Here is a 72,089-nt window from a genome sequence, read left to right as displayed (position 1 = left end):
GATGGCATTGTTTATGATGGACTGGCAAGAATAGTTCAAATTAAATCAGAACTCTATGGAGACAGTTCAATAGCTCGTGTCACAGGGAAGCGTTCGTTAGAGATCTTGCATCCTGTGAAAGATATTTCTCTGTTTTTCTGTGAAGAGGTGTCATCGTTCATGACACTGCTCTGCAGACATAATGCCAAAGGAACAGGGGGATGCACTGTGGGATTTGCATGTTTTATACTAAAATCATCTGAAATGCAGGGAACCTGCACAGCTTCATGCCTCGATCGGAGCAAATCAATGTGCACTAAAAGGGAAATCCGTCACATTAAGTATCAAAATATTAAAGGCTAAATTATGGCTCTTGCAGCGACAGCCTCCTGGGGCACGGAGGGAGACGGCGAGGAGAGGTGCAATGCTCGAGCGGCCGCTGCTGAAGGCTCTGCAAAGTGCCGAGGTAGTCAGATATCCTCCGGGGGCAATGGGAAATGCACTTAGGAGCAGCATCTTTCTAACAGAGAGATACTGAAAAAAGATACTCCTGCTGAGCACCACCTTGCTGGTACTGGATACCGCTGGCAGAATCCGACCCCTAAGTATTTCATCATTCGCTTATTGCTGGGGGGAGTGATTTAAATGTCAGATGTTATTACTCCTTTTTATAAGGGTACAGAATATTCCTTTGCTGTCTCCTCCTATTCCTGTCTGTGGACATTAAGAGGCACAGAAACAGACTCCTGCCCCTGCTCTTGCCAGCCATGGTCCCATGAGTCAGAAAACAGCTCTGCTCTCCCCCTCTGCCACCTTCTATATCTCCCAAGTGCAGGAAAGACATCCTGACTGCACGGATTCATAAAGGCAGGAGGCAGAATATTTTGCTTTCATCGTCTATTGTTTTGAATAAAAGCCACCGTATCTGATCCTTAGTATCAAGACCATAATCTCAGCTGGTAAATTCACGTAGGGTCACTGAATTAGGACTGCAGCCATTTCTAGGAGGTATTCCTTCTTTCCTTTCCCATCTCTTGATGCTGATGACTGTTCTTGACTGCTGAAATTGCAGGCAACAGTGAAAATTTAGTTGCTTTAAACACTGCATACATGCACGCACATGTACAAGGGATGTGAGGAAGGAAGCATCAATAGCTTCCACTTACTTGTGAAGCAATATCATAGATGGCATTAAAAATGCCAATAAGATTTGGAAGCAAATTTTCATTCAAGATTAGAAGGCAAGTGGCTCTGTGTACTTTGAGAGCTCTTGGCTACCATGACAGAAAAAACTGGCAAAACTAAGAGATCTGCCCAGACCTTCTGACTTCCAGCCCACATCCTTCACCCCCAACATCAGGATTCTTGCTAAAGCTCAGATTCACAAATGAACTGTTCATTTTGGATATAATGTTACGTCTATCTTTGGGCACATTTACATGCATTGTTCAAAGTGTTTCAGTCCGGTCAGCGTGTTTTGAGTGAAACAAAAGTTGTTCCTAATCCGATGACAGAACTTTTCTGTTGAAGTCCACGCCAGCGACTTCAGTAAGTCCCCAGAAAGACAGTGCTTCACTCAGCAGCAATGATTCACCCTTAACCATTGTGTTGGAACACGTGGCACTACAACAAAATGAGAACCATCATTTTAACACAAGTGAATATATTTTTACTGAGTCAAATTCTCTTACATGTTTTGAGTCACGCCTCTTGGAAATGCGTGCAAGTGCCGCGTTGGTGCCAATTCAGTGTAATCTACAAATCATAACCCGTGCCTAAATCTACGATGCTATGAAAAATAACTGTCTCTGTGAAACTGAGTAAGATCAGAGCTCAGATTTATTTTTGAGAAACAGTAAGAAATCTGTTTGCCTATCTAGAGCTCTTGAATTCAACAGCCCATCAGAGTAGGCTTTCTTCTGACTCTATAAGCATTTCAGGACAGTTTAGAGAATCATCATTTTTAGAGGAGGATAGAAGAATTCATTTTATCATGTTGAATTCTTGGATTTGCTGGTAAGATAAAATTATCAGAAAGAAAAAAGAAAAAAAAAGCACAAAAATGTCAGAACCTCAATACAGTTGGACTTTAAAAACAGCTGAAGTTCAAGGGGTTGCCTGCATTTTACAGCTCAGTTGACAATTTGAGCTCAGTTGGTAAGGATGAGGGAATTTGCAGATGACTTTGTGGTTGTGATGAACTCAGGATTTCCTTGGCTGAAAGGCTGGAGCAACTTCCTGTGAGAAAACCTAAGGGAAGGAAAGCCCTGTGCAGCTCCAAGTTCAGCTTTCCTTCTCTGTCTCCAACCCAAAGAGGAAAAAGATCTTTCACTGTCCACTCCCCTCCTTCCCCAAGGATGGAAAAAGGTCAGGTCCTCGAAAAGCTTCTGCCACCAGCAAAGGTCTCTCCTGTGCTGCGTAGGACATCATGCTAGGACCTGGATCAATTCACAGCTGAAATCAGTGATGAAGGAAGATCCACAGCTGACAAGTTACAAACTTGACTTGTCTCACTGAATCATCTTTTAGTGCCATTTGTAGAAACTAAATGATAGATAATGAAATAGTAACGATATTGGGATATGTATACAGTATTATTGGAAGCTGGCTTTCACTGCCCCTGGGCTAGGAGAACGCCACAATAAATATAATATATAAACTCACCTCCTAAGAAAACAAAACTGATTGCAAACATACTCTTAAAATTAGATTAAATATTCAAAAATAAATTAAACTCTCTTTATATCTATTTCCTGCTTATAAGTCAGCACTTGGAAATCTGTTAAACTACACTGTCCCTTGAATATGGCATAATATATACAAAAACAGATTGACAATTAGAATAAAGGGAAATGTTAATATTTGGTGATCCTAAAATGTGGTCGTGATAATTTTTTATTATTTCTCCTAATAGAAGTGTAGTGCATTTGCCTTTTAAAATTTCACTAAAAGAACCATAGGACAAGACATCTAGATATCTCTATTATAATATTTGTTATATTATTTCTGGAATTTAAAGATCCAATAATTTAAAATTTGTTCTTTATTTGTTTGTTGCATATTTTTTTCTCTTGTCTCTATTGTTGTTTTATGCTTGATGGTTGATTTACACATAAATTTGTTCTGCTGTGTTGAAAGTCACACAGGATTTGACCCTTAGGGGAAATAGTCGCAAGATAATTGGTAAAATATTGTTTTATATTTAACTGATTTCTCCACAGCAGAAAAAATATTTTGTCTTAACGGCCATTTTTTTCTATTACGTAAGTGATAAATGGTGGGGGGGGGCCAGATCTTCAGATATAACTCAGCTTAACTGATAAATGCTTTCAAAAATAGTGGAAGATGTGAAATGCAATTCATTTTTAATATATAAATTAATCAAAAGTGTGTTCTGAAATAAAAAAAAAATACACACGTTAATGTCCAACCGGATATACCTTGTGCTCTCTGGCTATTCTGTGTTTCATTGATAGAACACAAGCTAATTGCTAGTAGAAGAAAAAAGCAAGGTAAAGACAACAGACACTAAATTTCTTTTATAGAATTTCTAATGTGTTTAAATGTAGGCAGCACTATGCTCTGCATTGATGTAGCTTGTAAGCATAGTATGTAACACAGAAGTATTGTTTAAAGGTGAATATAGAGAAAACAACATTTTTGTTGTGTTTATTGCTCTGAAATCAGGGATTCTGATGACTGTCAGAAAATATGAGATATCTAATAGGTGCTTTCGCTCACCAAACCTCTTAGCCAAACAGACTGGGATTTTCCTGAACCATTTATGGAAGGATAAGTGGGTTTTCCAAATTTTTAGTGTCCAAATAAATTTATTTAAGTAGCAAAGAATGACAAACCTTTAATAGAAATCAAATCCTCCTTTCATAATAATATCTTTTTTTTCTGGAGGAGAAGGGAGTAAAGAACAAGCTTTAGGCAAAAAATAAAACCAAACCAAAAAAACCCAAACCACACAAAAATCAGGATTCCGTATTAAATTCAAGCTGCAAACGCATTGCCATTGACTTTTAGTTTGAAAGTAATCTGGCATACAGAAACCAATAAATGTTAGGTTTCCAGTGGCTTCCACCTGTTAAGGAGTTGCAAGACAGCAGTACCCTTTTCAAAGCCATTAATAATGCAGAAGGTCAATATCTAAACAGATATATTGAATTACAGACTGTATCATTATAATAGCCAGAGTTTTTGTATTGCAGGTGATTATTTTTTTTAGTGCCTTTTGACCCTTTTAAGCTAATTAAAATACGTAGTTTATTTTTCTGATAGTGTTAGCAACAGTATTTTGCTGTATATCCAGGTGCTTAGGCTCATCAGAAAAGGTAAAAAAGGTACCATCCACGGCAGGAAAGTGTATATTGACTTTTATTAATGTTGCAGTTTCAGCCTCTCAACTAAAACTCCCTGAACACCAGAAAAAAACGTAAACCCCAAGACTTTTTCAAACAGAATAGTATTTTTCTTTTCAGATAATTGTCAATTCATGTGGGTCTAGGGATACTAAGTGTGTAACAACATTAGAAATTCAGCATTTATATTCTACAGTGATCAGCAACTTTTCAATATTACAAACAAAACAAGATGAAGTTACTGAAAAGGTAAAGAGAAAGGTACTTCATTCATTTAATAATAGTCATTTTTCTCTTGTGTTTTATGAAACAGTGATATCAAATTGCAAAGCTATGAAATCCGGTGTCGGCATTTCCCATTGACATTTTACATTTTTGTAAAATAAAATCAGGTCAAACCAAGCCACCAAAAGCATCTCGGCCCTGTTTCTGTAAAATATTTGACACAACAGAATGTGATTATTTTATTGCATGCGTGTTAGTTTTCTGTAGTTAGTGGTTGATCTCAGGGTGTTATAGAGCTGCATCTTTGTTTTCTGAGACATTAAAAAACGCTTAGTGTCAAGGTTTAATCCAACCCCCTTTTTCTTCAATGGTAAATTGAAGATTCTAAATGGTAAATCAGATTCTAAATGCAGGTCACATAAAGTTGACTTACTTGTAACAACAGGGTCTGATTCCCTAATAGTCTTCAAAATAAGAGAGGCTGATAAAACCTGAAATTTAGGAAAAAAAATTGATTAAATCCTCTTCTTATATTTGAAACTTTAGTTTTATTATAAAGATCTTTCAAAATTGCCTCTTTTTCCTTTCCAGCTAACTTATTTGATTTAATTAGCAACAAACACTCAGTTGATTCTTGACCAACAAAGGAAAATTCCGTGGTTCAAACCTCTTTGAAGGAAAATCCCATTTATTTAAATATAGGAAGTACAGTTGCAAAACAAAGCAATTTTCCTTAGTAATCTCTGAGCCAAAGAGTCCTTGTTTGAAGTTAAACTACCTTTGAGTGGAAGATTATTTTCCTCAGACTACGATGCCTCCTAGCCAGGAATAGACATAGAAATTTCCTTTGGAAACTACCTCCTAAAGAGGTCGTGAAAAATCCATTATTATTATTTTTATTCATAGTATTAATAGTATTAATAATAAGCAATAATTCTGATCTTGCCGAACAGGAAAGACATTGGATCTAATAATACATGGAGACGTTGCCTCTCTGCTTTTGAAAGGCAGAGAGAACTGTCAATAGAAAGGTGAAGTGAAATACTGAAAATTTAGATGAGTTCTGTAATTCAGCTCATCGATCAAAGCAGATAGTAGAGTCACATTCCTTATGTAAAAGGCTGAACGCAAGAAATTGTTCTGTTTCTCTTGATCTGTTCAGCTCATCCCTTCATGTATTTGACATGCAAATTCAAACCCATGTCTTTCACCAAACAACTCGCTCAAGTACGGTGTGCGACGCTTTCTCAGATTCCCACTGACGTTCAAATAGTGCCAAAAATATCATGTCCAACTTTGCACAAAGCTCTGCAGGCACACAAATATTTCTAATAAAGCATTTGTCTTCAGAGTAGAATTCTGAGCTCCGGGAGAGAGGGGGTTTTACGTTCCAGATTTCGCTGTCAAAGATTATGCAGTCTCACAAAACTTGTGCTGAGCCTCTTTGGCAAAATCTTTTTCCTTAATATTTGATGTTTGCTTAGTTTTGTTTGTTTGCTCGGGTTTATTGCTGTCAGTGTTATTTCTGGTGACTACATGACTCAGAGGGACTAGAAATAAAATTAGAGACTTTCACCTCTAGGTCAACAGTTTCATTCTGGCCCAGAATACAGGGACCTACGTAAAATAACTCATTGATCTCATTCCAGTTCCCAGTTGGCAAGTATGCATATCGCAAACTGTATCATTAAAATGGGCAATAAATTGTCATCCTTTGCAGCAGTCCCAGAAGTGAGCTCAGTGTTTGAATTGGCGTTGATGCTGAATCATTCTTTTGCCAGGAGATGCATTTTTCCTGGGCTGGAGTGCGTTAGGAGATGGGGGGTCCTGGAGGTGGTTTTTCCTTTCCTCTTCTTGCCCTCTCTGCTTGAAGGCTAAACAGAGACTACACATTGCAGCGCTGTCTGTCTAGCACTTCCTAGATCAATAAGAAATCCTTTAGCCAGGTAATCAGCTGTAATTTCATAAGCATATCTTGCTCTGCTAGGCAAGGCTTAGTTTTCCAAAGGTTGTGGTCTCGTTCCGTAGGCGAGTTCCTTCTTTCCCCAGTAAACACCATTTGCATTTCTCTGTGGTTACAGGGGTTCCAAATAAATTGCCTAATTCATAGAGACAAAGGTGCCGAAACACAAAGAATTGGGTAGCTCCATCTTCAAAATTACCTGTTTGACCTGCTGTTTCCAGACCACAGCTCTGAGATAACAGCTCTCTCCCCCACTGAGATCAGAGCCTGGATCTCTTCTGTCAAATGAAACAGACTAAAACTTACATTGCTGTGATCTATAGCAGTAACAAACAGTCCTGTTTCTATAGAAAGAGAGTTGGGAAAAAAGTTATTATATTTCATTTTGGCATTATTATTGATTATAACAGGTGCTTTGAACCAAAGACCCCAATGGCTTACAGGCATCTGTGCAAACCATCAGTTTAAACTACAACAGAAACGTCACTGGTGTTCACTGAAAACCTATCTAACCTTTTTGTAGATCCCCAGATACTTGTAATCCTCCATTCTTCAGCCCATTGCAAAAGCAGGAGCATTTAGCCTCGGAACTTAGCAGCACAACTCATCGCTGGATTAATTTATTTCTCTTCCCTATCAATTCTGGAGGTTTATAACCACTTTCCCCCTTGTATTTGGAGCCGGTGCGCGTTGCTCTGCTATTGTACAGGTATGACTAAGTACTTTGTGCTCCCATCGAGTACGGTATCATTTGTCTTACATGATCCAGGCTGGCTGCACTACACGACAGCACACAGTGACAGTAATTTGCACTGATCTGCCCCCACTGCTAGTCCTGCTGCTACAAATAGCAATTGATTATAATGCTGTAGTGTTATTGACTGTCACTATGAACACAAGCTTTATTTCATTTTTAAAGTAACATGCCATGGATTTACTTAGCAGACACGGAGCAGTAACAACAACAACAACAAAAATAATAAAAAAAAAAACCAAACAAAACAATTTGAGGCAAGGAGGAGGCAGAGGCAGCATTGCATAAACAGAGAAAAAATTAATTAACATCACTTGATTATCACTCGATTATTATGATACTGCAGATGAGCCGAAAAGCTGTAGAGGATGAATCTGTCTGTATTTCAGAGAAACAACCCTGATTTACGTCAACTGAGGATCTTGCCTGGAGCATTCAGGTCATGGAAATATCTCAAATCCACCAGAACACAGGGGGAAAAAAAAAATAATCAGCCTTTAAAAATCATCTTTATTATTGTCAAAGTCTGAATATGCTGAAGCAGCAAAATGTGTGAATGCAGCACTGGATTTGCCCCTTCCTCCGACTCTCCCTCCCCTCAGTTCAGGAGACAGTTTTTGATCCAGGTTGTTAAAAGAGATCCTATTTCATACATCCTTAATGTTCTCTTTCTGAATGTTATGTTCTTAGAGCATTAATCTGCAGGATTGTCCCTAGAGTCCGTTTGAGATGGGCGCAGAAATTTAGTTCAGGTAATTATCCTTTCTTTCCAAGTGAATTAAGAAACCAAGAATTCCTGCTTATCTGACAGAAGTGTAGATTTTCCTTCTTAATGCTTGTCACCTGCGAGACAAGTCACACAGGTAAATCTCAAACTGTGCCTTTGTGCCCCATCTAAAGTGGATTTTGGATGTCTCCGTGGAGTAATACTCCAAGGACGTTATAGTTCAGAGAAAATGGTAATGCCTATGTATAAAACGTGAATTACTTTAATAGGCTTTGGCAGCACAACTCTCAACAAGACGATCCACCCCTGCTAATCTAGTGCATACGGTTCCTCTCTTTTTTTTTTTTTAAAGACTGAATATAATTTCTCTAAGCTACAATTTATAATGCTAACGTTTTACCTTCATTAAGGAGGGGAAGAAAGCTTCTAACTGTATTGAGCTGTTGAAGAATGTCTTACATTGAAATTCTGATTTAGAGATAGTTACAATACATCTGCTTTGCATATCTTTGCCCTTTAAAATGATATTTGTGATATAATGAAGCACACAGCTTGCAGAGTAGCTTGTGAGTCTCCTATCCATTTTTTTTATATATATGTACAAAGTCAGATTTATTTCCTTCCTTCTTGAGTCAAGACAGCTTCTGTATCCTCAAAAAACTTTCCTAATGGGAAATCACTTGTGTGGTGATAGTGATGTTGCTTATAACAGAACTGAATATGGAAGATTTATCTTATTTTGTACCTTAGGTTCCACTCATAACTTTTATGGGTCCTTATTTAAGACAAACTGCCTAAAGGTTGTCTGTCTTACTGAAACATGAGGGAGTAGGGCCGAACTGGTACCTCCATCTGTTCATAAATCTTGCTTTCACTGACTTTACGGTTTGTTTTGTGGGATTTTTTCTTATTTTTTGTTTTGCTTTTTACTTCGCAATGCGTTGAACCTGATTAAGATAACACAAGGGTTCTGTGCTATTTTATAGGGATCAGAAAATCAGATATTTATTCCTTGAATGTCTCCTACGGCTTATGATGTTTATATATGAGCTGATCACAGGATCCTGCAGAAGATATATTGGCTTCCTTCCTAAATTGGGGTGCAAATCTTCATGCACCTGTAATCCAGCAAAGGCCATGAAAAAATTCTGATCCTGCTTTTTAAAGAATTACTTATTGCCACTGGCAAGTGGAGAAACTGTGAGGAGGGGTGTGAAAAAATGCATTTGAGGGCTTTTCCCTCTATATGCATTTCAAAGAGAGTGATCTTTTTAGAAAAGAAATTACAGGTATCACTCATTTTACAACTATTCCACAACTCAAATTAAAGCTTAAGCAGTTTTGTATTTAACAATTAGCATTATTTCTCTATCCCTGTCTGACTCTCAGTATTGTTGTAACTCCATCAAATAGTCATTTGCTTTTTCATGTTAATAATCCCTTCAAATTCGCTCCTTTCATCTCGATCCCTGTATGTTATTTGTTGTTCTGTTAAATCCCTATTACAGAGGCCTAGGAGTTCCAACGGCCTGATGAATAATTAGAAATGTTTTATCCCTAAGCTTCAAAAGGGTGCTAGAAATAATTATAAGCAAACATTTTATGTAGCATTCCATATCAATCCAATCCTGGCTTTACGTTTGTACTTTAGATAGCAAGGGAGAAAGGGAGATCTTGGTTACAAGCTCTGTCAGCATAAAGAGGACAAACATTGACGTTGCTGTAGCTTTTGCCCCTTCTCCCCTCTTCTTCTGATGGTGGGATGTTCAATATAGCCCAGTGTTCATGAAATCTTTCATATTATGCAGTTATACTTAATTACTGGTCAATCAAAATGAACTTCGTGATCCTATCAGCTACCTGTACCATCTTTTCTTGCCTGCAAAGTTACCTAAAAGTCTGCAATATGTGTAAATAACACAGTGCCACAACAGAGAAGAAAGCTCAGGTTTTGCAAAGTGAAATATGCTTCTTTAGTCATGACTAGATATGTCAGGGCAGTCTTATTGCCTAGAAAATTCCGGGAGCTGTAGCAGCTATAGCTGTCCTTCAGCAGAATAGACTCACAATGCAAAGTTTTTACACATAAGGCAAGGAGAGAGAGCTGTATCTTGAAAGCCTACAAAACTAATTGGACGACACCCAATGTCATTACATTTGACAGCATTTTGAGAAATACCCAATCACTTTGTCATCAATTTTCAATTTTGTCAAGAGAAAGTAGCTTTTCATTGGCAAACAACCTGCTGTCCCCACACTATTTGTGAAAGTGTCCTGGCAGAGAGTAGTGTCATCTCCAAGAACATTTTTCAGGCTCACTTTCTCTATCAAACTTTTATTGAGGAGTTTTTAAAAAATCCTAGAAAATTGTGTTAAGATGAAGGGGTTTCATCCTGAAGATACCAAACATTTATGTTTCAGTACAACAAAGGACACAAATGTATATTAACTTTAAACGTGCGAAGAGTCCTACTAGGTAAAACCAGCACGAGTTTCCATGATAAAGAATTTTATCTATTAGCTTCAAAGGGACTGTGAAAGTTTAATGTTGAAAAAGAATGAATTAATGTTAAAAAAGGGAGAAAGAAAAAAAGACGTATTTACCAATCAATATGATGAGGATTCATGTGTGAAAAACAATGAACAATGTGGATCTAAGGGGTAGCACAGCAGCACCCTTCTACCAGTCTGTTGCTGCTTTTGTCTGCTGTCCCTCTGCAGTGAATTAATTCATCCTTTCTCTTAATTCCTGAGAACAAAAGGAAGTGTGGTACCACTGCCCATTTTACTGGAGATCCATATTTATCCTATTTCTATACATTTATCAATTCCTTGGTTATGCTAGTAGACCTCTAGTTTACTCCTGGGTTATCCCACCTGCACGTCATTAAATCGTGGTGTGAAGAAAAACATCAGAAGGGAATCAGACTTATCAGGTATGGTTTTCAATGGTTGCAACACGTGCACTCTGTAGAAACTGGTGAAAGTAATATAAGAGGCACAGCAGAGAGGGAGAGGGAGTTTGCCATAAAGTATTGCTCGCAGCTGATGGACTGGAGGGGTTTAAGGGACGGGTGGACGAGTTGCTCAGGTACACGGTTTAGTGTTTGATAGGAATGGTTGGACTCGATGATCCGGTGGGTCTCTTCCAACCTGGTTATTCTATGATTCTATGATTCTATGACTTGTAGGAAGTCAGGTTTATTTTTCTCTAAGTTCTTCTTTGTTTCATAGTTATAATTGTTTTTATATTTCTATCCTTCTCAGATCAGTTTTTTTTTAACAGAAAGGATGACATCAGGACCAGCATAGGAGGTGAACATTTCCTTCACTTTACTTAGCATAAAAATAAAGGTTGTTAGTGATTGTGAAGTTGGCACACAAAAGTAAAGCAGAGCTTGCTCTGCCACTGCATTCCTCATCTCTGGAAGTGCCTACTCAGGTCCAGCCAAAGCTATGCCAGCCTGGATCTGGGAGTTAAAAAGGTCCTGCCAAGGGCCAAAGTGACTGTCCCACATTTGGACTCATGCTGCCAATTCTGCATGGGACAGTGCTGCCGTGTGCCCAGCAGACTTGCTGCTCTGGCTCTTGTCTAGCTTGTGCTGTCTTTCAGCATGGGTCTGCCTAAGTATTTGTGTTCCTGAACCAACGCATCCAAATATTACATGATTTCTTGTGGTGGAAAATATCAAGTCTTCCTCTTCCTCATCTCTGGAGCCAGGATGCAGACTAAAGGTGCAATGAATTATCACAAATCTTGTTTTCCACAGTACAGGCAAAAGGGAAATTATTTGGACTTCTGAATAAACTCTATAAGGAACCAAAACATTTGTTAAAAATCACAGACTGTAGATTCTATAGTTTTAAATTTTTATTTTTTTTTTAATTTAAAAAGATATTGTTTGGAAACATTGCAAACCCACATGACTATATTTTATGTAATTTGAAAGGCTTATTTGCTTTTTCATTTGATATGCAAATGATGCGCGCTTCCAACTTTTGTCACTGCTTAAATACTCTACAGGCATCGTAAATAACCTGACTATTCAAGCTTTATCTTGTCCACTTTATATTGCACTGCTCTTGTACAGGAAATGGACTGTATTTAATATTGATGGCTATGTATGTGTCATTTAATCGTCCCTATTGATTGGATTTCATCAGAGTGTGGGGCTTGGACAGAAGCTTTGATTATACTGTAAGGAGTCTTTGCAGTTTTCTGTTACTCAACACCATATCAATGCACCTTCTGGTGTGATATCGCTTTCACAATCAATACCTGGAAAGAAAATAAAAAAGGGCCTCTAGGAAAGGAAAGGCAAAAAAAAAAAAATAACAAGGAATCAGCCTCTAATTCCCTTTCTGCACATAGATTAAACCTCTCTAACTCAAAGAACATTTATTATGTGGTTTAACGTAAGAAACAGGGGGGAAGATAAAACCTGAAAGAGTTTTCATGGGTTGTTTGTTTAATTTCTACATCATTTTTTATTTATAAGCACCAGCTTTTCCTTCTAGTGTCCCTAGCTGATGTGTGATATTAGATAATTTTTAACAGTTACATGTCATGTTTCAGTTAACTGTTTCTCTTGATCTAATAATGCCATAAACACATTACTTGACCAAATTGATTCCATAAGGGGACTCATTGCTTATCAAAACTCTTTCTGCTCATAATTGGTTATCTCTGAGCTTTCAAAGAACTTCCCTAATTTGACGATGTCCCACAGTGGCTCAGCCTCATCCTCACTCCAGAGCCACACTGACAAACAGTCTTACAACCCAGCCTCCAAACACCAACCGTAACATCCAGGCAACGTGGAACAATAATCCCTTGAAGAGTATTAATATGCAGCAGATGGATATTTCATACCACTAGTTGAGAGGGTTTCCCCATCTGGGCATTTTCAGTTTAAATGTATGTGCTAATGTGCTCATAAATTTAGATCCTTGGTGGATGACAGAAAACATCATTGGGAGTTTGTATCAAAGGATAGAAAACATACACGGTTCCTCCGAACACTTGCTTGTACTCTGGTTCTCTGCATTCATTGTCCTGTAATGAAAGGAAATTCATGGGCAGCTAATGCTTTCTGCCAGTGTTTCTGGTCTTTTCCAGGGTGATGATCCTTTTTTAGAGAAACTATCAGTATTTAAGAATAAGAGTGTTAATACCTTATATTTCTGGGAAGATGGCATTAGGACACATTTCAGGTGTCAACAATAAAGTCTCTATGTGTGTGGGTGCTCTGGGAGAAAGGGAAAATACAGAAGACTTGACCTTGACATAGGTAATGGTGCATGGGGGAAACGAGTTAATGTTGGTCTAGATGGCAGTGACAACTGAAAACTTTTGGCAGAGACCTTGACTAGGTCACCTTGATCCTTCCAGATTAGTGACCGATAGTTGTGTAAGATTACATACCTTTTAAAATTTTATTTCCCTGGATGGGTCAGTGCATTTCTGTTGACATGGAGGTAAATTGAAGCTTCTAGCTTTGTATAGAAATACTTGCTATTTGACTAATCCGTACACAACCAAACATGCCAGTCTAAAAGATGCACAGAAACTACTTGAAGGGAGACTGATTTAGTGTCCATGTTCCTTTTCTCCATCAAACAATCTCCGAGATCATTTGAGTGTTTTACGCAAGAGAAGGCACCAACTGTTGGAAGCAAATTGATATTTCCTTAACTAGAAGGAAGACTAAGGCCTTGGGTTTGTGGCACTTGACCGTAAGTCAGAGGAGAAAAGGCAGTGGAGTAATTTGAATCTCGCTGTGGAGGAGGTAATGAGAAGACTGCCTCAAGTGACAGGTATTTACCCAAAAGGGTACAGACGGATGCAAGCATCTGAGCTGCTAGACTTGAAGGATCTTCAGTCTAAAAAACAAAAGTATGGTGTTAGCAAAGTACAGTGCCTGAACAGATGTAACTGACTCATAAAAAGAAGTGCCTGTAGGCTTTCTTCCTACCAAAGCCAGAAGTGACTTCTAGCCCTGAACAGATTTCCCCTGAGACTACTGGAAATTTTAAATGAATTTTCTCAGCCTCTCCCTTGTTGCATTTCCCTATTTGAATACTTGCACAAACATATTGCTGTCAAGATCAGCAGAGAAAGAGTAGTTTTAATGTAGATATTACCAAACATTAATTGAACCTTAATTTCTTTGATTTCATATAGGTGAGTATTTGTATGAAAAGGCAGATTTCAAAGGTTACACCAATTAGGGAATGAGACTGTAATCGCGTTTTCCCTATTCATTAACATGGATGACGTAGCTTGAGTTGCCAGTATTGAATTTTAAAAATGAACTTTATTGGGAACAAACCCCAGTAATGCATTAGAAGTAAACTATGAGTAAATAATTCTGGTCCAATGAAAAAGAAAATAAATACTTTATTCAGCAGTTATTTGCCCGGTTTACCCAGACCTCTAGAAAAAAACTAGGAATGTCTGAGTCCGTTCTCTGGTATTTATTCCTAATGGTTTCAGGAGACCCACAATCTCCTGAAGAAACCATGATGGTTCCACTGGTACTGAGGACCAGTGCTTGAGGAGAAGTAGTAAATGTGATCTACTGGAGCCAGAGAGTGCTGTGATGGGAGTTGTACACAAAGCTGAATGATTTACAGCTCTCCAAAAGAAGTTGTCCTCAGAACATATTACCACACTTTCTGACATATAAATAAAATGCAAAAAATATATGGGGGTGAAAACTCTCCCTTGTTTCTTTAGAAGCTTGTAAAAAGTATCCACCTGTGTGGATAAATTTGGCTTTTATGACCCTCCCATATTTGTACTGCAATGTTGATAAGCCAAATCTTCCTTGCTAGTTGACACAGAATGTAATAACTTGCACCAAATGCTCTCCAAATGTATGGTCACCTTCATTCTTAATAAAAGAGGTAAAAACTCACTAAAATGAATCATGCTGAAACTAAAACTCAGTGTTTCAATCTGAAATTGAAGCATTCAGAAGCACATTTTTGAACTAGAGTTGTTTTTATTTAAATATCTTAATGTTGTAAGATTCCTGATAAAGCTGAAATAACAGTGATATCATGAAGACCTGAAGGTCTTTGGCAGCCTAGGTGGTAATAATATGCTTTATGAAGTTCAGTATATAGGATTATTTTATTTAATTTTTTAAAGTTAATTTCGTGATTATGACAGTTATAGAAAATGGACCAGTCCATGCAAAGAATAGCTACTGACCAACTAGAGCAACTAAAGTTTTATTGCATCTCTTTGTCAGGAGCCAGCCACCATCATCAAGGACAATGCATTACTAATGCTCTGTCCCCCATAAGAAAAGTGGAAACTGATGTATCTGAAACAATTCATTAAAGAATCTCAGACAACAACTTTATAAGTACATTAAATACTACTTGGAAGCAGCAGAAAGTGCTGGAAGTCTTACTGAATTAAGTTTCCCATACGTTTGTTTTCTGTTGGTTCAAACCTCGGTCTATGGCACCAATTTGTTCAGCACTGCCCACTGCAGTTGAGACACGTGCTCACGCTGGATTCTGCAAACACCTCTCCTCTGGGGCTGCCTACAGCACAAACCCGTATCAGAGAGCCTCACCATTAATTACCAGATGGCAATGACAGTCAGAACCAACCTGTACCACATTCAAATTGATGACCTAAAGGTGAAAAGCTTTGATTCTCATTAATAAGACTTCAAGCCTCTTTGACCTCCAGGATGAGTTTGGAAGCCTGTTAAATTCACTCAGTAGCTTTGGGTCATATTGTTTGCATTTTGCATTATTGTTGTGTATTGTTTGATAACATAAATGTATTATTTGATTAATTCAAAGCATAAGTATTTTTTGGGTTGTGTTCAAGAATGCGTAGTATTAAGAGCTCTCTTCACCTTGGAAATACCTTTTTGGTTTGCTTCCTTTTTCTCAGGGAGTAAATGTACAGCTTTCCTTTGTCTAGTTGCTTGAAATAACAAACGTCAAAGCTTGGAAACTGGTAATTTGGCAATTTTAGACAATCGCCTCATAACCACGTTTTAGTACACCTTTGAAGCAGTAGAAGTTCAAAGGCTTTAAAAAGACGACTATTGCTTTGCCTGTTGCTATGAGTCATTTGAAGTAATTGGTCCTGTCTGATGTATGTTTTGAACTGAGGAAGTAGTGCTTTATTACTACAATCAGATACAGGTTTTCAGCTAAGGAAGTGGAGTTTTCCTCACAGATGTAGATGTCTGCTTGATAAGGCAGAAAACAGACAGATGTGTCCCTGCACTGGGGAAGAGGTGTGGAGAAGGAGCAAATGCAAGAGCTGAGAAAATTCCATGAAGTTACATGAGAGCATTTTTGGATACCTTCCCAGTAAGAAAATTTCTCATAAGCAAGGAAACTTGCATTTTAGACAGATAAATACTTAAATTCTAATATATTATACAAATATGCCTAACAGTGCTTTTTCAAGTGCTTAAACCATAGCTAAAAATCAAATGAAGGACTCTGAAGGTATTCTCAAACAATATGTCACCAGATTTTAAGGCAATCAACATGATGAATCTGAATGTCCGTTTCTCATAACATATGCTCACTATAAATTCTAGAGGTTGAGGTTTTTAAGTGCAATATAAAGTACTGTTCGCATTGCATGTTAAGTTGTTTTAAGAATAATATGGTGTAAGATTAAAAACCAGAATTTATGTCTGTCTCTTACCAGCAGATAATGCACGATGGAAGTAAGGAAGTACCTCTCTATTCTTAATATTTTACTAAACTTAGACAAAGAAAGATCCTGCAAGAACCACATTTATGCTCTCAGACATGTATAAGAGCATCCCACAAAGCTGGAGGGTTTCTCTACTCCCCAACAGAGAGGTGCTGAGTTGTTACCCAAGGCTGGGGCCCTTCAGCTCCTGAAGAGAGAAGTCTTGTGCTCACATGTGTTGGAGCTCAGTCTATCCATGTGTGCCACAGATACTGAGTGCAAGTGTAGGTTTTGGCACTAGGAGGGCTTTTTTTTTTTCTTTTTCAAACTTCTTTTGAATTGCTCCCACTGGCTGTGGTAGATCCGCATCGTTCTTGCTAGGGTCCCTTCATAATTTAAAATATGTCTCCATATGCAGGGGACAATTCAGTACTGGTGCTTTTCTCTTGGTCATCCCAGAAGAAATGGCAGTGCTGATGGTGGACTCACTCATGCTTATTCGTGGCTAAGAAAGATCCGCCCTCACCCCAAGAGAGGAATCCTGAGGAGGCATCTCTGCTTCCACCGCAGAGGTCAGAGACAAATAGTCAAACTCTGAAATTTAATGTTAATAGAGAATATCCGTTTCAGTTTGAGAGCGGTGTTCAGAGCAGATTAAGTAAAGAAAGACTCATATTTCAAAGGGAAAGGAGACACTGGATATGCTGGTGTGTGCTTTTGAGGGGAAAGTCAGCACAGGAAGACTGGTAGACTCAAGTATTTGTAGCACCTTTACGTTCTCTTTCAGGTGGGGACAGGGTACAGAAGTGGCCTGACCCCAGCCAGCTTCAATAGACAACTTTTTTTTATTAATTTTATGATATTGACTTTGTAAATATGCGTTAGAAAAGGTTGGGTTACAATTAAGCTAATGAATGTATTCTATCTACCCCTGTGCCTGTGGGTATTTACCTGCACCTCCACACCAGCTGGGTTTTCTCTCTTTTCCTTCATGGCTTTAGTTGCTTTGACGAAAGGACGCCTTCAGAAATCAAATGGCTGCATGTGGGGTCTTTCCTGGTGACAGAAGCGACAAGTTTTGTGACAGGAAATACGTATCTGGCCACAGATCTGGAAGGAGCACTCAAAATCTGGGCTGAGTCTAATGCCCACTGCAGTTGGTGTGAGTCTGTCTTTTTAATCTGTATGATTTGGCCCAAGTCCTAGGTTTAGTGTTCATTCAGACCATTGTAATGAGCTGTTGGCTCTCAGTCTGCATTTTGCCCACACTTATATTCAGATATAAATATTTGAAGATCCTTCCTCCTTTGAGTTAATTTTCCATTTTGTAGTAGATCAATGGTAAAGGAACAAAATTATCACAGTAGAGATTGTGAAGAGATGGGCACTGATAGCTTTGATGATATCTCCAGCGTTTTTTGACTGTTGAAAACGCATTTCCATTTAATCTACTGCCACTGGGTTGGATCTCATCCCCTGTATGCGCCCATCACAAGGCTGTAACACATTTTAATACAATAAGAATACTCTCAGCATCACTGACATTGCTGAATCAGATGACCCGAAGGTAGGTTAACCCCAATATCCTTCCCTCTGTTATAATTTCTGCCACAGACAAGCAGGGAAGCCTCCTGGCTATGGAGAAACAGTTTTTCTTTATATACTTTGTATATTGTAAAGAGAGTTAAAATACATAAAAGAGTTTAATCTTAAATTCTAAAGCACTTTGGCTCAGTAATCATAGAATCATAGAATAACCAGGTTAGAAGAGACCCACCGGATCATTGAGTCCAACCATTCCTATCAAATGTAATGTAATTCCTATCAAAAAGTAATGTTTTTGGTACAAAAATGGTTAAGTTCATTTATTATCTAGGGGAGGAAGGACCATGACCACTATTAAATAGGCAGAAGTGAAGCAGTTTGGCAGAGCTATTTCAGGAGCTTCAGTTACAGTTTACCCACATTTCACCTGGCAAAGCAGGAGTATCCTTTGAAAAGGAAAACCTCACGAAGAACTTGTAAAGTAAGTTGGTGAATAAAAAACACCTTGGCCTCTGCCAACCCCAACAAGCTGGAATATTAATAAAAATGGAATTTTACCCTTTATACAGAATAAACTCAACATCCGGAGCTGGACACAGTACCTAGCAGCACTCCCGTAAGCCAGCAGGGATCCTTGTATTATAAAAATAGAATCACGTTTCAGGCTTGAGTATGTTACATAACAACAGTTCCTGTTGAGAGCATCTCCCAGCATCCAGCTCAATGATTTAAAAAGAGAAAAGCCCATGTAGTGCTGATTAATGGAAGGGCCTGGATAGGCTGGTGGATCTGGAAAGTGCCTCAGAATGTTTGACAGACAAGATGTTTCTTATTCTGATGGGATTTGATAATTGTTAATAAAATTATGTGAGTGACATCACATCACTTCAGATATACTCTTATTTTTATCCTAGCATTACAGCTAGTCTAATAATTTGCATAGTAAAGTTACTTATTTTGACAATGAATCATCAAATTTACCCAGATTCTTATCAACATTTTCATTTATTGATATTCCATGTCAGAATTCTTATCAATATTTTTCCACATTTGTGTTTCATTCAAAAAATCCTTTGGATTAACCTTGTATTAAACTTCTACTAATGCAAAACAAAGTAGTTGATTTATTTGAAACGGTGACATCATTTTACTCCAGTCTGTAAAGATTTACACTTTGCTTAAATTTAAGTGTCCCCAGTGACTGCAACAAGAATATTTCTAGGTTAGCATATGCCTGTTTAAAATATATCCAACCCACCAAACTTTTATTTCCATATACCTGTCCCTGTGTAATACATGCATGCGTAACCCTCATAATCCCATGCTCATTTCTGCCTCTTTGTCTTTTCCATCTCCACAGCAGGTACTACTTAGCTAATGTAATCAGAACTTTGTAAACAGATTGGAAGGAAATAGTTATGATGGCTTTCTTCTTAATAGCATGCAAGGAAATGAAAAAAATTATTAACTGTTGTAATGATATATCTCAAAAATTATGCAAAAGAGGAAAAAAAAATAGAACAAGCTCTCTAATACTTGAATGGGTGAGTAAAATACTTCTACAGTGAAGGGAGAATGCAGATGTGTCCAGAAACAGAAGAAGGGATGGGTTTCAGGTCTGTATTCACCCTGCCATATATCAAGACCAGCCACCTACTGGCAATAGCAACTTAGACTTCAAAGAAAGCCAAGTACCCACCTGGAAAAAGCAGGGAAAGGCCTTTCTTTCCAGAAATAATTATCAGCACAGGCAAATGAAGATACTGTGAGGAGGAACAGACTGCTGTTGTAGGCTGAACATGACCTGCTCCATGTGGAGAGTTAATAATTTATTATTAAGGGATAAACTGAAAAGGTGTTTATACTGTTGGTTCCTGCAGTGGGAGTAAAAGAAGGAGATGTTGAGGGCAGCCCTGAGGATGAAGACTTGTGAGTGTTGGTTGATAAGATGTTCGACGTGACTTGGGAATCAGGCTTGAAGCCCAGAAGGCCAAGTGTAGCCTGAGCTGCATTCGAAACAGCGTGGTCAGTAGGTCAAAGGAGGTGATGCTCCCCCACTACTCTGCACTCTTGAGAATCCACCTGGAGCACTGCAGCCAGCTCTGGGATGGGACTTGGAGCAGGCTGATGCAGTGGGAGGTGTCCCTGCCTATGGCAGAGAGGTTGAACTGGATGGGTTTTGAAGTCCCTTCCAACCCAAACCGTTCTGTGATTGTATGATATTTGTTTAGTCCTGTTTTTACAATAAAAAATTTGAATTAATTTACAGCAGCAGCTCAGTGGAGATGCCTGATATATAAAGGGATGCAATACAAAGAGGGAACCATGGAACAAATATAATTGTCTTGAAAGCTGTGGAATAATAGGAACAAGCCTGGAAGTTTCCTCATCTGCCTGCCTTGAGCCACTGAGTTAAGCCCAGGCCCTGCTTCTATCACTATATAAAATTCTCACCAGAGCTCGCTCAGAAAGAGCTAGATGTAAATATATATCTTCAGCTGAAATATAGCAGAAGTTGTACAAACCCCAGCATGCTAACATCTGTCACAGCTACTTTACATTAAGATTTTCAGAAACTTGTGTTACAGCTCAGCCATCAGATTTGATTTTCCTATCACCTTGAACACCTAAAAAGATTTTGGAGGCATATATATATATATAAAAAATTTAAAATGATATAAGTGGTGTTGGTTGAGCTCTGATCTAGCTCATACTTAGCATGTGCTAAACGTCACTTGTATAAACAGCCCCAGAATGCCATTTTGTGCCTCTGAATATTGAAAAATACACCTGGTTTAAAAATATCCATTAGTCTGACTAACCCAGCACAATGCAAAGTATGTCAGTCCACCGACAGATAGCCAAAAGCAGGAAAAACGTTTGTGGAGCATCACTTTCAGCGAGCAAGAATGACAATCAGGACATTCATAACATTGTTCACATGAAAATATTTGTATTAGCTCTCACTCGTGCCACTGCTCTCGGTGATGATGCCTGTGACACACAGCTCTTCCTTGGCGATGTGATAGATGCAACAGCAGGGGACAGAGCTGAAATACAGGAAGCAACTCTAAGTGACACCCATAGGTAAAAATTATGAAAACATATTCAGCAGTTACAGTTTCTTCAGTCTATCAGCTACATAAAAGGCATTTAAAAAAAAAGAAGTCTAAATACATATTTAACAAATTGACCAGCATGGCACTGAAGGAGATTTAACATATTTTGAAAAATTGCCTAAATACATATTTACCCAATAGACTGGAACAGCTCCTTCAGAGTCTCTCTGGTCTCTTGGGTATGTAATACGTGGTTTTAAAAACTGCCTGACTATATATTTACCCAATAGACCAGAACAGCTATTAAGTAAATAATACACATTATATAACTGTCAATGATATTTTTTTCCCACTCCTTTTAAAACATATTATATAAAACAAATGCAAAGAAGATAAAAAATTAAATGTAAGATATTTATTAAGATTGTGAATGGTCTGGAGTTCATGTACGTATGTCACATGGTAGAAAATGTCTCAGATCAGCAGTGTGCTTTCGTGTGTATGTGTTTAAAGAACAGGACATTGTCAAGTATATCAGAGCCTGAGGTGCTTAATATAGAAGATAGAACAGCAGTTGGGAGTTGGAAAGGTCTGGCAGAAGAAAAGTGGGGGGGGAAAGGAAGATATGAATCATAAATTCCCAAGAAGGATGGGTAAATCAAGCAGTTAATTTTGAGAAAGCCTAAAGATAGTGCATGAAACACTGCAAAAAAAAAAAAAGAGAAAAGAGGGTTGACATCGTGGCATCTGAGACCTGTGTATCAGTGCTTCAATATACTATACAGAAGGACTGCTAGCTGAGTACAAATTTTGCTTTCTCCTCATACTTGCCTTAAAAGAAAATCACCAGTCCTGTTTCCTGAAGTGTTAAGGACTGACCCTTCCTACACCAGAGAGTCATAGAACGACATAGCAATCAGGGTGATTTTTTCATTAAATCCTGACATATTTTAAACCATTAAATTAATAATATATTCTGATTTAGACTCTTTTTCCCTCATAAAATAATTCACTTCTGAAATCAAATACGTGAACATTTACTGACTTCTTTTTTTTTTAACATGTTTGTGACTGTGTTGGAATCACAGGGGATTGAATCTGTCTTGCTTTCTCTGTCCTGCAACATAGCAGAAAGTCTGAAAGAGAAATAACAGTTGTCATTGAAAGCAACACTATCTCTTCTGCATTTACTTTTTTTTTTTACATTTGAAAGCTTTCAGTGGGTGAGAAAGCAAGGAAGACTTCTCATGCTTTGCACAGATCTCCAGGTTGGCAAAGGATGACAAATGGCTGGAAAGCGGTGAATGGAAATTTTACTACAGATTTTAATATTTTATTTTTTTTCTGTAGACAAAGTTTCTATTTCCTGGCCAGGCCTCATTTCTTTGCCATCCATACAGATTGAAAATACTGTGTTAGCTTGTTGGTTACCAGACATGAATGTGTTGGCGCAAAGCACGACACAGTCTGGACCTGATAGCAGAGGTTCCAATGAATGTGTTGGATTAACACTCTCCCTGGTCTAATCCCTCCAGGTAAGAAGCTGAGCAAACTTACCTGGGTGGATCACCCACCTCCACTGCTTTTACAGCTTCCACTACAAGAGCTGCTATGTGCAGGGGAGGTGGTAATGCAACCCTCACCTGAGTGCAGTGAAAGAGGAGCTTCAGGACACTTCACCTTTCCTTTACTTCTACCTCAGCTTGATAGCCAAGCCCATAAAAGAAGTGCATCATCAGTTCAGTATCACTGGTGATGCAGTTAGCAAGAGGCTTTTGGCCATTTCACTACTGTACCTCGTTAAATCCTTAACTATACCAGCAGAAGCTCACCTCTTCATTTATTTAATGAGCTACTGAATCTTATTAATAACATAACCCTCATAGTATGTGGCTACTCTCAATCAAGAGCCCACAGTCAATACGGACACCACGGCTGCACCGTAAGCCAACAGATCGCTGGCGCCATGGATGGGAAGGCACAGATTTCTTGGAGGACCAGGAGTCTTCACGCACCGTGAGCCACCACTGCAAGCTGCTTGGCTACAATCCCACCTAGCACATCCTCCCACACCCTGTCTCACGCTGGGGCCACCACACGTGACCTCTGTTTGGAAGGGGCAAACCAAGGGTATTGCAGTATGAGAATTCTGGAAAATTATCCAAACTCCACCTTCTGTTGTCCAGAGAGCTCATTATCTTATTTCATATATGCTGCTAAACAACCATCAGCTATTTTTTTCAGCCACTACCAACTTCATCTAGGCTTTGACTCAGCAGCTGATGGGTGAAAGCATCTATATCCCATTATTGTCCTTGTATTCTACAATTCCCACTTCCCAGGATTTTTAAGTGAGAGTCCACTATGCTAGAAACAGTAAATTGAAGGTAGCATTAATCAGTGTGTCTATCTTAGCTGTAAAGTTTAGAATAAATATATTTATATCTATATCTAGATGTCTATTTGTTAAAGTAGGGCATTACTTCTGTTGTATCATTTCCAAACTCGCTATTCACTATTTAGCAGCCTTCCTGCAAGACACAAAATCCATTGTGTAATAATTTCTAGCAGACTCCAGGAGCGTAAAAGTAGACAGTGTTTCCTTCAAAAACGGAATCATCTTTCACAGATGTAGATGTGTACTTGTTATGCCAAGATGAGACAGATGTGGCTCTATTCACTCAGGGACAGGTGCGGAGGAAGAAGAGATAAAACATTTGTAGAAAGTGTAAGCAACTGCATCACTGTTGTTAAATAAATAAAGATTCTGCCAAGAAAAAAAAAGTTTATTTGCTTATTTTTTTTTCTAGAATGTTTATTTTAAGCTGCCGCTTAGCTGTGATTTATTCAGATTTTTGTTCCTGTATCAGTTTAAATTTATAATACACGTTCTATATATAAACATCTGTTTGTATATAATCAGGGAAGGTATATTGGCAAGCATGAAGAGCACGTATGCACGTACATACACAGGCACATATAGACAGTACATACAGCATAGACATAAAGGCGCGTGCACACAGACTAGTCAGGTGAAGAATGGGAAAATTACTGAGGCTAAAATAGTAAGGCTTTGTGAATGCACATGAAATGGATGTGAAGGAGAAGAGAAGCAGATGCTTTGTTGCCTTAAGGATGAAGCCACTTCAAACTCCAATCTGCAAGACCAAAGCTGGTGACGATAGGAAAGCCTAAATGCCCTTTGACTGCATGGACACTGACAAGAAACCTCCATGCAGAGGCTTCCACAGATGCCTGTAGAGAAAAGGGTAGAATGGTTTGGATCATGTGAAAGAGCTTTAAACTCTATAAAAATTGGCTCATGATATCAGAGCCCAGGCTTGGCTGGGGAAGAGAGCAGATTGATGCCAGAGGTCACCACAGTGAGGGAGCACAGTGCAGAATCGGGGCAGGAGAGGATTCAGGTGTTGATAGATTTATTGTATTTATTATTTCTATCATCTGTTTTGTTTTGATTAATTTTGTTCTGTTAGTCTTTAGTCCAATCTCCCTGTGAATTTGCCACAGAAAGGTTAAAACCTGGACACAGCTGGCATCATTGTGCCTTGCTCAGGCAGACAAGGTGGGAATGCATGGCAGGGACTTCATGATGGTTTAGTAGACGCAGTGGTGTTGGGCGGATGGTTGGACTGGGTGATCTTAGAGGTCTTTTCCAACCTTGGTGATTCTATGATTCTACAATTCTACAAAATCCTCAAGGAAAAGCAAAAGCCACCTCAATGAAGAGGTAATGGGCAGATCACAACACCATATTGTCCTCTATCTATGAGAAATCACCGTGCACGAGCAATAGACAACAAATCTTATCGTATTTCCCTCAGATACTACTGTATTTTCCTCATCCTTAGACTTGTGAGCCATCCATGAGAATTTTGTGATGAAAGAAGGAACATTTTGTCAACTGGTGAATATATAGTTCTCCCGATAGCTACTGGAGACGTAGGAGGCCAGGGCCAAGTTTCCTGGTCCATGAAAAAAAATTCATAGTAGTCATAAACTTTGAAAAAATGGCCATGAGAGGCTTTATCCTGCAAGAGAATGTGGCTAACCGTGTCCTGACCTCCTTTCCCCTGCACCACAGACCTGCTGCTCACTGGCCAATTCCTCCTTGCCAGGGATGTCCCTCTGGGCCACTGACTTTTTTGCATTAAGCCAATTTCAGACGCTCTGCGTGAGGTCATCGAGCAGGCGGAGACAAGCAGTAGATGTTTATCCTGAGCTTTCGCTGCATCACTTTGGAGAGGCCATGTGGTGCCTGCAAAATTACTCTTCAACAGAGGGTCTTCAAATCCCTCTGTGAGGGCTTGTTGAGGTCCATATTGCTGATTTGGTGTCTAACTTGATGCTCATTTGTGAGTTCATTAAAGAGGCAGGTTTTAGGGTGCCATGGGCCTCCCTCCTCCCAAAGGCAGCAAGTGAGGATAAGTGCAGACAAGAGGAAAGTCAATATCTTAAAACCTGGAGGAACCTGGATTATATTTCTCTGAAATATTTAAGCAAGCTGCGGGAGGGCAGAGAGTGGGGACGACAGCAATGGCAACTGGAAGGAGGAGTGAGAATCCACAGCTGTGAGGAGGATTGGGAAGAGAAGGGGGAGGAGACGCAGGGAGAGAGAGAGAAAGATGATGTGATTTAAAAAAAAAAAAAAAGTATTAATCACAGCCCCAGAACAGGAATCAGGGTGGGAATCAGCAGCTGGAAAAGGGAAAGAAGATGGAAAAGATTATTTGTCATTTGAAATACATTTCTTCAAACATAGCTCTGCATGGAAGTGGGAGTTTGCAGCTGAGCAGAGTGGCCTGTGGTTAGAGAAGGAAAATTTTAGACCAGAATGAGCTTTAAAGTCAGCTGGAGCTACATGCAGAGGTCAGGGCAGGTGGGGGGACTCTGTGGCCAAAATAAGGTGTCATTGCTCAGGGCTGTCAGTGTAAAACACGCCTGCGTCCCACAACTCTGCACACAACTACAGAAATACTTTATTTCTGTGCCAAGACGTGGAGCAAGAGGCATGTGAAAGGAAAGTCAAGTGACTTTTGTATTTCTACAAGCCTGTCAGATTAAAGGTTTCTTCTTTCCTTCCTTGACTCTTGGAAGAGGGGACAGGGAAGAAAAAAAATATAGCAAGTTTTTCACCATGTAAGGGTTGTTTTGGTTTTTGTTTGTTTTGTTGGTTTTTTTTTTTTTTTAATCCTAGTTTCTATATCCAGCTTAACAGAAACATTTCCCTTCATAGGTTGACCATTTAAAGACCCCACTCAATTAAGTCCAAATATGAGATGCTACTTCATTTGAACAATGAGACTTGTACAAGGAAAATCTCCTTACCAGGGGGAATCCTTATGAAGTGTTGAGGAGCAACGGTCATACACTGTTCAGTGAGACTCAGTGAAATTTTTACGTATCCAGCACCGTGTATGTGGGACTTGCCATAGGAGTCAGTAGGAGTAGAAGAAAGTAGACCCTGGTTTTGCTACCCGGTGAAGCTGAGAGTACAAAGTATGTCACAACAATATTTTTACTTCCTTTACATTTATAATTTCGACACCCAAGCACTGATTTGCTCCTTATTTAAGCAACATTTTCTTGATAAATTAAAAAAGCAGCAATAGCCATTACTGCAGGCTATATACAGCCTCTAATATCACTTAAGCATATTACAGAATATAATATCTGGTACTTAACGACTAACTTGCATATGAAAGCTCACATAATGTCTCATAAAACCCTTAAAATGGCTTCAGTTTAAGAGTCTCTTTAAAAAAAAAAACACCTTCAGGGAATATTGTAAATGAAGTAGCACTCCAGCCTCAGAAAAAAAAAATCACACACTTGCAGAAATTTTTAATATAAATTGAACACATTAAAAATTAATTTTGCATGACCATTTCGCATTGCGGTGCCAATGCATAGTTAAGATAAGGCCTTAACTCTTCTTTGTTTAAAGTAACAGAGAAACATCTCTCTCTCTTTGCGTTATCAGTACATAATTATAATTTTCATTAATCAGAAATTGGAACCCCATCCCCTTATAATGACAGCCCTGTCTGGAGATCAATGAAACCCTGCTCATGGCGCTAAGGAAACTTGCAATAAACTTTTAGGAAAGCCATTAAAGAAAGGTGTGACCTTACAATTAGATACAGCTTTGCAGAGTGGCGTAAGCACTGATACCTTATGCTAGTCAGGGAAAAGAATTTTCTCTGCTGGGAAAATAGTTGCTCTCTTTTGTTAGACTATACTAGTAGAAATCTTGTAGAGTCTCCAGTGACGTCAGTTGTCAGCTTTGAAGACTCTGCTGGCGTTGAAGGTGCTAAACCAAGAAACAGTTTGCATTACGATATTACCGTTCAATGAGATGTATATATAGAAAAGACCTTTACCAATTTTACTCTTCTTTTTGATTGGACTTCTAACGAGAGCTTTACAGCAAGGAATTTCCTTGGCAGATGGTGGTTACAATCAGATATTGACAAACGCCTTTTGCTGCATAGGAGAGGCTCTGAGGGACACCATGTCAGCAACGTGCTGTGCTGGTGGGAGAGCAGAGAGATCCATGCTCTGCAGCCCTGATGACCAGCTTTTAATGATGGAAAAGTGTCAAATCTCTCTGACATCACCGTATCACCACAGACAACAAAGTTTTCCATAGCCGGACTATTGTAGAAGATGTTCAACAGATTTTTCTTCTTTTAAAGTCCAAAATATATGACATTTTATCTCTTTAGGGTTGTGTTATTTATCTTAATCAGGGTTCTAACCACATTCTTAAAGCTCATCTGTGTCCTACAAGCACTTCAGTAAAGGCATTCTCTTATGTCAAGTATTAGGGAAGCTTATAGTTAAGCCTTTGCATTAGATATGTTGCAGAAGCAAAATAATTTTTGATATGGTATTTATCACTCCTGTGATTTTTTGATCACCAACATCCTGGTTTTACGTTTCTTTTTACAAGGGTATGTAATGATAGGACAAGGGGTAATGACTTTAAACTGAAAGAAGGTAGATATGATTAGATATAAAGAAGAAATTCTTCACTTCAGTGGTGGCTGCCCCATCCCTGGAGGTGTTCCAGGCCAGGTTTGCTGGTGCTTTTGCTTGGGGAAAACACACAGAAACTTCTGAAGTTCCTTCTGGCAGCTCACGAACCAGTGCAGGAGATCCTGCTGGCTCTACCTTCAGAAGAACATGTACAAGAAAAAGAACAGAAGTGCTTCCTCTTGCCTCTCCCAATCACATCTTTAATCTCTTTATGAGGTTTGTGTCTGTGGCTTTCTGAGGATGCCTCAGCACTTTGAGCTACAGAGCATAAAAAAGAACCTGCAAGGTAAGCTGATAAGAGTGGTTAACCATTTTCACCATGTATGTGGCACGCTGTTTAAAATAACTTTTTCAGTGAACCCTTAAGAGTCTAAATGAACATTTTTAGTCTGAGAACTACTTAAAGATGAAAAATCAATGCTTTTGTGATTAAGATAGATAGTGCAGAGTGGGGACATTAGGTCAGCAGTGGTTGAGCACCTGAGATGCTGGGACAAACGGAGCTACAGGGAGAGAGTTGGAGTTGCTGACCACTTGGAAGACAGTCACACAGGACTTTGAACAAGGTTTGGAAAGATTAGCCCAAAGTGAGAGAGACAGCAACGTGAACAGGGAAGCACAAGTGAGCAGAAGCGGAGAGGAAGACACTTGCCACGCTGTACAGTGAAGAGGATGCTCAACGCTCACTTCTCTACCCACACACTGACCTGCAGGACTGTGCAACAGCCAAGAATTGGGAGTCAATGCACTGTCTGAGGACAATGGAACAGCTTTATTTATTTTTGTCCTATAGGGAAGAAAAAAATCAAGTCAAATATTGAAAACATTTCTCAAGCAAAATGTAATGTTCCTACTTTCAAGTGTTGGGTTTGACAATGAGGCATTGTTTCCACACGCAAACAGTTTTAATAGCTGCTACACTTTCTGCGTCATGAGTGAAAATTGCTGCTTGAAACTAGATTTAGCATTTTTTCATCTGCCCAAAGTCTTTACTTTCTCCACTAAATCTACTGGTGATCTCTTCAAGATTGTAAACATTCCCATCTTCTCATAAGGCTGACTTCAGCTTTGAGGTTTATGTAACCGCAGAACAGTAGACACAGTTGTCTATGTTAGAGAAGTCAGCTTGAAAGCTGTTGTGTTGTTCTTTATGGGGTGGATTCTTTCTTCCTTTCTTCGACAAAGCTCTAACAGAATAAAAAAATAAAAACTACCTTTCCTTGCAAGTCAATTTGTGGGATGTAATGGCGCAATTTAGAAAAGAATATTGCAGACAGTAAGACCACTTGGATTAGAAGTCTTGAATCAGTTGCTGGGGCTATATATTTCTGTAGTATTGTGTTTTGTTGTGTGAGGAATTTAATAAGAGATGTAAATCTGCAAACAGCAATTCTATCACCATAAAATATAAAAGATTCATGTATTATAAATAGGTATGACGAATAAATTATTTATATGAATGTACATCTGGATGTGTGAGTGTGTATATGAGCGCATGTTCACTTTGAAATAATTAGTGGCAAAGTTTTTTGTTGCCTATAACCTGTGTGAAAGCTTTAATGACTTTTCATGGAAAGAGCTGAAGGTTGAGCTTGCTCTGTGCTGAGCTGGAGCAGCTCAAACTCATTAAGGTGGGGAACATCACAAGCCATGTACACATGTCATGGTGTGAATGTTGGGGTTGTCCTATGCAGGGAGAGGAGTTGGACTGGATGATCCTTGTGCATCCCTTCCAACTCAGGACATTCTCTGATTCTACGAACAAAAGAAATCTCAGTCCAAGGAGGCTTGGGGTCTTCCTGGAAGTGCCAAGGCACCCCAAGAGCACTGAGTTACCAGTATGCGATGAGCATGATGTAAGGTATTGCATGGACCTCTAAATCACTGTTAAAAATGTGTCTGCAGGTAAATTTGAATTGTATCAATCTGCTGCGTGTGCTATTGCAGCTTGGGGCCACCGTAGTGACAACCTTACTGCGATGACTGCTTTTCCCAGCTTTAACCAAAACCACATCACCTGGTGTGTCAGATTCTCCAGGAGCTTGTAGTATAAGCTCAGTAGTATTAAGGCACATGAACTATAGATTCCTCCTCAATAACCTGTGTCATCTAAAGATAGCTGCTAACACAACCTCCTATTTTTAAGATGGGTGGGACACTTCTAAATTAAAGCATGAGTAAAACAAAATTGTATGAGAGCTCCAGAACATTAGAAAAAAAATCCTGTGTGACTTCAGTTATGTTATTAACTTTTCCACTTTTCCTGCAGAAGTTGTTTCTGTCAATATTTTACTTTAACGGTGCTGAACGGGAGGAAGGAGCAGGGTCCAAGCAGATGGCTGTCAGCAAACTGATGACGGCAGTTGAGAATTAGTGTCCAAATACAGTATTTAAAACTTGCTACAGTACATAGTTTCCTGCATGTGCATGCCAAAATAAATCTGGTTTGGAGAACCTTTCAGGATCTTTATTTTATTTTTATTTGGAGCTTATTCTATTATGAATAACTAAATAGGCAGCATACCTTATCTTAGCAGGGGAGTGGATCCATCGAACGGTGAGTACAAAACTAGATGAACCAGCAAGACCTTTTCAACCTTTATTCACTCCAGCTATTGACTTTCTGACCATCACCAAGTATCAGGATGAATGATAATGGAGCAATAACTTTAATTTGTACCTATTTTCCACCTACCCATTCCCCATGCACACATACTGTAAAAATCCTTCTTTCTCATAGCAGCTGTTTTTTTTCCCCTCCGAATAGTCTTCCTGAAATAGTTGGGTTGGGATGGGTACCATCAAGTGGAGAATATCTGACACCAGACTTGCAGGGTATTGAGAAAAAGAGTTCAGGCACCTGAACCAGATATATTTATAGCAGATGAGAATGGCAGCAGGTAGTGGCTATTTCATTATGCTCACATCTTCTGGTCTAAGTGTGACTAATATGTTGGTTTAGATACCTGGCTGCAGCAGGGTCAAAGCAGGGTCAAGCTGTCTCTTCTGCAGTGAATTAGAGGCTTACATTCATTATCTTCCAATAGCTCATTAAAACGGCTTTAATGTGGTGACCATTTGATGGTAGACAAAAGCTTTAATCTTGTGAATATCAAACACACCTGTGTTACATTTCCTCTTGCGAGCAGTTAGCAGAAACAGGTTAACAAGCTATTTTAACTCCTTAATCTGCTGAATTTGTGTGGAAACCAGACTTTCACCAGTCACCTGAGTTTGAACTCAAAAAAACCCCTACGTACACCCCTAATTTATCAAGCTCTTTTTTCAAACTCTGACTGCTCTAGACACTTTTAATCATCTGTTTAATTTTGCACCTTTTTTTTTATCCTGATATATTATATGCAGGTTATACTTAAGGCCCAGATTTGCCCTATTTTTCTTCCTCATCTGACCTAGATTCAAATTTACACACTGTGAAATAGCTAATAAATCCCCATTAAGGTTGTAAAAGGTGAAGGTTCAACCAATGTGCAAGTCATCAAGTTCTAATGTAAAACTGAATGAGCCTTGATATTAGCAGCAGTCTCAAAAACTGAGGCTGAAAGGCTCTACAGGTTTCCAGCTTTTTTATGGGAGGTTGTGCTTAAAGCACCTAATCTGAGACAACACGTTAGGTCTGTACAACAACAGTGACAACCAGGCCTTAAAAACAGTAAGAAAAAGCACACTTTCTTCACTAAAAATGAAATGCCAATGTTTTTTCCCTTCATGCCCACCACCACGACATGTTTTATGCTCCACAAGTTCTGTATGTTTTACTGCAAGTAAATACAGTTCAATAAATATTTCACAATAGATATTACAACCTCTAAATACCAAAATTCATATAAAGCCCTTGTAAAATATATTTCTTTTGTGTATCTCTCCATCCTCTCCTGAAATGGAGAGGTGGGGGGGGTTTGCTTTGCTGTGAAGTCTTGGAAAAGTGGTTTGTCGGTTCAACTTGAGAGTGCTGCTTTTTTTTTTTTCACTAGCCATAGAAAGTATTACAATGATTTACAGAGACACGCTGAAAGTAAATTATGTTGTAAATGCCTGTCCCTTGAGTCGACAAAGAATCACAGGGAAAAAATGCAAAAAGTTTGAAATTCCCAACAGCAAAGGTTGACAGGAAAATATGGTGTTGTTTTTCTATGAGTAAAAGTAACTTTTGTGTTGTGTTTTCCCATGAGAAATTATAAACTTTCAAAGGAATTTTAGTCTCTTGTATGCACACATAAGAGCAATTTATCTGGTACTGCCCCAGTGAAAACACTGTTAAGACTTTAAAGCTGTTAGAACTATGGCTGAACTTCATCTAGGCTGCTACTACTTATTTGTTCTTGCTGCCTCTTCTTGTCAAAACATTTACTCAGACTTCGAAGAGTTGCAAGTTGGCAACGTGTTAATAATATTAGAATGCATTTGTGTCGGCCATGTGGCTGCAATATTTGAGTAAATTCATCACTTATTTAATGAATAATGAATTCACGAGAGTAGCTATGGAGACGTGGAACCATATGTAGTAAATTAAATGGGAACTTGTCAACGTAGAGTAACATAGAATGTCACTGAAGTAGTTGTGTCTGTTTTATAGCAGTGGTGATGCACTTACATTGAGGCCAGTGTGTATTTCTTACTAGGTATAGTGCAGCCACATTTTTTCACACCTAAGTTGTGGCAGTGATTTCTAACAGGTGTGGTAATAAAGTGAGAACTTATACGAGTTTCTCTTTGGTGTATGCAGGAAAGGTGGAAGAATCTCAAGATATTGAGTCTGTAAATTACTTAACGTTTTGAAAAGAAAGGCAGGGAACGGCAGTGCTTCTTCTGGTGGGAAACTATCACCAAAGAAAGGGGGATGGGTGCTACTAAGCTCAGTTCGCAGCTGCCCTAGTGCATAATGGCATCTCCAGACATGAAGGATGTCTTCCGAGACAATTGACAGGGAAAACCAGGCCTAAACAATGGTAAAAGATATACAAGAAACTTATTGACATGGAATTCTGAAAAGACAGGGGTGCGTAAGTACAGAAGATGAAGTCCATCTTTCTATTTGGCTTCAGAGCCGCAAAGAGTCTTTTGGACATTATATCAGGACTTAGTAATGTTAAAGTATCATCCTGGTGGCCACATTTACATTGTCCAGGGGTTAGAAGCACATCGAAATGGTGGTGGCTGAAGTCCATGAGCCTCCCTATCCCTTTCCCACGTACAGGAGAGCCCTTATTCCTCATCCTGTCCTTGGGGGCTCCTCTGACACAGATTCTCCCACAGAAGCTGTATTATATTCACTAGGGGATAATTTTGAACGAATAATTTAAAGGATTAAAAAAAGGCTCAGCTTCAAGAAAGGAGAAATAAGCTATAGATTACCTTTTCAGGAATTATCTTGTGAAACCGGAGACATTCAGGTCACTGATACCAGTCCAGGATGCGAGGAAGGGTTTCCACATTGGTAGCCCTCCTTCTCTGATTTGGCAGTATCCAGAGCTTTCAGATAAGCTGTGTTCATAGGCTTCACTGGAAAAACGGTGTCAGAAACCTAAAGATAAATGGGACTCTGTTAAAGCCAGCTATAGCTATGGAAGTGCGTAACGCTAGCAAGCATATGATATTTGGTTATGCACGTGACTCAAGAAGTTTCACCTACGTGAAAAACGTCTGTGATGCAATTCTGATGACCAAGGAGTTTGGAATCTTTAGGAAAAGTTTCAGCTGATCAGGGGATTTCACTTTAGGTGCTGCATTTAAATGGAGAAAACCTGTTGTCGGTCTAGCTGAAGGTCCTGTGGGCAAATACAGCTTCACTGCAGTCAATTAGAATAAATAACATTGTAACACCATTTACATCACAAACACTGTATTCCTGATTGAGAGTCAAAAGGCAGAAAAGGAGATAACCTTTAGGAGAGAAGAGCAAAGCTCATAAAGATTGCAGCCATCTTTATTTTAAATGTGTTAGAAGACCACATCCAGAAGAAGCCTGGCTTCTTTTAATGGTTTCTGCTTAGGACATCTGATGGTTCAGAAATTTTAAACGCTTTAAAATGCCTACAGACATATTGCCTTTCAGGTAAGAGAGAGTTCCACTCCTGTCATGGCATGGCATAAGACTTACCTTTCCAGGAACTTTTTCTTGAAAAACTCCCTTTATCACTGAGCCTAATGACACACTCCAACCCCAGTTATAGTATCTACTCGCTGACTCTCAACACCGAGTAATCCAGAGCCCATCTTCAAGAAGACATAAGTCAGTAAACTGATCCATTTTGAAAACTTAGCTCCTAAGATCTTCCTAAGGTTTATTACAATGTACTTCCAGAAATCCTTGTCACACCTACAAAACTTTCCCTATATTTTTTCAGCTGTGGAGTTGCTTTATATCTCGTCATGTCACGTCATGTTGAATAGCATTATTGCCTTCAGAAATGATGGGATAGAGCATGACTTAATGTGTTGTGAATGATGTGACACAATGTGACATATGTCATAAAATCATTGTCACCCATCAAAAAAAAGTGACAGATCAAATTCAGACAAAGCTTACTATGTACTTTTAGTGGCTACTCAATCAAGTAAAAATAAATATTTCAAATTGTGAGCCAAATGTGTGGGAGTGTGACTCATTTTTGGTCAGTCTTTACATGCTTATCTTAATGGTTTACGTTTCTTCCATGTTTCTTCACACTGCTCTATCCATTTCATGGGGAGGAAACTTTTTCAGTACATTTATATTATTTAGTTTGCACATTTGTTAGTCCATTACTTCTAGATCTGCTCTTCCAGTCCTTTTCATGAATTGTCCCTATTTACCTTCTATTTCTGGATGCATTTGAGTTATTATCATGTTATGAAAGCAGCAATGTACAGAAAAGGTTGAATTTGTCATCTTGTAATGTTGTACAACAAGCCAAACTATCAAGAGCAATTTTCTGTAATTCTGCATCTGATGAACATGCTATCTATTAAAAAATATCATACTCTTATTTCCACTCTACATATCTCCTCATTACACATGTCTAATAAGAAATATAAGGCAGGAGGGACAAAATAAAAAAAATTTTTTTTTCCTTGTAAATGAGGCAAAATAAAAAATACTTTTGCCTTGTAAATGAGTTGGTGCATCTGTGACTAAACCAACATCATTGTGGGAATAAGTTCAAACTGCTTTTCAAGACTGGAGTTGGGACAACTGGCTATATTCAATAAGTAATGCCAAAGAACTACCTTTGTGCTATTTCTAGAGTCAAAGAGTGAAACTGTTTCAAGGGGAAAAGCAGCACCATTCAGTTAAGGGATGTGAAAGATTATGTGGGTGCAAGCGATTACTGTGATCACATAAGGGAATGCTGAAATGTTGTAAAATCCCACTCTGATCTGTTGTCACTACTGCTGGTAGTATGGAAAATTAACAGATTTAATTAACAGCATGACCAAAGCAGCTGTTACCTTATATAAAGCCTTGAACATTGATGCCTGGCATATCCCACTAGGTGTTCAAATGTGCCAGTGGCATAAGACGATTATAGTTTTATACCAAATGGCACAACATGACTCCTCTTGCAACATGCTCAAGTCAACATCTTTCTTAAATTCTTCATGGGACATAACGATGCTCCAACCCAAACTGCTTGATCATGTTGTTATTCAGAACAGCCAAGAAGATTCACCATACAGAACAAAACATGTTCTGGCTAAATCAACTCCTTTCTCTGCATTTGTTCCTGATATCTGAAAGAGTTCCTGCTGCCTAGACCATGGATATGTTTGGCATGAGATTTCCATCGAAATACTACAAGTACTGTTTTATTTATATTCCATTTCTATCATTTATGGAAGCTGGTTAATTGCCTTAAATTTTTAAAAAATATCTTGATTGCAGAATTTCAAATTAAAAATAAACTATCCAAGTCAGAGGTAACTATAAGTTCAGTTATTTTACCCAAAGTTGGTTTGGGTTTTGTTTTTTTTTTCGTAGTGCTCATCCTATGCATGTAAGATTGCATGCATGCAAGCATCCATATTTATATAAAGATTTCTGTTGCTTGGAAATACTTTTCTCCTATACATCTGTAGGTGTACTGGTTTCTATATTTATATGTTTACAAGGTAAACGTTTTCTACATAGCTGAAATAGCTACAAATTATTACATTATTAAGGACTACATCTTGTACATAGCTGAACACTTTCTAAATGCAATTCAACTTATAAATCCAGATTTCATACAATCATAGAATGGTTTCAGCTAGAAGATCATCCACTTCCAATACCCCTGCCATGGGCAGGGATGATTCCCACTGGATCAGGGGCTCCAAACCCCATCCAACCTGGCCTTGAACCCCTCCAGGGATGGGGCAGCCACCCCTGCTCTGGGCAACCTGGGCTGGGGCCTTCCTACCCTCACAGGAAAACATTTCTTCCTAAGATCTAATCTAAATCTTTCATCAAACCATTCCCCCTCATCCTATCCCCCCACTGCCTAATATAAGAACCCCTCCTCAGCTTTCCTGGAGCCCCTTTCAGTTCTGGATGCTGCTCCAAGGTCTCCTCGCAGCCTTCTCTTTCCAGGCTGAACAAGCTCAACTCACAGGGCAGGTACTCCAGCCCTCGGATCATCTTCGTGGCTTCCTCTGCACTCACCCTAATAGATCCATGTCCTTCCAGTGCTGAGGACTCCAGAACTGAACACAATCTCCAGACTTCATGAATTATCTCTCTTGATATTTTTACTACTAATTATCTTTCCATTCCCCTTTTGATGCTGTGATAGCTACTGATATGTTCCGTCTAGACTGTAGACTATACACAAAAGAGGACAGTTTTTCAACCAGTACAAATGGACACAGCCCCATTCAGCAAAACCATTCAGCAAAACCATCCAGGGTTAATATGTGGCCATTAAATAATATCTAACTTGCATACGGTATTTTCTTCCATGGGTTTCAAGCCATGGCAAGAGAAATAGACCCCAATCCTGCAAACACTTATGTGTGTGTAAGTACACATATGGGAATAATCCCATTAAATCAATGGGATTACTCGTGTGCATAAAGTTAAGCATGTGTGTAAGTGCTTGCTGGAGCTGGGCCTGAGGGAGAAGACAGGATTTTTGAACCATTTGTACAGTGGGTGTGAATGTTCATACTCCAGTTTTGTGGCTTCAAATGCTTCTGTCGAAGTCAAATGTTATTTGTGAAGGAAGAATTTGCCCTTTTCCAAGTCAGGACATTTTAAGAATCTATAAACAATCTATTGTCATAGAACAAGGACCATTTATAAGCAGGTCTCCATAAAGCAGAGCAAACTAATTACAGCATATAAATTACCTGACAATTCTGGTACGTTGTCTGCCTGCAAGGTCTTCTTACATATCCTTTCATATTTGCAAATTTATGTAAATAAATTTGAATATACAAGTTGTAAACTGCTTGTAGTTGCAATTTATGTGGGTTTTTTTTCTTGATAATCTCAGGTGGAAGGATTCCTGGGCTAGATATTTGAAAATGTGAAGAAACAAACAAACAGAAATAGCAATTATGAGATCAGGAAAAAATAAAAATCCATACATAAAGAAAAAACCAATTCAGCTAAGGCAAACAGGACAAAAATTCCCATGTAGGCAGGGGATGGTTGAACCAGAATTAGTTTGGGAAGAGAGCAAAAATATAGACAATGCCATGCTCTGCCTGCAAAGTCCCATTATCTGTTCAGGGAACTGCTAAGGGCTCCATAAAGTTACTATTAAATAAGCAGAGATCTTCTTGTCTAAAGTTCCTTTTTCCTTCCACACACTGAGTTCTATACCATATACACTGGGCTTGGAGAAGTCTAGAAATAGGACAGAAAAATTCACAAGTTTTTTACAACAACACATTGGGAAAAGAAAAAAATATAGGAAAAAAAATGCTTTTGCAACAGTGTTTCTAACCAGTAGAGTGTCAAAGAAATTCCAGATGACTATTTCCATTGAACTTGGTTGTACTTAAGCCTGGATAGAGGTTCTCAACCAGGATTTAAACATTTCAGTTTTTAGAGCTGTTCAGAGGCAGACTTTCACAAACAAGAGAATCTGCACATCACATTCATGATTCTATAGTTCTGTGGTGTTAATAGTATCTCCTTTATCCCCAAAGATCAAGAACTGGCAAATGAAACTGGAAAAACTCAACTTATCCTTGGAACATTTTGATATCTACTTACTGAATGACCTCACAATTTGTACCAGTTTTTCATAGAATCATTGAATAATTTGAATTGGAAGGGACCTTTAAAGATTATTTTGTTCTAATCCCCGTGCTATGGGCTGGGACACCTCCCCCTGGATCAGGGGCTCCAAGCACCATCTAACCTGGCCTCGAACACTTCTAGGGAAGATAACTCAACCACCTAGGTACTGCAAGGCTGCTGTAAGGTCTTCCCAACCCCAAATCCTCAGAACCTCATCCTCCACAGCAGACCCTTGGCAACAGTCAATCTTAGAAATGAATGCACAAATACTAATAGATGGAACATCACTATGAAATATCAAATATGAACCTGTGTATATATGCGTTAGTATATATCTGTTTACATATTCCTATCATTGAAAACTGTCTCACAGTAAAAATCATCGATACTATAACAATCTTGAACTTTATATATTGAAAAATAAAGCTGGAAAATTCTGTGTGGTCTTCCTCTGATGCCATGCTCAAGGTTTTTATTGCAAACACCTTTCTCCAAACATCCATTTAACATGCATCCATCTGTCAAGTGATGTTTTCCACAGCAGTGTTAATGTGCATGTGCCCCCTTCCACTTTGGTAGTTCACACCTTTAACTGGGGCTGGAGCCAGAGTGCAATAAACAGGTTTCCACAGTTTTGAGTATAAAAGGCTCAAAATGTGAGAGACACTTCATCAAAAAAACAAAAGGCCAAGACAGAGACATTCCTAGGTTTGAAAGGCACAGGGAGTAGTGGGCTTTAAAACTTCTCTTGCAAATACCTCTCCTAAAGGTAAGAATGATGAATAGTGGCTCAAAAGAGAGGATAGAAAGTGGTATCCGATGAGAATGATGCATTCACAGGCTGAAAGAAGCAGTGCTTGCCGAGCTCCAAGACAGGTGTTGTGTCTTACCTTGTTTAAAAATACTTCTGGTTGTGTATAATTGGTTATGACAAAAGCTCCTCAAAGAACGTATGAGTTCAAGCTTTAAGTTTACCTGAAAAAAAAAAAAAAGTACCAGTGAGATATAAAAACTTGAAAAAATATAGTGTGAAAGTTACTGCCTTAATGAAATATTAAAAATGCATCAGGAATACTGTTCTGGCATTAAAAATAAACAATAACATTTCTTCCTAGTTACGGTTCACTTCAATTCTTTAAAAATTAATTATTACCTCTTTAAATATTTGATTAAATTAGATTTGGGTGGGTTATCGCTATCCACAAAATACATGTTGTTGTGTATAAATTTGCTTCCTTCAGTTTCTGACATGTACAGGCATGCTATACCGTTGTTTGATTATTAGAAACCTAAATCCAATGACTCTGTTTTGGCAGTTTGCAAGATATATACTACTGAATCCTGTCGCTTTGAATGGAAATGCAGCATTATGTTAGAAATCTCTAATAAAAGAGAAAAAGTAAAGCAGCAAAATTACAGTATGTGATTCTCGGGACTTTTGCATCACACCTTATCACGCTGCTATATCTCACACTCTAGAAAGGCCACATTATTCTTAATAATGGTTAATTAGGATTTGTGGATAATGGCATAGAAATTAGAAGAAATAGCTGGGCATATAAAGTCTATTCTGCTCTCAATGCATGAGGATTTATGAGTATAACTACTCAGATAGCAAGGGGAGAATAAGCCCTGTAAGCATGTCCTAAGAGAGGTAAGACAATTATTTCTCAAGTAATATGATAAAAGTAAAGTAGGATGTCCAACTGGATAAATAAGAAACGTTGCTGGGTGAGTGCAGTGGCTGATATAAATTATTACTTTAAGTGAAACACATATATTATAAAGGTATCCAATAATAATATACTTTAAAAGATCATTCTATCCTCCCTTCCTGCCTACTTATGGACAGAGAACTGGGGCTGCTGGGAAACTAGCTCGGCAGTTCCCTTTTCTGTACGACTAAACAATTGAACTAAAGGTTTCCCAATGTTTTTCCTTCTTTCTTACAGGAGCAGAGGTTTGGAGGGTTAAGAGAAAGGCTGCCAGTCCTTGGCCTCTGCACCAGTATTGCTAACAGGAAAACACAGAGGGAAAGGGTTTGTTTTGGCACTGTGGATGAGAACACGTCCCAGCTAGGAGTGAAGTCAAGAGTTGCAGTTCAATTTGTCTGGACCAGTGAGAAGCCAGCAGGAGTTTTGGTCATCAGAGACAAGGACTAAATTTAAACCTGTGATATAAAAGACAAAAAAGAGAATCTATACTGCATTTTCTAAACCACAGTCACCTGAATATCACTTATCAATGTTTTTAACTACTACAAAGTTTTTCATTTCACTTTTATCAAGAAAAAATAGGCATAGGCTTCATGGCTGAAGCAACTGAAAGACGCACGTATATGTTTTGAAAGATCAGCTGAAGTGGTGCTTTATGTGAAATTAAATATTCTGAGGTTCACAATGGGCTTTCCATTTCATGCTTCGTCCACAGAGAAATTATTAAGTTGGAACCAAACAGGAAACAAGAACAGTTGGATTTGGGGGAGGTAGCTCTCTTCTTTCAATTACATAGAAAATATCCTACTTAATACTCAGAAAGGCAACATTTAAGAAAAAAAAATCCTTTCCCTTTAGATTAGCATCACAATATCACAGTGCCAACACCTGGCTCCTGAACATATACCCTGGATGCTTTGAAAGGGTCACTGACTTTGTGGCAAAGAGCTCTCTGTTCATCGTTCAGGTATTGTAGAAGACATTTCACCCCAACTTACTCCACAACTCACAGAACACTTCAGCCTCCCACCAAAGTGTGCAGGGAGTGCTCTTGTATGGAATAAGACAGAAGACTTGCTGTGCAAATCGATTATTTGACTGTATAAAACATTACGCAAGACTGCAGAAAAAATTGTGCAAAACTGTATTAATTGCAAAACTTGTTATAGTTCAAAAATTCTTTACAGATTAAAAATGCATATTTTTATGGAAGGAATTGATTTGTTTTTAATGATAGAGTTCAGGGGTTTTTTTAGTTATGTATGCCTCAATATAGTGTATAAAGCGTTAAAAATGGAGGAATAAAAATGAGTTTTACATCATAACAAATGAGTTCCTCCACACCCATCATCAGGATCTCATACATTTCCTTACTGGCTATTCAGGGAATTCAGGTTTCAGAGTTCAAACGTCTGCTTAACTGTTGAGTAGGATTTCCTGATTCATTATGCATCCTTTGGTTCATTAACATGCCCAAGTAAACCTCAGCACTTCTCCTTTGAAGGAGAGTGCTCATCAGGATGTATCCCTTTTATCACCTAGACCTGACTGCAGGACTCCACTTCCTGCACTGCATCATGCAGCTTTACCTTTTACTTCTTTTTCAGCTTGAGATTCCTAACTTTACAGAAAGACTGAGCTATTGGCACAAATTGCACCCATCTATCGAAGCAGAACAAGCTTCTCAAACTAAAATAGAACTAGAGTGGACTGAAGAGGCTGAACAAGGCATTCATCTACCCTACAAAGCAGAGCCACCCAAATAATAACAGTGAAATCTGGAGGAATATCAACTATCTTGTGGAGAATGAGAAAGAAAGTGCCTGAAAAACCATCCTGCAGATTGAACTCTCTTCCTGCTTCAGAGCCATCCTCGGGTGCTTCAGCTCAACAGCTATAGAGAGTGCTGAAGCACTCAGAGCAGTAGGGCAGGAAGCTGGGCACAGGCACTACTGCAGGAATAATGTTTTCATGATTATATGCGTAATAATTCGAGCTTGATTTGCATATTTTGATTTTGCTATTCAGTAAAGTTGGGTCCCTGAGGCACTTTGTTAGGTCAGCTGGGGGGCACTGACAAGTGGCACATGAGAGGCACTGGGGAGAACTGGACCACGGCCAAGGAACCTGCCCAAAAGTGGAAATAAACTGTTCCTATTTAGGGAAAAAAAAAATTAAAAAATGGAAGGGGGAAAAAAAAAAAGAAAAGGGGGGTAAAGAAAAGAGAAAGAAAAATGAGAGAGAAAAAAAAGAGAAAGAGAAAGAAAAAGAAAGGGGGGAAAAAAGAGAAAGAGGGGAAAAAAAGGAAAAAAAAAAAAAAGCTCTGGACAGGAAAACTGTTTCCACAGCCAATAACTATTTAAGTTGGCTAATACAACATGGCCAGTTGATCCTTTGCCTTTCATCTTCCTACTTGCCCGCTTCCATCCTCCTTGGGACCTTCTGAAGAAAGGGAAGGAGAACACAGATGTTCCTGGCCCGTGTTGGTTGGAGATCAGGGATGCGTCTGAGCTTCTTGTTTCTCTTCAGAGGCACCCAGCTGGGAATCTTGACTCACAGCTGGGTCACAAGAATCTTGCCATCAACCTGGGAAGATGATCAAGTCTCAAAACATTTGCTACTGCAAAAGTAAGAAAAAAAAATTATTAAAAAAAAAAAAGAGAGAGAACTAGTTTACATGAAGGGAAGGAAAATTTATTCATCCTCTCTGCAAGTTCTGTTGTTTATTGTTGCCCTTGGAGAGACAGGCTTATTAAGAGGGTGAAGAAATGGTTACCCTCTCCCCTTAGCTCCTACAGCTCCCAGAAACAGGCCAGCTGGTAGCTCAGCCATGGCCACCTGAAGGCAAGAGAAAAAAGAAAAGATAAAAACCACACAGCTTATGCTCAGTAATTTCCACACAAGACCAGGATCCCATCCTGCAAAAATGATCCTAAAGGCTTATGCAGGGGTTGAACATGCAGGACACTATAGGAACCTGGTGATGCAATAGCCCAGGGACCCTGAAGGTTTAGGATAAGGGTACAGTAGGTGTTATGATGGCAGCAGTACTCGTTGGCCTGCTGGTCCCACTGCTTTCAGCAGCCCAGGAACTCTTAGATCTGTTTTATAATGATGGAGGAAAATCATATAAGTTTAGATGTTGCTTATTCATGTATAGTGCAAGATTATGGTTGGGCTCGATGACCCAAGAGGTCTTTTCCAACCTGGTGATTCTATGATTCTATAAGGCCTAACAGTATGTACTGATGTTATTCTACCTATCATAGCCTTGTCCTCACAGTGAAACTAGAAGCCCAGCACATCCTGCTTCTCAAGTGCCAATACTTAATGGGAAAACAATTTGTTTAGTTATGATGATAGTAAAACTATAGGTCATTCATTAAGAGATGGCTTTCCTGTTTGGGGGGAACCGTGCAAAGAAGAATGTCCACAGCATCATGAGTAACTGGAATCAAGAAGAGAACATAATTACCTACAACACACCAAAGCACCACAAGTCAATAAACTCATTTTTCTGTCAGCAAGGACTGCACAGACTGGCTGTATGAAGTGCAAGCTGGACCTGCCACGATACAAGGAATAAGAGATTGAAAACAGAGCAAATACGATTTGCAGTGTCATGGAGATCATAAAGAAGGAAGGGGAAAGTACATAAATGGACTGGGATGGAGAAGAGTTTCCAGGAAATGGAAGGAGCTGATGAAGAAGAGTGAGGGCAAGAGTATTATCCTTTCATGTCTAAAGGATATTTTCATTTCAGTTCTTCACAGGACAGTAAACGAATGGCACTGTAGGAAAACTTACTACATGGCTGATGTTAATGACTGATTTAGAATAATAGAACCCCTCCCTCTTTTTTTTTTCTCATCTTTTTTTTCTGGCAGTGTTCATTCTCGTACCCTTTTCCTTTTGCAGTGACAGTCAGACTTCCTCTGATCCATTCAGAAATATAAAATAAATGATATCACGTGACGTATTTCCTTTTATTGATATGTCTCCTTTCTTGTGGTGTTTTTCCTTGGAACCTCTTTTTGCATGCTGTGCTACCAACAGGTTAGATTCAGGAACGGAATATAGTTAATCCACCAGACCTTAAAATTAGGAGTCTTTAATAGGAGTGTAGAAAACAAACTGCTTATCTCAGTTACTTCTGTCTCACCTTAATCAAGCAGATGAATCCAAAACCCATCCACAATCTCAAGTCCTCAAAGCTGATGAAAAAAGTATTATTTCTTTCTTTGAAGGACTGAGATGTTTTATATTTTTGGTTAATTTATTTTTATACATTTGAAAATGGGGACTCTTCTTGTGATATCACTCATGGCTGTAATTAATTACCTGGTTTGCTTTATGCAGAACTTTTCTTTAAACGGATAGTAATATGAAAGAATTGGAAGTAAGCTCAGAGATCTAACTGTTGGATCAGAGTGTCCCTGGCACATTTGTAGAACAAATTCATATGTCGGCTTCCACAAAGCACTGGTAGTGTCTAAGCTTGCCAGCTCTTCTGTTCTACTGCAAATGAAACAAAATTCGAACTTTTGCAGCCTGTTCCAAGACTGAAATTTAAGTGTACAGACCAGAGGCCACCACTCTGATGTTGATTCTGGTTACTCAAAAGCTGAAACGGACTCCTTTTTCAGATATAGATTGGATACTCTTGAAACCTTACAAAAAACCTGTTCTTTCAAAGAAAAATCTTTCCAATGTGCCAGAGATGTTTTGAGATGTATGATCACTTGTGGTTTCTATAATTTAAAACACCTTCTGGATCAGGTAATCTCAACAGACTGGCACACCCACCTGGGCTAAAATTTCCTGCTTTATGTGTATATATATTGCATAAAACGGAAGAGCGAGAATGTTCACAACAGATTTGCTTAGCTGGCCCCACATTAATTGCTGCTGTGCCTACAGAAATTTCACCAGAAACAGTTTTAACACTAGTTTTCTTTTAATCAAGCTCCTAATTTGCATCCTGTGCAAGTTTTCAACTTTTGACTAGTTTGAAAAGGCTACCCTGTCCCTGGAGGGTCGATATGGGTGATATTTAACAGGGTATGATACATAATATTTTTAAAACTCAGATAAACACAGTCTTCGAGTGTTTTTTTCCTGAAAAGTTTAACTACTTTTATGACAATTTAAATATGCCTCTTGAGAGCCAAACCACGAAGATAAAGAATCCAACAAGACCAGACAGGAGAGCACTTGCTTTCTGAACACAAAGGCATTTTAAAAGAAGACAAAGCCTGACATTTACCCCATTTTTAAATGACCAAAAATACATAAATAAATTACAAATTAGGCTTATTACAGACTCATTCTGCTTTTTCACATACCTACAGCAAAAATGTATCACATTAATGTATAAAAAACAGGTGAAAACATATTTGAATTCTGTATAAAATAATGAGCTGTATTTTCATTTGATATGTGTCAAAATAAAACACTACTGGGAGAAAGTGTGTCTTACTGAATCCGTTATAATAGGCAACACAACCAGCAATGTGTGAAACTAGAGAAATTCAATGCCACATACTGGGAACCACCTTTAAAAGGTGACAAGAGTGGGTTATCTTTTAATTCTTTCCACCTCCCCCTGCTAGGATAGGTCAGAGGGATGAGCTTCCTCAAAAAGAATTTGGGTTCCATGAGGGAACCAGTTGGTCTTTGGCAGATATTGGCATTTTGGATAATGTAACGCCCACCAGAATGTACCAACCCAAGTGGAACTGGGTTTTTTTAGCTTATTACTAACTTTACTGATTTTGCATGGGGGGAAAAATGGGGTTTCTTGTGCATGAACACATAAACGAAGAATCAATGAACCACAGCCATGGCTAATTTCTCTTCCCGTGGCAGATGCATGACCATCGAATGCCCCACAAAGCAAATGTGACAATTAGCAGAATGAAGCTCCTTATGAGGAGCGGCTGAGAGAGCTGGGGGTGTTTAGCCTGGAGAAGAGGAGGCTGAGGGGAGACCTCATTGCTCTCTACAACTACCTGAAAGGAGGTTGTGGAGAGGAGGGAGCTGGGCTCTTCTCCCAAGCGATGGGGGACAGGACAAGAAGGAATGGCCTCAAGCTCCACCAGGGGAGGTTCAGGCTGGGCATTAGGAAAAAATTCTTCACAGGAAGGGTCATTGGGCACTGGCAGAGGCTGCCCAGGGAGGTGGTTGATTCACCTTCCCTGGAGGAGTTTAAGGCACGGGTGGACGAGGTGCTAAGGGGCATGGTTTAGTGTTTGATAGGAATGGTTGGACTCGATGATCCGGTGGGTCTCTTCCAACCTGGTTATTCTATGATTCTATGAAGCAGAGGTGGATGCAAAAGTGAACCTCAGAACGGAGCTGTATCTCTACTGCAGGAGGAACATTAGTGAAAACACCCAGTTCCTTGGGAAAGCTTCAGTAAAAGTTCCTTCTCCTCTAGATCTGAGTCTGTATTTACAGCAACTGTTTTGGATTCTGCTGTGACTATTCACACAGCTGTAGCAGGCACTATATTTAACTCATATCACACCTGTGCTGTAGGTAATAACTATACCTGCAAAACAACTGAATATTTACAATGTACTTATGCCTGCAATAGCTACCTGATGAACCCACACTAAGTCATCCTGGGTCAAAACAAGTTCACTTGTGAGGAGTAAGCTTTATTTTATGCGTTTTGACCCTCCAATACAAGCCGTATTTACCTGTGTTCTAGCTCTGAGTTCTCACCTCCCACTTTAAACAGTTGCCTAAGGACAGCAATAATCAAACTGATATCAGCCAAGAGATCAAATACTTTTCCTGCAGTGGGCAGCATCCTTTCTTTCCTATCTTGGCTCATCTTTCATCCCTTACCTAGGTACCCAGGTGTGCCTGTGCCTCGCTGTAGGGTCTCAAGCAGAGGCAGCTCAGTCCCCTCCTGCACTCTGCAGTGTGACTCTCCCCAAACTCAGATGGGTGACAGATGCTTTTTCTCCCCCACCCCATTTTGTCAGCAGGATAAAAATAAGTGATTTAAATGAGTCTCTCTTTAGTACCCAACCAGCTAGCCCTGCCTAGTATTTGTAGCCTAAATAATCGCCATATGTGGCAGTGGAATACAAGTTTGTGGGTTTTTTGGTTTGGCTTTTTTCAAAATAGAAGTTAATCCAGCTTTGAGCTGGATTAATTCCCAATGAGGGGTCAGACAGCTGTTTCTCTTCTTTTGCCCAGGAATACTGCCCTCAAAAATCCACCTATACTGGTGAGCATCCTTGACGTATGCAAGTTGTGCTCATCTTTGAAGCCTTGTTCACATTCAGGGGTTGCATTGAACTAGTGTCTGATTCTCAAAAAAAAATAAAAAAAAGAAAGATATACTATTTTGAAATGTTTTGTTGACTATTTTGCCATGGAATAAGGACGACTTTGAAGCTCCTATCTTCATTTGGAGAGATGGGAAGGAAGAATATTTGCAAAGGAGACATTTGACAGGAAAATCAGTATTAGGCTGTAGGGCAGTACTGCAGCCGGATAAATCCTTTGCTGGCTCTTAAGGCTAAAACCTCACAGAAACAGTCTTAAGGAAACAAGCCCTGAAGTTCTTATTTACCCTGTGCCACATGACAAGCAATGATGAACTAAAAAAAAAAAGAGAAAAAGCAGGAAAGAAGACACTGAATAAAGTATTTTCGCTTACAACTAACTTGCACTTTTCAACCTGCTCATCCTAAAAATAAAAGTTGACTGCTTTACCTAGTTTACGCATCCTTTCTTATTATTTCTTGGCCTGAGCACTTCAAAAAAATAAATCCACAGCCAAGATGATTACGTAGAGACCCTGTTTTGGCTGACAGATGCGGGAAGTGTATGATACCAAATAAGCATAGTTCAGCAGAGTAGCCGGGGAATACTATTTCTAAATTAAGACTGAAAATCATACCTGAGGTTTGAAGGTAAAAGCAGTTACTTGGAGAGGTTTAAATCTGTCTCTGCTGCTCTGTTTTTTCAAACAGATTATGTAAGCAAGTCAACTCACAGTAAAATGTGTCTCAATTTGTGTTTGTTCTGCTTTTTTATTGCCACGTTTGAAAATTAATAATTCAATGTTCTAATATTAGCTGTCATCTTAGCTGTGATAAAATTAATAATTCATCAAACCGATATCAAACAAATGGCACCTTTTTATGCTGGATGAGAAATATATTTTGCTACATTTACGGAACTAAATTTGGTGAGAGTCTCCACTTTATTTCAAATGAAAGCATACTTTACCAATTAGTATATCATTTTATCATATTCATTCACTTTTAAAATTATCTGTAAGGAAGGCTTTGCATAGCGGCATAAGTTTTCTTTTTTACTGATGTATTTTTTTTTCCAGATGAGCCATAAGACAGGAACAGTGTTTTCTGAAAAGGCAAGAAATATTCAATCATTTTTATGCCCTTTCCATCTGATTGTGCGCTCCCTGCTTTTCCAGGGAAAACATCCACCATACCTACAGCGCTCTGGCCAAAATCCAGTTTGGCTAATTATATTCAGCCTGTCTAAATTCTTCCTGGGCTTTCATTTGGAGAAGGTAGTCTACACTCCTTGCCCTGAGTCGTTGTGTAGTGTTGTAAGTGCTGTTAATCAGGTGCTGTGCTCCACTCAGCAGGAGCTGGCTGGGCTCCAGAAGTAGGTGAAGCGATTTCCGAGCGCAGAAAGCAGCTTGTGCTAAATTTGCAAAGCATTTGGAGATCCTTTGGGGTGAGAGGTGCTATGTAAATGTAAGGTCACCGCTGTTATCTGGGGTGCGAATGCATGCAGTGCCATGCTTAGAAGCTTAGGAGATAAAAAAAAAAGAGAAAAAAAAAAAAAGAGAAGGGTAGGGAAAAAGAAAAGAGAAGAAAAAAAAAAAGGATAACAAAAATAGAAATAAAAAAGGGCAAAGTCTTTTGAAGTTATTTCACTTACGTCCTGACACATGCTTGAAACTAATTTCACTGGAGCATGTTTCGTCCCCAAAGAGTAGATTCATAGCTTAAAAGATGTTCAGGAAAAACATCCTCCAAAGAGGAAGCACGTCAGAAATATGGAGAGGGGATGGATTGTGCCTGGGCCCAGCCAGGTGAGTAGATCGATGTGGAGTACAGAGCCCCCTCCTCTGCCACAGCACCTGCCCCAGTGCAGTAGGTACAAGAACAAGGGGGACAAAGGAGAAATAAGTGCTCATACCTCCACCTTGCAACACACAGCACTGGATGTGTCCAGTTTCATGGGTCTCCTGCAGAGATGATCCCTTTCTCTGTCCTCACCTGTGCTCTGCTCTGATACTACAACTTCAAAAGTGGCCTAAGCCCATGAAGCTGAGTTGTAATGTCCCAAGATGACCAGATGATGCACTCAGAACTAGCCAGACCAGCCTTGGGGTCACCAAGCACCAGAAGACCATCCAGCAGCTCTTGATAGCCAAGCACAAGTGTGCAATCAAACAAGAGATATGGTACACATGGAAACGACAAACAGTGTTTTCCAGCTATAGGAACTCTGCCAGGCTACAATGGGAACAATCGCAAACCTGCCACGTTTGAGAACCAAGGTGTGATAACGTGCACCACCCCTTCCTGCAAATAAGAAACTTCTGAGCCCTCTTTTTCAGAAGCTGGTGCCATATCTTCCTGCAAGTCCACCTCCACATTCTCCACCTTCATTTACTTCCACCCATACTTCCTCTTTGCATTACAAAATTACATTACATATATCACATTACCTATTTGCTTTAGTCCCCATGCAGTCTCCATAACTGACCTTTCTCCTCCCAGTAGTGTAACAACTGGGCTCCCATGATGAACTTCTTCTCACAACATTTTTTCTTCCTTTTCCTTTTGCTGCAACCTGATTGGGTGACAGAAGGATCATGGCTGCTGTTATATAAGCATCCTTAAAGGGACAGTCTTTCTAGTGGAAATTGAATCCAAAAGGTTGAATTCCATGGGGAAATTTCAAATTGACACATTTTCTGAATGGATCTCTCCTAATCTTGCTGCATACACTATATGCATTTATTGAGCTTAATTTTTGGTTAGTATCAAAACGTATTGATCTGCAAGATAAATATTGACTTGACCTCGCTTTCTCTCAGTCTATATTTACTTCTTGAGTCAATAAGTCTAGAAACTGATCTGACAGGAGTCAATAATGGTTTAAAAATTCTCAAAATAGCAGCTTTGCTCTAAGGTTGCAATTCTTCATTTTAAAGTTCCTGCCTTAAATATATAAAATGCTCGGGAGAACTTAACACTTTACCGCATAAAGCCATTGGCGAAACACACAAATGCCAGGAGACCTCAATGCAACTTCAGGCCAACTGTGCCATTTCAGCGCTGGCCAAGCTATATTGTAAATATTTTAACTACAGTCCATCTTTTGCCTCGTGTACCCTAAAAAAAAATCTAGTTTATCTCCAGAGGTTATGCCTGCATATCCCTGATTGGATTTGTCAGGGCTAAATTGTCTTCAGCCTTGGGAAATTGCAAAGCTTGCTACTGGGTAAAGGTTGTCATCATGAGAGTGCCCTTCTTGCTTTAATTTCTCTGCTTAGTGAGGTAGTAATTAACCCAGTAAGATTTTTAGTGTCAAATGTGAACACACCCTTTCCCTTTCCTCCCTTGTAGTGGACAAGTCTCCATTGGACAGTACAGTCTTCACCCCTTTTTTTTCACATGATGGCTTTATAATCTTCATGATTTGGAAGCTCACTTCCCAATTCTTGGGGTTCCTCATGGATCATGTTCCTCAAGAGACACTTTGATAACTCCTGTTACCTGAGCACAGTGCTATTTGAACACGTGAGAATATACTGTAATGTGATGTAAGGAAAATACTTTCAAGTATTGCCTTGCTTCCTAGTGACTGGACACCTGTCCATAAAATACAGGCAAAACAATGGAAGTGAAGGGAAAACAGACAAGAAAAAGACGCTGAAGATTGCTCCAATATTGCCTTTTAGGATGAAAATGGCAAATATTCATGGTTTAGATTTTTGTCGTTTGAGTTTTTTTGTTTTGGTTTGGTTTTTTAATTCGGTTTGGTTAGGATTTTGGGTTTTGAAACTTTTTTTACATATGTGGCTTTTATATAAGATTGTGCACAGGGAAATAGATTCATATTAAAATATTCTTACGCAGATACTCATTTATCTGCATATTTTAAGAGTGGGTGAAGCATGAAGCGAAGCATGTAATATACTTAAGATCACATAGGTACAGTTAAATGAGAAGAAAAACAATTACTTTTCATTCTTGCTGTGTTAATACTACACAGGAAGGACTACCAATAGCTGAAAAAACAGTTTTCTAAATCGAAGGGGGATAAGGAAGATGAAAAACTCCTATATTCCCATTTCCATTCATGCAAAACCCCATATGGAAGTGAGCAAAGCAAAATTCCTAAAGTCAGAGAAAAATCAGCTACTCTAGAATACTTAACAAACCAGGAATCATTGCACGAATAACATGAGATATTGTTTCCAGTCCCTGGCTACAGGGAACTCAGATGAAGGTTTCTTTCAATCATCCATTCCCAAGCCGTTCCATCCCACTATTCACTTTAATTAAACACAGAGATTCACAGCTCCAATAAGTTCCTCATCCTTGGGCAGAAGCTTCAGTCTTGGGCCATGCAAATAGTTAATAGACTCAGCTATGGAATGAGTCCAACTGGAAAGACAGGAAGGGAAAAGAAAGAGGTAGGGCAAGGCAGAGCCGCTGCTGAGAGCGGAGAAAAGAAGGGACTGAGCTGGGTGTTCTCCTTCCCATGAGTCTGTCCTTGCTGCTGTTTCGGTTGGGCAATCCTCTTGCAAAAGAGGAACACAATTCTGCAGTTTCTAGCTAAGATGAGCAGTCCTTTCCTAGAAACGAAAACAAATGTTTCCTGATAGGAACAGGCAAATTTCTATGAAAAGCAAGATCTCCTGATTTCAGGAATCTGCAGTCTCCCAAGAACAAAAATTGCTTTGCTGAAAACTTTCCAGCCGGTCTCTGTGATTTTAATTAAATAGCAAAGACTGTGTGTTGAAATTCATAGTCTCCATCCCCATTTACTTGTGGGTGTTGAAAAATAACCTATAAAAAAAAAAAAAAAGAAGTTTACACTTTACTCAGCAACTTGAATGGATTTCAACTCATTTTGTAGCTGGGAGGAATGCTCACAAAGACAGAGATTTTCTTGACTGAGATCATCAGAGCCAAAAGCTGAAGCAATTGTGCAACTGAGAAATGTATTCAGGCTTATTTCACAAGAATTATTTAATCTTTAAACTATTAATTCACACCTATGAGTGGGAGGAAAAAAAAAAGTTCAGAGAAACTCTCTGTCTCCCCTGACATCTTTGAGATGATTATGTGAACAGAGGCCTGAGTTCCTCCAGCGGCCAAAGGCAGGAGAGTGCTTGTCTGAGGTCCTTTAATTCAATAGGCCCTCGAATTGTGCCTTTGCATCCACATAGCCTGATACTTGCAGACGGGAAAGGCTGATTTTCATTTTCTGTGCTCTAACTTTCTAATAAACAATAAGCAGATCACAGCCTCCCTCTTTTGTGCCTGTGAAAATAACCATTTTTTTATTATTATTTTTTTTAAATATTACAAAAAGGGACAATATGCTAAAAATATGCAGCGAACAAATATCATCTGTACAAACTGGAAGAGAACCTTCGTAAATTAACCTTATTAGTGCATTACTGTAAGCGAATGCCAAAAAAGCTCCTAATTTGCATTAAGATAGATTTTTCAGGTTGGCTGCATGATTTAATTAAAGAAAAGATTAAGAATCATTAAACAAGCTGCTCTACCTTGCAATAACAGAATTCATATCTGATTCAGGTTAACGAAAACACAGATGGTGATTCAGTAACTGTTGAGTTGCTGTAACAGAATGAAAATGATCCCATTAGTTCTCTGGAAATGTGAGGGAATTTGAAAATTAGCATGCAGATACATTGTATGGTGCTAGACAGCTTGGTCTGCTTGGATCATCACTGATTACTCTTTGTTTGGGTTGGCAACACTGAACTTAATAAATGAAAAAATGTTCCAGTATACCACAGTTGGAAACCGTTCAAGGTTGAAATAGGTGTGCAGACTTTCAAGAAGAGAGAGTTAAGTAAACAAATGTCAATCAATTTGGGGCTGGCAACGTTTTTTTCTTCCAGAATGTCTGTTCTTGAGAAGCAAGTGTCATCAAAATTGAAATCCTTTGCTTGATACATATGTTCATGTGGTATTTATTATTACAAAGGTATTTTAAATGCATATCATTCCTTTTACAAAGGAAACTCTACAGTGTATTGATGCTAAAAGTGGAGAACTGCTCCTAGGAAAATGGATCAGGTTGTGTTATTGACAAAGAAATCAAACTTGCTGCAAAAAAAAATAAGGTTATGGCAGACAGAGTTGCAAAATATAGGTAAAGCCCCTTCTAAATATTTCAGTGAATTCAATAATACACAGAAATGATCACTGTCAACTCGTCTGGGAAAGCAGAGCTAAGGCAAAGGTAGTAGTAACTTTGTTTAACGTGAAATTTTCAAGGCACTCACACAGAGATAACTGCGTTCTGTGTTTTATAATACCTGAATCACAGTAACCTTACGACTCCAAGCAGGATATTTTTAGGATGGATCTTGCTGAGAACAGTGCACGTGCTAAGATCAACACCAAGATTTCCAACATATGTAGTAATTCATTTTGTTGCATTAACAATTAGGCAGCATAACGGGAGGGTGTTTTCTCGTTCTAAAAGGTTATTTTCCCTTTTCTTTTTGACTTCTTAATTTTATTGCAAGTGACTTCAAGGCCAAAAGGTTGTGCATAGGGTGTTACAACAAAAAGGAGGTTGTAACACTCAGACTTTTAGGTTAAAATGTTCTTTGCTTATCACGTGTTAAGATCTTTCAGAAATGATGTAATGCACCAGGGACTATGGTGCTACATTTGCAAACCACCTTTTTTTTAATCATTAATTGACATCATATAATAATGTCCAGCTCACTACTCCCAAAGTGATGGTAATTAATCTTGTTAAAAAAAAGAGACATTTTTAGCTTTTAGCACAGAAAGGTCATAAACAGGTTGTCTTAGGTTTGCCTGGATTTTTAACTATCGGATCAAACTTTCTTTTAACATTTCTTTCACACTACCTTATGGTTTTTAACACTTACATATTTAAAAATTGTGTGTAACAGAGATAGCCTCAGCTCCTTGGCAAAGTTTAAAAGCACACATGTTATTACAAACAAGTGTGTCTTAGTTACAAATGAAACCTTTGCTGTTCTTCCATGACAAGCACTATTTTATGGCTTTAGAAACTGTTTGGTACATGATGAGTGATGGTACTGAAAAACATTGATTTTTCTCTTTTTTTCCTTCTCTCATTTCTGAGCCATGGTATGCGCTCAAACAAGGTAAAGCACAGGGGAAAATATCATGAAATGTTTTCTCAGTACTCCAGTTTGTCATACGCTGGCTAAGTGTCCTGTCTTTGTAGTGACCACACTTCCCACAGTTTTCATATAGTTACAACTCCATCTTCCTCCTTGGCTCTTCGAGCTAGAGAGTAAAGGACCGTGAATTCTACACAGAGTCTTCCTTGTAAAATTGTACAACTGAGGAAGATGTTAAGGGGTTGTTCTGTGCAGGCCAACATAGAGTGTTAGTGGGAAAGGACTGGATTACTGGCGAAACCAGATAGATCAGGCTATTAACTGCCAATTAACAAATGATCATGGGATATTTTGGCATTTGCTGCTGCAAAACTAAGCAGATCTTTTTAATATTCTGATTTTTTTTTCCATGGAAGCTACAAGGAGGAAAAGAGGATATTTTGTTTGGTGTTTGATTTATATTTGTGCATTTTTGTTTGGATGAGAACTGTGAGAACCGAGGCATTTTTGGTTCATGGGAGATCTGGCACATCGCTTTTTTGGTTTTGATTCCAGCGGGTTCACATCCCTCGAGTTTCATTTTGACTTTTGAGTTTGAACAAATCTAAAAAAGTCAAAACAAACCCCTGATGAACCAGCTAACTTTCACATGGTTTCCACCCAAAATTACAAACTTTGCCCCTTCAGAAGTGTCAGGCTGTACGCAAAGATATACACTTTCCAAATACCATTAACTGGAGCTATTTTTAAGTCCAGAGGGGAAGATGACCCAAATTCTTTTGATTTCCCTGGGATGCAGGGCCCGAACATCCAACCGATCTTCTCAGAAATCTTATTTACCAGAGAGGTTGTTAGTTCTGCTCATAGGAAAAAATCAGAGCAAGGGCTTGAGTCTTCCTCTGGCATCTTTCTTGAGAAAACATGAATACGTCATTCCTACCTCCACCCTTAAATTCATTTGCACCGGGCATTTCAGTGACAGTTTAAGCACAGCAGACTTGCTGGACATAACAACTCTGTCCAGAAGATGCCATTCCACTAAAAGAAAGCTTTCTCACATTCTGTGGGGTCATCTAAAATGGAAGCTTCAGCAAAGACATTTGGATGCTTGACAGGACCTTCTTGTAAACGATGTGTCCTTGGCCAGTTCAAGAATACCTCCCATGTGAATATATCACAGAAAATCAAGCATACAGTTCTGGCCCTTGTTAAAAAAAAAAAAGAAAGAAAGAAAGATAATGAAAAGCAGAGAATCCTCTGAACATTCAGGAATAACTTTCACAAATATCACAGGAGAAGATTACATATTCCAAATCAAATACCTCTGAGACCTACTTATTCCAGTAGGCCCCTTTTAAAGAAGTATTATTTGCCATTTTCAATTTATGCTTCTGCTAGATCTTATTTTATCGCCATGCTTTTTTTCAGCTGATTGGACTCAGATAAGAGTTACAGTTATACTCTTTCTTCAATACTGGACTTATATATTTCCTAAAAAAAAAAAAACAACCACAGAACCATAGAATGGTTTGGGTTACAAGGACCTTTAAGCCCATTCAGTTCCAACCCTCTGTCACGGGCAGGGACACCTCCCACTGGATGAGGTTGATCAAAGCCCCATCCAAACTGGCCTTGAACACCTCCAGGGGTGGGATATTCTTGACTTCTCTGTGCAACCTGTGCCAGTGGCTCACCAACCTCACAGGAAAATATTTCTTCTTAATGTCTTATCTAAATCCCCCTTCTTTCAGCTGAAAACCACCCCCTCCTCATCCTGTCCCTGCACTCCCTAAGAAAGAGCTCCTCCCCAGCTTTCCTGTATGCCCTCTATAAGTACTGGAGGCTGCTCTAAGGTCTCCCCGGAGCCTTCTCTTCTCCAGGCTGAACAACCCCAACTCTCTCAGCATGCCCTCATAAAGGAGGGGCTGCAGCCCTCGGATCATCTCTGTGGCCTCCTCTGGACTTGCTCCAACAAATCCATGTCCTTCCTCTGCTGAGGACTCCAGAGATGGACTCAGGATTCCAGGTGGGATCTCTCGAAAACAGGGTAGAAGGGCAGAATCGCCTCCCTCACCCTGTGGTTACACCTCTTCTGATGCAGCCTGCAGGATACAGTTGGCTTTCTGGGTTAAAAATGATTTAGTAATTTTTATAGTGAACGTTTATTACTGACATCAACTAACTTACCATTCTTTGGTGTAAATAAATTGTTTTGCATTTACTTTTCTTATAAGGGAACAGAGGTAAAGTCTGCAATGTAAACATCAGGGTCAGGAGCAGCAAACAGGAGAGCTTGGACACTGTCTCTTGCTCCCTGTCCTGCTATTTCTTCCTTTCTTTTTCCTTTCCCTTCTTCTGGCAGAATTCTCTTAGTATCTTCAGGGTGTTTGGTACTACTAAGGAAGAAATTATAGCATCTGGCAACTCTACCCAGGTTATCACTATACATCTAACACTGGATATGTAGCTGACATTTCACAGGATGTTGGAATGTGCTCCATTATCTCTGTAGAAGCACTTTGTAAACTTGGATGGGATCCAGCTAAGGAGCCAAAAACAATACCGTGGAAATTACCTGACCAGTCAAGTCTATAAAAAGTGAGTTACAAACAGCATAAGCTAAAGCCAGTAATTCTTACAAATATTCCTGAAGCATCCTATAATTTTAAAATGGTGTAATTTAGGCTAATGAGGACATTTTAATGTTTTGATGTGAAGAAATAAAAAAACCATTAGTTATTTGTCTGAAATATTGTCAGCTTTAATACTTGAGCCAGCCTGATTTTCCATGTGTTTGGGATCTTGGACACCGGCAAACAGCATCTAACTTTACAACAGGCACCAAAACAACCTCCTGGGTGGATTATGGGAACCCTGAGAAGCACCAGGCAGCAACGAGCAGTGCTACCAGATCAGACCTCAGTCCTCATTCCTGTGACACTCAAAGGAGGCTAAAGAGGCACATTTGCCACACGTTGTAAACATAACACAGCTTCGAGCAAAAGTGGTGAGAAAATCTTGGAGAGAGGTTTTTTTTCAGGCATCTACTCCATGTCACTGGTGGGAGCTGGGAAAGTAACAGTGTTGTAATAAAATGGACCGTAGGCTTTTTACAAAACAGGACAAAATGTTTATATTTGGCTATTATGGTGATGGTCATTAAAAAAAATAAAGTAATCTAAGAAAAATAAACATATTAATTATGTGTCAAACCACAGAATATCTCTTAGGACGGTGCAATGGGAAGATTCAAACACTAGAGTTAACTTTGCTTCATTTCACTGTATTTCTTAATGAGATTTATTAACCTTTGGGGACAAATGAACCTCAGAAGTAGTAGTTGGCATTGCAACCTTCTATATTTCTTCATCTTGCTTAAAGAGAGGATGAAGTCCATCCAGCAAAGAATCCAGATGAGGGAAATACATTTCAGCCTCATGACTTAAAAGTACCCCTGTGCTCAGGTGGGTACCAGAAACCAGTGTCCCTGTGTCTAAACTACACTGGAAGTTATTTAGTTATGGAAGGACAATCAATTCCTCCATTTCCTACTCCTACTGAGAGAATTTTAAATTCACTCAGCTCATTCCCCATAATTTCTCTCAGTAGCCCAATAAAAGGGATCATTTTCTGTTTTTCAAAATCAAAATTCAGAGGGAAAATGCAGCCACATGAGAAGGGCAGAAATAACTTTCAGATTCTTTGCTACAGTGTATAGTACAAGTCCTTTAATTAAAGCAACTCTCTGGTCAAGCTGACACTTCTTTTTTAATTGCAGCCTCCTGTCACCCTGTAATTTGTTTTATTTTAATTCGTCAGGGTGTGTGAATGTTTCAGAGTGCCCCAAACGAAATCAGGGCTGTCAAAAGATGTGATGCTGCGTCATCACGTAGCTGATGGCCAGGAGCCAGCTCTGTCAACACTTGGCTTTGTACTGTCCAGGGGAGAGAAGCTGATTCTTCAGCAGTGTCTAATCAGTTTAAAACAAATCTGGAAGATGTTACTAGAAGACAAGATGAGATCCAGGCCACAGCAGCCTCTGCATACAAAGAAGTGAAGAATTTTGTTTGAGAAGAAAATTAAAGAGGTGGAAACAACGCTTGACAGTTTCAACAAGATTATAACTGAGAATAAAAAGGAGTGCACTACTGGTTTAGGAAATGGGACTACTGGTAACTAGAGAAGGTATCTTGTTATGTCCCCTCTGCCGTAGTGACAGGGATATCAGGGAATTAGATCTTCCATTCAGCAATGGAAAATACCCTGTAAGTTCATCAGATCCTGGTTAATTCTTGAAAGGAAAGCAAAGGCAAAGAAGTTGGAGGGTAAATATGACAGGTATGAGTTACCTTAGAAATCACAGGGTGTACTTATAAAAAAAAAGGTAAATACATGCTTTCAATTTATAAAATCATAGAATGGTTCGGGTTGGAAGGGACCTTAAAGTTCATCTGGTTCCATTCCCCTGCCATGGGCAGGGACACCTCCCACTGGATCAGGGGCTCCAAGCCCCATCCAGCCTGGCCTTGAACCCCTCCAGGGATGGGGCAGCCACCCCTGCTCTGGGCAGCCTGGGCCAGGGCCTCCCCACCCTCATAGAAAAATATTTCTTCCTAATTACTCATCTAAATCTCCCCTCTTTCATCTTAAAACTGTTTCCCCTTATCCTACCCTGCACTGCCTAATAAAGATCCCCTTCCCAGCTTTTCTGCAGGCCCTTTTAGACACTGGAACGCAGCTCTAAGGTCTCCCCAGAACCTTCTCTTCTTCAGGCTGAACAAACCTAACTCCCTCAGCCTCTCCCCATACGGGAGGTGTTCCATTCCTATACCATTTTGGTGGCCTGCTCTGGACTTATTCAAACAGATCCAGGTCCTTCCTGTGCTGAGGACTCCAGAACTGTACACAGGGCTCCAATGTTCAGAATCTCAATATTTTTGTACCAAACGTAGGTATCAGAGAGCTCCACATTCATCTTTGCAGTGCCCCCCTCAGCTGGAAATCTCCTAAAATTCTTGGATCCCTCAGATATGCTTGCAAATGAGAAAGATTTTCTTTGGACTGTTTTCCTGGAAAACTCCATTTCCTTCTGACACCATGCAGTAAAGCTGTGACACAAAGGAATGAAGGTAGAAAGCCAAACCTTCTTTCCTCTCTGCAGGGACCTGACCTGACACACTGATCAATATCCGATATAATAAACCAAGGTGTGAGCTTTCCTCTTGCATGATTCAACTGCAAGAACAAGCGTGTCATCTCGGTACCTAGAAAGGGAACGGAAACAGAAAAATGATAGAAGAGATGCTAGCATCTTCTCTCGCTGCTACCTAAAAGGGTTTGTAGAAACGTTTTATAAAACAGCTGTTACTGAGAAGGGAGCAAAAAAAACTGAAGAAGAAAAAAGAGGGAGTTGTAGATCCATAGGAAATTCTTCTACCAACCTGAAGGAAGCCTTCAGTTTTTGTTACAGATTATGAACTGGTGGGAAGGAGTCAGGAAGAAACAGAAATGTGCTGTCTTTCTTCCAGCTGCTCAGTGGGAACTGTGAGTTCCCATCATCTGCACCAGGACATGTAACCCCTCCGGAGGCCAGGCAGCAGCAGCTCCAAGAGATGCCATCCAGCATGCTATAATCATGTGAATTCATTTGTTTTCTGCTTATGGCAGGGAGGAACAGCAAGTCCCAGTGAAAGAAAATGCTGTCCTTATTGCAGAGAATGAGTGCTAGGATGTATTCCTGTTCCTAATCATCTCAGGAAAAAAAGAAAAGGAAACAAAACACACTTTTTTCCTATACTTCAGACATTTTATGGCATTTAAACCTTGCTGCTTTTCTTCCCTAAGAGATCTCTTCCCCTATTTCCTTCACTTTGATTAGTGCTCCTGTTGTTGATCGCATGGGCATTGGCTTGAATGCATTAAAGGGAGGAGAGTTTGTCTCTTGGTCTGTAGGACTGCATCAATTAAACCTTCCCAACTTCACTTGAGTATAACACCCTTTCACCTGTCAAGGAAATTAACCCAAGATCCGAGTTGAGACAAATTCCCCTACTTCTCTGTAAAATGCTGTAATTCATCTTTTTCACTTTACGTGAGGGTTTTTCTCATGGTCTGTGAAGCAGGTCAGATTACCTTAGATACTTTGTCAGTAGCTGAAAGGACAGGATATTATAAACTGTAATCTACAGTCTCCAGTAACATATTGCATACAAAATACTGAAAAATTATGAACCCGCTTCAGTTAAACCCTAAATACCTACATGCTTAGCCAGGTTTGGTCACAGACTCATTAAGTCCTGCAAGGAACTTAGTCTGACATCTCCTTAACAGCGTGGGCCAAAGAGTTTAAGCTACCCCTGCTTACCAGGTGAAGTCCTGGGGCAGCCCAGGTTATTTTGGATCCCTAAATTTTCCTCCTTCTATTATCTGGCCCCACACAACATGCTGAAGTTCACTCCATCAACCTCTGCAGCCACTGGATCCACACCTTCTCAGATTATATATCAGCAACTATAAATATTCGTGTTTATTTTTTAATTAGCACAGGGCATTGCAGGATGCTTTAATAATTGCTTTCATCCCTCCTCTTTGTCCATCCCTCCTTTCTTTGCTTTTATTTTCTCTCCTTTCATTGTCTCAACAACCAGAATGGACAGGACACAAACATTTAGAAGGTCTGAAAGCTTCTGTTCACTCTCACTTTTTCCACTCCTTTCACTCTTATCCAGAATTTACATTATTCATCACAATACCTTGGCAGGGCTGTCATCCTTTTCATCCACTTTTGAACCTTGCCTGTCTTGGGAGGTGCAGGATCTGGCACATCAGGTATGAAACACCCTCTAGAAGCACTCCGAGCACTTTGTTTCAAGCCAGGCATCAAATCAGCTGTGGACCCCTGAAGCTGCTGGAGGTGCTGCAGTGGAAGCAGGAGAAATGGTCAGTGTGACAGACCTTTCCCTGGAAGTGCATGGAAGGTCTCAGCACAGCTCCTAGCAGAAGATTCCCATAAGAAAACCTAACATCACATCTAACACTAATTACAAGCCTTGTTCCTAAACTAAATTACAGCTCTAGCTGAGGAAGCAAGGTAGGATAAGACACACACTGTGATAAGAAAACCGTTGTTCAATTCTTCTCACCCTACCTCAAAACTCTCCTGGCTCAAGCCAGGAAGCCACATCAGTTGTTTTGCTTACCTGGTGAAGAAGCAGAGGGATTGCTACAAGCTTAGCTGTATTTTTCAGTTTGGACTACCACATCTTCCGCAACTTTGGGAGATGATTCCGGACAACCACTGAATTCTTCAGGGTGAGGAGCATAAGCTGATTTGTATTGTAATTCCCAACACAGAAAGATGTCTGCAGATAAAGACTTGAGTCTGCAGTACCTTCCACCAGCACAAAGCATACAATAGTGCAAGAAACCTTTTCATAATCATGAGGAAAAAGAGAAAGAATAAACCAACCTAAATTCTTAAATGTATTCAGACTCAGCTGGAATTCGGACCAAGAGGTGGACTACGCTCTTACTTATCCCTGAGGCACATTCACCCCTCCATATAATTAAGCTCTTGGGCTGTTTTGTTAGTGTTGAGAAGCAGGCTTTGCCAAAAGTCATCTGGCTTTCTCCCTTAAAATAGTGACAGGTTTTTTCCCCCTCCTTGCTAAAGAAACCTTTCAATTTCATTGCCTATGTGCTTTAGGTATAATTATTTTTTTTTTTTACCTTTCACAGTGTTATTTCCTACCCATAAAATTATACAAAAATGGTCATCAGTGAGCCTGCTGAAAAGACCAGCCACCATACATTGCAGAGAATAACCTTAATATTTATAAAAAAAAAAAGACCATACTTCTTTTAAAGATCTTGCTCTAAACAAACTGAATTATTCATGCATAGAATTGTACAGCATTAGAACACCTGTTTTCAATCATGCATAATGTAAAATCACTCATTACCTCACAAGAGCCTCTACATCTCCAGCAATCAAATGGCATTGAAACAGCGGAACAGGTGCTTGGCAGGTGGATCCAAACAGATGTTTTGGGCTTGCTTGTCTTTTCTTGTACAGGTGTGGTGATCTTGTTTTCAACGGCATAATTGCTGTTTGAATAGGTGATATTTAATTCTTACGTGCTTTAATATTTATTTTTGCTTCTTCAATTCCTTTTTCCACTTTGCAGGCTGCACAGGCTTGAAGCAGCCTATGAGATGTGTGAAAGCTCCCAGCTGAACTGCAAGGCAGAGTAATGCAAGAGAAAGTATGGTTCCCCTTACTCCGACCTTCATCCCACACTTGCCTGTGAAACTTTTCTAGACAACTTGTGCAAAACCACTGCAGAGATCGCCACACTCTCAATGAGGGGATGGGGTGCTCTTCCTTGAGGATGTTTGAATGTGGAGATAGGATAAACCTTCATGGAAACAACTCAAACCTGGGATGGAGAAGAGTTCTGCATGTTTTTCCAGGATTCCCTGATGTGCAGTTTCAAGGTGTCTGGAAACGCCAGCAGCTCAATGTCATAAAGGAGCAATATCTTATAAGACTTGGCTCTGCTTCAGGGGGCTCCATGGGGGCGTGACACAGAGCACTGGTCTTTGCTAAACCAGCCTGTGGACATGGTGCTCTGAAAAAGCTGCAGAAAGCACTGAATCTGCAAGAAAAAAAGAAAAAGAGAGAACTAAAAAAAAATGGATTGAATTTACAGAAAATAAATCAACAATGGCCAAAAAGTACTTTGGTGCTTATAGCCTCCAAGCACTGATTAAAGGTTGGCCAAAACAGACACGTTCCTACTCCTACTTCAGTTTTCAGCAGCAAAGTGGCAAATCATTAGAAACAGCTTTAAACTTGGCAGCCCATCTAGCATCTCAACAGACCAGCCGAGGACCAACTAAGCATGGAGGGAGTTTATTGCTCTGACAAGTCACTTGGCCCCAGGCTGTGCTTCCTCCTCTTTGTCTGACATCTTGGGGATGCAGTGACCCACATCACTGCATCATGCAGGTGAGTTACGAGCAAAACAATCTTTTACGGTTAGCATACAGTGCTCGTGGGGTGTAAACAACTAGCTTGTTTTATATCAAGCCATTGTGTGTTATGGACCAGAGCGGGAACGTTTTCAGACTACAAGGTGTCACCATTGTATTCACCCTGATAGCACAGACAGTGGTTTGACTTAGTGTTGATGTGCCCAAAAAGATGTGCTCCAGCTAAATACAGAGGAAAATTAGTCTCTGGAATGAATTCAGTACACAATCAGAGGGAACGTGATCTCCCCAAATAATAATATTGGGGTATATTTGATTCAGGATGCCAATGGACTTCTCTCTTGAGAAAAGCACGTTTAAAATCCATTTTTGGCCTTGTTTTTGTGCACCACAGTCCGCTGTTTGAAAAACAGCCACATAGTAGGGTGAGGAAAACCAGGTTGGAAAATTTACAGCACCCAGATATGACAAAGATAAGGGTGATATTAAGAAGCTGACAAACTATATATGATGTAGTCTGTGTGCCTTGATGGAAAGATGACATTTCCCTTACATTTACCATGAGGGCTAAACATCTCATGATGTTCAGTTACTCCGTAGGGAAACATTGTTACGAAGGATTTTTTTTCTTTTTGTTAATTTAGATGCATAAATAAATAGATAGAGAGATGGTTAGTCAGAGTATCCACAGTTTCTTCCTCTCCTCCCACTCTACCTGGCTGTGGTGAAGAACAACATGCAGCCTGATGTTGCTACTAGAAAGGTTCTCCCTCAGACATGCTGGAAGCATACCTACATATAAAATATATATATATATATTTAAAATACTAAAGATGATGATAGCCAGATTCATGGAATGCGGTCAACACCAGTTCTTAGGCCAACACATAGAAAATAATTTGTACAAACACACTAATTCAATTATTCTGCCTCACTATACCATAATAACAAACTCTGCTGTGTTTATCTGTGTCAAATACCTCATTTCTCTTGGGGTATAAACATCTCTTATTTTTTCAAAGCAAAGAAAGGCAAAAGAACCTGGGAAACTGAGGGATTTGTTCTTGATTTTCCTCGATGAAGTAGGTGCTCATATGGCAGGGTAATAGGAAGAGTTACTGAATCTGTCCAAAACAGAGTATGACAGAATTTAAATGATGCAATTACCTCAACAGGTAGGATAATAATACTGGCAACTACACAAAAATTTGTACGTGTTTCTATCTATATAGCTCACACTTAGAAAGACAAGAAGTATATCTAGCATTAATTTATGTGCTTACTATTGTGTAGCAATTAAAATACACAGGAAAAAAAGTGTTCTAAAGGTACATGATGACTTACCTATCCAAAATGAGCACATGCCCCAGAACAGGAGCCCTTCCAGAAACAGCAGGTGCCTGCAGTGCCCCCTGTATACCCTCCTTCACAACCATCCTTCATCCTTCTCCTGAGCTCCCTCTGTGGTGAGCACATGGACAGGAGGCTCCATTCCCAGATGAAAAGCCGAGCGAAGGCTTAGACTCCAGGAAACCTTCCTTCAGCACGTTTCCTTAGAGACTGTGAAATTCTTGTCTTTCTGGGTCAGATATGTGTGATTTCTAATGGAACTTTAAATGGAACAACAGCATAGCCAAACAAAGGATGAATCCATGGATCCAGGATGAAATTAATGCTCAGCAAACACTTCCTGAATTCCATTTGGGAATCATTTCTGAACATTATTTTTTGTTTCAGCAGAAAATATAAACTCTTACATTTAGCAGAGCAGTTTCTTCTCATCGACTCTGGCCCAGCTTCAACCTCAGCATCTACAGATGTCCCCCAGAGCTCCTCCTTTGACCTCCCATCCAGCCCCAGGTGCTGGAGCTCATCCTTATCCCAGGATGATGATGTTTTTATTTTTTTTGAACATTTCCACAAAAGACTGTTTGATCTGGAGTGCTGCCTTCAGGAAACAGAGCTGCTCTCGTCCTCCTTGTAAGAACTTTTGACCACTTTTCGCTGCAGGATCTTTTCCCACATCCTTGTCTCCATGACCGGGCTTCAAAGGACACCATGCTCCTCTTCTCTTTGACGCCTCCTGCCATCCACACCACTTGGCTTGGGATGAGTCTGTGCAGTTTTTCTTAGCAATATCTTTCAGTTCGTGCCTCGTATTTAGTTTGTGTCTCAGCTGATGGCAGAGGCAGCATGGATTGGTCTCTCCAGGATGCTTCTGATCAGTTTTCTTTTCACATGAAGCATGAATTATTAACAACCACCAGGCACTCAAAACCAACTCACTTTCCAAGTTTCCCACGGTTTACAAAAGATCTAAATAAATTAATAACTCAAACATGTTCCTCAAAAGACTGGTAAGCACAAGCTGTGTAAAATCAAGGAGGGAAGGCAACTCCTGAGATAAAAAATTTCTGATGAAATACATTTTTTTTTCATTCACAGGCCAGTCACAGCTACTTTGTGCCTAAGGCCGAAGAACTCATTTAGTGTCACTGCAACTCTGTTTATTCACCAATAAAATGGTCATATTGATCTTCTCAGAGAGGTGTTGCAAGGGGTTTATGAAGTATGTAGAAAAATTTAAAGGTTTTTTTCCAGGTGCAATGTGATATTCACATCTTGCCTAGACAAAGATGCGTGTCCAGCTGTCCCTATGCTCACCAGTGCCTCAAGGTTGCACACTCATCCCTATGTTGTGAGCAAAAATAGTACATTACAGATATTTTGAGGGATTTTTTTTGATGATAGCAGACAGTCTTCAAACACAAAGAGTCAGTTCAGGTTGGCAAGAAAGGATGGAGCCACTCTTAGAAGATCTTCAAGCTGGAGTTACTTGGCTTTTTTTTTTTCCTTGTAATTTTAGGTACTGGGTGCTGTAGGGAGCTCAGATGGCAGCTGAGGGAGGCTTAACACACCTTCTGTGCATGCACTGTTAGAGCTCTAGGAAACAGTGATAGATGGGACTCATCCTCCAAAATCCCCATCATACCAGGGAGCAAGCAGTTGGCAACTTTACTACTTGCCTCCCCTTTGCTCCCAGACTCCCCTCACAACAACCAGCTTTGTGGTGGAGCAGACCAAGCCCTGTGGCTGGGTTTCACACCTTGCAGCACAATCACTGTCACCCAAACCTTGCTTGCAACTCATGCAAGGAAATCTTCCAGTCAGTGCAAACACACGTCTGCACCACACATATTGCTGAAACGCAGTTTACTGCTTCCAGAGAGCAAAACTGCAAATCATCCAGAAGAAAGATCTAGTGTGGCAAAATTTTACGCAGATTTGTGATATGCTGGGGTTGATTCTGCTAATTTACATGAAGTTTGCACCCCCTGACTGCTTTAACTTTGCATCAGTGTAAGAGACCCAGAACCAGGTAGTGGAAATAGTTATTCCAGCTCTTCAGGTGAGCATAAATATGTTTGCACGCACGCATTTATATATAAAAATATATGTATAAAAAAAAATACATTTCAATATGAGGGAATGACGCATTAAACACCACATCCAGTGCAAAGCCTGCAGCCCAAACTCTTTTGCTGTTTACTGTGCTTACCCGAAGGCAGCGGGGCTGTGGCTGCTGGCGGCTCACGGCACGGGGCTGCCCCAGCAGCTCTGCTTTCAGCCCGACAGCTGTGGATCCCAGGTGGTCTGACATTTGAGATAGGGGCTGCGGGTAAATTGAAGGTGTTTTAGGGGAGAAGGAGGCTGCGAATAGCGCTGAGCCCTCATCCAGATGGAATCGTTCACAAAACAACCTGAGATACTCTATTACTGTCCATATGTCTCCCAGGTCTCCAAAGGCCATACTGCATTGATTTATTAGAAATCTGCTTTTTCCAGTGTTGGTTCTTTCCAAAACAGAGTATAATGTAAGATTTACTATCACCTGAAATGCTCCTTTTTAAAAATCAGTTCTTTGCATAAGCTGGTCTTTAGAAACGCTTCAATAAACACCAGATTACAGAGTAAATATTTTGGGACCGGAGCCCCCTCTTCATGGACCCTTTTAACAAGTTTCTTCCTGCCACAGTGAATGATAAAACATTTTATAGAGGGTTTCTATGATAAATAAACGGCTGAAGACACTGTACCAGTGGAATAAAAGCCACCAGATATAACTAGGCTAACAGTCTGCATTACGCATATTTCTTCCTTTGCATATAAGCCTGGAAGAATTATTTTATCGTTTTAACACTGCAAACAGTTGTTATTAGTGTTTCTTATTTATAGTCAGTTCTTTGAGGCACTATAGTAATATAGGAAAATATCAGTTATTTCATCACACTGGTGAATTTAATGAACCTGAAGGTGTGTGTTATTTTAGCACTTGCTGTAGCTCCTGTGAAAACCCAATGGTGCTAAAATCTGTAAACCTGTCACTGCTTAAGTAATAACCTTGTTAAAAGCATCTTCATTTAACTTATTTTGGCTTTTGCAGAATGCAGGTTTTATTTTATCAGTGTAGGGAATAGGTGTTTCCAACCAAACCACTTATTGTAAATATAGTTAATTGTAGTTCATTAATTTATTCTCAGTGTTATTGCTTTTATTTTAACACTTAGTTTAAATTAAGCATTGTCTAGAATTGAGTTCCCATTTTCGATTTTTTTAAACAAACTCTTAATTTATATGAAATATCTTTGGTTAGAACAGTAAATTTTATTCTGCAATATGGAAAATGCTCTTTGCATTCATTAATATCCCTTTATGCTGCAAGAAATGAGCTTTTTTCCTTAACAGTAGACAGGAAAACAAAATGAGATTTTTTTTTAATCTTGCCACTGTGAAATTGGGCTTCTTTCTTTCATTTAAAAATATAGTGAAAATGAAATATTGATGGCATGTGTTCCAAATTATCAATTGATCCCTGCAAATGTACATCTACAATTATTGAAATTCTGGCAATAAAAAAATGGGAACTCCCTGCTATTTAGCACCATTCAGAAAAAGAGAAGTGTAATTTGCACCATCACTTTTTTTATAGCACCAGTGATACTTCTTACATTATTACACTATGCAGCTGTTTGTGACAAATGATAAAAGTATCAAGTTCCTAGTAAATTTTCACAAGGTGGGCAATTATCTATCCATTAATACTTTTTTCTTTGAGATCTGCTATGCTATCCGGTGCTGTATGGTAGACACGAGGCATCTAAGGGATAAATTCCTCACAGACTGATGCCGAATGCTGATACAAACCCTCGCTCCTAAGGGCAGAAATACTGCAGTAGAAACACAAATGTATTGGCTGCTTTGAAATAATTATCAGAATTAGCTATCCAGGATGCTTGCATTAGGTTGCCATTTCACTGGGGGGTTATTTCCCCCTCCTTTAATTTAGCTCTCCTTCTCAAGGTGTTTCTGTTTCACTCTTTATTGATCCATGCTTTAGTGTAGGGCCGTGACTAATATAAATCAGAGCACCATCATCAAAGAGAGTGCAACATCCCCGATTTACACTAGGCATCAAACTGACCTCGTCTATTTAATCACTCCTATCATCAGAAGTTTCTGGCCTAATCAGTCTTGATTTTAGTTTGCAAACAAGTCAAAAATGTTATTAAACTTCATGCCTTCTCCCGGTTTTGGTGCCAGATGCCCTAAGGGGAACGGCAAGGCAGTTCTTTGTGCATGGTGCTAGTAACTCTGGGTGGGTCCTACACAGCAAGCAAGAGCAATGCTGTAGGAGCTACTCCTTGCTTGGACTTCAGGGAGCAAGGATGGGTGAGAATGGCCAGAGGGCAACTTCTGAGATGGGAATAAGGAACAGAAGTGCGATTGAAGGCAGCAGCATTCCCCAACGGCTTTATGAGCCAAGACAGGTGCACCCAGATCTGATCTGGGGCTGAGGAAAAGCAGGAAAGTAGACCAGAGAGATGATAGGAGGAGGAAAGACAGAGTGTCTACGTGACCTGTCTACAGCAGAGTCACTTCACAAAAAAGTAGGTCTTGTCATAGACCAAAAGAGTGTGAATGTCCCAGACAGCTACAGCCAGAGGAATCATAGAATCACCAGGTTGGAAAAGACCCATCGGATCATCGAGTCGAACTGTTCCTATCAAACACTAACTCATGTCCCTCAGCACCTCGTCCACCCGTGCCTTAAACCCCTCCAGGGAAGGGGACTCAACCCCCTCCCTGGGCAGCCTCTGCCAGTGCCCAATGACCCTTTCCGTGAAACGTGTTTTCCTAATGTTCAGCCTGAACCTCCCCTGGCGGAGCTTGAGGCCATTCCCTCTCGTCCTGTCCCCTGTCACTTGGGAGAAGAGGCCAGCACCCTCCTCTCCACAACCTCCTTTCAGGTAGTTGTAGAGAGCAATGAGGAGGAGGAAAGCCAAGTTCCCAGCCCCTGTACCTGACTGTAGGATCAGGGTTTAGGGCAGACATTAGGATGCTTCAAATCCCAACAGCTGTGGTATGTCTTCAGGATCTGAGAAACTGGACTAAGCAACTGAAAAGGAATCTAGTTGTTTAAGTTTAGAGTGGGATTATGTTTATATTTGTTTTGCTTATAACCTTTCATTTCCAGCCTCGCAACTAAAAGCCTGACCTTACATCTTGCTTAATAAACTTCTTGCAAAAGCTTTATTTTATCATTCAGCCTGTCCCGTGCTGTAGGGAAGATGGATGGGGAGGATTGGGCGAAGCTGTGGGGCAGAGTCACTGAGGCATGTCCCAGAGGTGCAGGGTGGGCGGCCAGAGTGCACGTCCTGCCCTGCTGAGCCGGGCTGGTCACTGGTGGGATTTGTAGGGAAATGCTCTTCAACACAGCCATAGGCACTCCTGTTAAGTATTAGACAGCCAAGAGAGATCCCATGGCCTAAAGCATCTCACAGCGAAAGCTGAAAGAGTACAGATAACTGAAAATGTATGTAGAAGTACCAAGCTGATAATGATTAAACGTGATTTAGATAAAAGCAGTAAATGCTCTGCAAGTACATGTGTTATTTGGAAGCAGTACGTGATCCTGAAGCCTGGGGAGTTTTGCCATTGCAGAGCCCAGCTGGGTGAGGGTCAGCATCACCATGACCTCCAGCTCAATTCAGCTTCATCTTTCCCTAACCATGTTTGCGAACCTGGATTATGAGCTCCTACCTGTCCTGGACTCAGCTGGATGTGCCTTTTCTGCCCCAACACAAGAAAAACACCCAAGCCCAAACATCTGGCCTGCTTCCATAAGCACTGTTATTTCTCCTGGTATTCTACATTACTGCAATCCACGTAGAAAACAGACTAATTCAACATATACAACATATCCTCTACATTGATGGGAGAGCACCAAGTGCAGCCATGAGACAGAGGATGGAGAAAGGCAATACTGGCATCACTGTTCATTTGAACCCTGCACAACAGGTCGGTCCAGAAGCAAAGCTAAGAAAGGGAATTTGCCTTTCTGAAAACCACTATAAAATAGCCCAGCAATGGTTTTCATACACATTTATACTGTATTGACCTAGGCTGGTTTATAGCTAAAGCTATAGCTATTTATCCACAGTATTGAGAGACAAAATAATTCCAGGTAGGGTTTCACATTAATGATATTGTCTTTTTGTAATATAATTCCAGCACACTGTAGTTCTGTATCTATTGCTAGTACCAAACTGGAGCTAAGTCAATATTATGTTTATGGCTGTAATGCTAAAATTGTAAGATTAAATTTAAAATTATTGAGCAGAAAATTTGAATTTAATAAGATTTTTCGTTAAACTAGCATATCTTTATTCCTCGCACTGACACAACAGAGCAATTTGACCCACATAACTTTTTTGTTTCTTAAGTTATACTATTACAGACCAATTACACATTCTTTAAGGAAATGTTATTAATTATTGAAACATTAAAAAGCTGAAGTCATTGTTTTTAAGCACTTAGCATAGCTTTTAAGACAGATTATTTAGAGAGAATCTTTTGGTAGATAGTCTTAAAATATTCACCAGTGCTAGAACAATTAAATGAAATTCACATTTATTTCAAGGATTTTTTTAATTAAATCTATTGGTTGTTGGTATCCGTAAACCCTTAAGAATAAACACCTGCAGTGTTTTATTATGTAAAAAGGTAGTTTAATTGCATCATATTTATCACAGACAAATCAAGCCCTATTCAGAAGATAATAATGACACAGTAATTGGACCAGTAATTGGTTCAGGATGATTCAATATTGTACTAATAATCATAAATACTACTGTCTCCTGCTTTGGTACAAGGCTGACACTATATTATACATTGGATTCGGTGCAATAAATATTCGTGAACTGGGTCCAGTAGTGCCTAGGTCTTCAGTTAGTAAATAACAGGTATCAAACAATTCATCCTACATGTGCAATCATTCCTAGCGGGTGACACCGGGAATATTGTGCTTTTCTTTCTGCATC

General features: G+C 39.5%; 2 long non-coding RNA genes across 2 annotated transcripts; both read right to left on the bottom strand.

Moving 5' to 3' along the window:
• Nucleotides 1-42,637: 42,637 nt before the first annotated feature.
• On the bottom strand, nt 42,638-49,682 carry LOC138722986 (uncharacterized). Its single transcript, XR_011337791.1, has 3 exons — nt 49,509-49,682; nt 43,786-43,875; nt 42,638-42,930 (listed from the first exon to the last, which is right to left on the bottom strand). It is a non-coding gene; the product is annotated as an uncharacterized lncRNA (long non-coding RNA).
• A 2,594-nt stretch (nt 49,683-52,276) lies between these two features.
• Nucleotides 52,277-55,919, bottom strand: LOC138722985 (uncharacterized). The gene is made up of 3 exons (XR_011337790.1): nt 55,833-55,919; nt 53,125-53,197; nt 52,277-52,396 (listed from the first exon to the last, which is right to left on the bottom strand). It is a non-coding gene; the product is annotated as an uncharacterized lncRNA (long non-coding RNA).
• Between the last annotated feature and the right edge of the window lie 16,170 nt (nt 55,920-72,089).

The sequence above is a fragment of the Phaenicophaeus curvirostris genome, chromosome 7 (assembly GCF_032191515.1).
Source record: "Phaenicophaeus curvirostris isolate KB17595 chromosome 7, BPBGC_Pcur_1.0, whole genome shotgun sequence".
NCBI lineage: Eukaryota > Metazoa > Chordata > Aves > Cuculiformes > Cuculidae > Phaenicophaeus > Phaenicophaeus curvirostris.
Note: the sequence above shows the minus strand (reverse complement) of the source record. Positions and strands in the feature narration are given on the sequence as shown.